Source organism: Tripterygium wilfordii, chromosome 15 (genome assembly GCF_013401445.1).
Source record: "Tripterygium wilfordii isolate XIE 37 chromosome 15, ASM1340144v1, whole genome shotgun sequence".
NCBI lineage: Eukaryota > Viridiplantae > Streptophyta > Magnoliopsida > Celastrales > Celastraceae > Tripterygium > Tripterygium wilfordii.
In genome coordinates this window covers 6,688,612-6,759,665 of record NC_052246.1, presented here as the reverse complement: position 1 = coordinate 6,759,665, position 71,054 = coordinate 6,688,612, and the positions used below count along the sequence as shown (strand labels likewise).

At 36.1% G+C, this 71,054-nt stretch overlaps 6 protein-coding genes, 1 long non-coding RNA gene and 1 pseudogene across 9 annotated transcripts; 3 read left to right on the top strand and 5 right to left on the bottom strand.

The window, feature by feature from the left end:
* Positions 1-11,922: 11,922 nt before the first annotated feature.
* LOC119979821 lies at positions 11,923-22,176 on the bottom strand (annotated as a pseudogene).
* A 1,864-nt stretch (positions 22,177-24,040) lies between these two features.
* On the bottom strand, positions 24,041-31,710 carry LOC120016614. The gene is made up of 7 exons (XM_038869464.1): positions 31,304-31,710; positions 30,304-31,098; positions 29,169-29,521; positions 25,664-25,875; positions 24,978-25,234; positions 24,688-24,866; positions 24,041-24,558 (listed from the first exon to the last, which is right to left on the bottom strand). The coding sequence occupies exons 1-7, from the start codon at positions 31,548-31,550 to the stop codon at positions 24,475-24,477; spliced, it is 2,127 nt and encodes a 708-aa protein (XP_038725392.1). The 5' UTR covers positions 31,551-31,710; the 3' UTR covers positions 24,041-24,474.
* LOC120016617 lies at positions 25,882-28,974 on the top strand. Its single transcript, XR_005472009.1, has 2 exons — positions 25,882-28,269; positions 28,938-28,974. It is a non-coding gene; the product is annotated as an uncharacterized LOC120016617 (long non-coding RNA).
* Positions 31,711-31,802: 92 nt separating the features above from the next.
* LOC120016615 (gibberellin-regulated protein 2-like) lies at positions 31,803-37,072 on the top strand. 3 transcript variants are annotated; one of them, XM_038869467.1, is made up of 6 exons: positions 31,803-31,980; positions 32,100-32,156; positions 33,175-33,254; positions 35,334-36,502; positions 36,591-36,624; positions 36,743-37,072. In XM_038869467.1, exons 4-6 carry the CDS (start codon positions 36,428-36,430, stop codon positions 36,922-36,924), a joined length of 291 nt encoding a protein of 96 aa, XP_038725395.1. In that variant the 5' UTR covers positions 31,803-31,980; positions 32,100-32,156; positions 33,175-33,254; positions 35,334-36,427; the 3' UTR covers positions 36,925-37,072. The 3 variants fall into 3 exon arrangements, with proteins under 3 accessions (XP_038725395.1, XP_038725394.1, XP_038725393.1); XM_038869466.1 differs by lacking the exon at positions 32,100-32,156; XM_038869465.1 differs by lacking the exons at positions 31,803-31,980; positions 32,100-32,156; positions 33,175-33,254; positions 35,334-36,502 and adding an exon at positions 33,262-33,680.
* A 2,788-nt stretch (positions 37,073-39,860) lies between these two features.
* LOC120017259 (NAC domain-containing protein 30-like) lies at positions 39,861-43,116 on the bottom strand. The gene is made up of 4 exons (XM_038870425.1): positions 42,893-43,116; positions 41,766-41,972; positions 40,707-40,978; positions 39,861-40,489 (listed from the first exon to the last, which is right to left on the bottom strand). The coding sequence occupies exons 2-4, from the start codon at positions 41,923-41,925 to the stop codon at positions 40,022-40,024; spliced, it is 900 nt and encodes a 299-aa protein (XP_038726353.1). The 5' UTR covers positions 41,926-41,972; positions 42,893-43,116; the 3' UTR covers positions 39,861-40,021.
* A 9,253-nt stretch (positions 43,117-52,369) lies between these two features.
* Positions 52,370-61,901, bottom strand: LOC119979820 (replication protein A 70 kDa DNA-binding subunit-like). Its single transcript, XM_038822449.1, has 13 exons — positions 61,862-61,901; positions 61,692-61,773; positions 60,385-60,484; positions 55,384-55,539; positions 54,976-55,249; positions 54,784-54,880; positions 54,262-54,392; positions 53,682-53,763; positions 53,455-53,584; positions 53,203-53,360; positions 52,838-53,097; positions 52,591-52,666; positions 52,370-52,469 (listed from the first exon to the last, which is right to left on the bottom strand). The coding sequence occupies exons 4-13, from the start codon at positions 55,525-55,527 to the stop codon at positions 52,385-52,387; spliced, it is 1,437 nt and encodes a 478-aa protein (XP_038678377.1). The 5' UTR covers positions 55,528-55,539; positions 60,385-60,484; positions 61,692-61,773; positions 61,862-61,901; the 3' UTR covers positions 52,370-52,384.
* On the bottom strand, positions 55,914-58,621 carry LOC119979819. Its single transcript, XM_038822448.1, has 3 exons — positions 57,299-58,621; positions 56,635-57,208; positions 55,914-56,545 (listed from the first exon to the last, which is right to left on the bottom strand). Exons 1-3 carry the CDS (start codon positions 58,619-58,621, stop codon positions 55,914-55,916), a joined length of 2,529 nt encoding a protein of 842 aa, XP_038678376.1.
* A 3,616-nt stretch (positions 61,902-65,517) lies between the features above and the next one.
* LOC120016089 (protein PIGMENT DEFECTIVE 338, chloroplastic-like) lies at positions 65,518-69,882 on the top strand. Its single transcript, XM_038868683.1, has 8 exons — positions 65,518-66,535; positions 66,863-66,937; positions 67,028-67,099; positions 67,731-67,811; positions 67,884-67,981; positions 68,495-68,620; positions 69,261-69,309; positions 69,427-69,882. The coding sequence occupies exons 1-8, from the start codon at positions 65,624-65,626 to the stop codon at positions 69,601-69,603; spliced, it is 1,590 nt and encodes a 529-aa protein (XP_038724611.1). The 5' UTR covers positions 65,518-65,623; the 3' UTR covers positions 69,604-69,882.
* Positions 69,883-71,054: the final 1,172 nt, after the last annotated feature.

The following is a 71,054-nucleotide window of genomic DNA, read 5'->3' as shown; positions in this document are numbered from 1 at the left end:
CCCCAAACCCATAACCGTGCGAACGTAGAGCAGAGATAGATATTGTCTAAAAAAAGGGTGCGACAAAACCTGTTGCTAGCTACGACTCAGACGAAAGGCGACAATGGCGACTCAGACGACGAATAGCAGCAGCGACCACGCAGACAAATAGTGGCGATGCCGGTGGATAGAGAAAAGAAGAAGGGTGAGGGAACGAAGACGAAGAAGGGATAACACGAGATACGACAGACGGAGAATAGCGTATTAAAATAAACGTTTTTATTGTTTTCTATTTTCTAGTTAATGTTTCAAATATTGAACTTATTAAAATAATAAATTTATTAATTTATCAAAGATGCATAAAAAAAGTGAAAACATATTGAATTATTAAATAATTTGCAACTGGGGTCACAACGCGAACCGACGATAGATGATGAAAAAGTCCAAATTATACATGCCAATGTGAATGAGATTCCCAACATAAGGGCCAAATATACATATACATAGAATAAAAAATAAAGAATAACTCAAACAAAATCCTAAAATTACTCAAGCTCTCCTTGATCCCAACCTAAATAGAGTCCAACTCAATCCAAATGGAGTAAAGTCCGGTCCAAGCCTGAACCAAACAAACACAAACAAAATTTTGTAAAACCAATACCATATTAAAAGATTCGCAAACACACACAATTTTTGAGTTGTACATAACATGGTATTCCAAACCAAGTTGGATCAAAAATTCATAGATTAAATTATCTACCAGCATGCTAGCAACTAGACATATACAAACATAACCAGCATATTAAGCATCAACCAGCACATAGCAAACAAAACCATGAAATCCCCATACCAAATTTAGCACAAAAAAAAAACGATTCGAACGCAAGCACAAATCACCACCAGCAACCAAGCAAAACATGAAATCTCCATATTAATTTCAATCGAAAAATTGAATCAAACAATTGGCAACCAGCACATAACCCATGGAATCAGCATAAAAACCAATTCAAACACAGGTACAAACTACAACCCTCAACCAGAAAATAATATATGACCAGTGGATCATGAACCAGCTCAAATACTAATCCACACAAATCACGAATAAAAGCAGACTAAACATATCCTCAACCAGACATCAACACCAACTGATATTTCAGTGAAATTTCAATCAAAACCAAGTATTAATACACCATACCAAGATCGGGCATCATAAAAAAACCAAAACCAGAATCCATATCCAGAATCAAATATGATAAACTGATATCAAAACCAAGGGGTAAGGAGGGTCAAAGAATAAACCGGCATCTACACCGAGAGTATGCAAAGATTCAAGCCATGAAAACCAAATCCAAATATCATCACAGTGAACAAACAAACTCCAACCTAGGAACAATCCATACCAGACATGTTTCAAAGAGCCAAAAGATGGAATCAAAATAATAGATGCATATATGGATTATTGCTCCCAGAAAAATACAACATAAAATCAGAGAAAGAGAGCCAGGGATTAAGAGTATGAGTGAACCATTACCTTTGGAGACTAGAACCAAATTGAGTGTAATCCTCCCTTCCTCCTATTTATCTCTCCCGTAGCTCTCTCTGCCTTTCCCTCTCTGTATCGTGTGGCGATCTTACCTCCCTTTTCTCACCCAAAGCCCTCTATTGTATCCCTTTTTCTTCTTTCTCTCACGCCTTCTCTCTTTCTGTTGCATGTATGCTGCTCCCTTTCTTTATTGATTTTTAAGGTATCGGAGCAAGTACTCTTACAAGCTTGATCCTACACATTTTTCTCTCTTCCCATGGCCTCCTCAACTAACACATCAAACACTACTTCTCAATCTGCAGCTGCTATTACTCTCAATCCTACACAGAATCTGATTATCATCAATGCTACAGCCTAATTGCCTCTCAAGCTAACACCTCTCAACTATTTTTTTGGAAGGCTCAGTTTAATGCCTTGCTTTTTGGCCCAGACCTTCTTGGTTATTTGGATGGCACTCCCTTGTGTCTAGCAAAATCCAATGACAATAATGGTACATCTACTTCGAATCCTGATTATGCATTGTGGTGTCGTCAAGATAAACTTATTCTTCATGCTATTCTTGCTTCCTTAAGTGAATATGTCATTCCCTTGGTCTCCTCTACTACATCAAACAAAGAGGCCTAGACACGCATCTCTCAACTATATGCCAAGCGCTCCTACACACATATCATTCATTTGAAGGGAAAACTCTTAACAATTATTCGTGGCACATCTACTGTTGCTGACTTTCTCACATCCATCAAGCAGATTGTTGATGAATTGATTGCTCTTGGCGCGCCTTTGAGTGATGTTGATCTCTTACTTTACAGTATGCATGGTCTTGACCTAGCCTATAAGGAACTTGTTACAGCCTTGCGAACTAGAGACTTTGTGGTACCTTTCGAAGAATTGTTTGACAAGATTATTGATCATGAGAATTTTCTCCTTCACAAGGAAACCAAACCCAATTTCACTCCTTCTACTACAAATCTGAATAAATCCTCCCGGCCTTCCTATCGTTCCCAATCATCCACTACTCCTTCTCCTACACCCTGCCTTCTCCCTACTCCTACATTTTCATATAAAACTTTCAAGAACCATGCATCTCCTCCTCATGTTTTCCATCCCAATATTAATATATGTCAGTCCTATGACAAGCGTGGGCATAAGCCAAAAAATATTTCAAACTTTTTCCTCACATACGCTCTCAAAGTCCTTCCGCCAATCACATCATAACTGCTTCTCCTATGTCTAACCCATGGGTAATGGGTTCTGGTGTTTCACATCACGTCGCCTCTCAACTGTCTGATTTATCTCTCCAATATCCTTATGAAGGTTCGGATGACATTGTCATCGGTGACGGTTCAGGTTTTCCAGTTACACATACTGGTTCTGTATCTCTCTCTCCATCTTTTAATTTATCTAATGTTCTTTGTGTTCCTTCTATTAAGCGTTACCTTATTTTTGTGTCCAAATTCGTTCGCTCTAATCAAGCATCTATAGAATGTTTTCCCTCTTATTTTATTGTTAAGGATTTATGCACTGGGAAACCTCTCCTTTGCGGAAGGAATCGGCATGATCTTTATGAATGGCCAACAGCAGCATGTACAAATCAAGGCTCCGCCATGGCTCTCTCAATCGGTGTGATTGACAAGGCTTCTCCTGTTGTCTAGCAAGGATGGCTAGGACATCCCTCTTTAAGTATACTTAGGTCTCTTGTCAGTTTTGGTTTAGTTTTCCTTACATCCAATTTTTCTTATGATTTTTATTGTGCTTCTTGTTTATATAATAAAAGCCAACGACTTTTGTTTGGTGAGTAATACACCTCTTGATTTGGTTTACACCGATGTTTGGGGGCCATCTCCGGTCTAATCTTTTGATGGATTTAATTATTATATTATCTTTATTGATCATTTTACCAAATATGTTTGGCTTTACCCCTTATGATTAAAATATGATGTGTTTACTATTTTTGGTTAGTACAAGGCAGATGTTGAAAAAACATTTAATCGATTTATATTATTTGTCTATTCCGATAGTGGTGGTGAAAATGTTGCACTTAAATATTTTTTAAGCACTAAGAGCATTCAACATCTCAAAACACCTCCCTACACACCTCAGCATAATGTCACTATTGAACGGTGACATCGGCACATTGTTGCTACTGGTTTAACTCTTCTTCACCAAGCATCACTTCCTTTAAAATATTGGTCTTATACTTTTCCAAACTATTGTTTATTTAATAAATCGTTTGCCCATCCAATTCTGAATTTTTCCTCTCCTTATGAAAGCCTTTTTCATTGAAAATCAAACTACAATAAACTTAAAAGTGTTTGGTTGTCTTTGCTCTCCTTGGTTAAAACCATATACATCCCACAAACTTGAACCCAAATCTTCTCCATGTCTATTTCTTGGTTATTCACTTACTCAAAGTGCCTATTTTTGTGTGGATATTGCATCTCACAAAATTTATACTTCTCATCATGTCCGTTTCATTGAAACGACATTTCTATTCTCTAGCATATCCACGAATAATTTAATCTCTACCAACCTCCGGTTTCTATCTTTACCTAATCCATCTCAAGTTATTCCTTCTTCTCCTACATATTTTTCATGCTCTCTGTCCATGCCCATTACAGCATCACAATCACTTGTTGGAGCACTCATGGCGGCACCTTTGCATGCTAGGCCAAGACCACTAACAAAGTCATTGCCTACTCATTCACTATGACAAGGTAATCCCGTGTGTGATAATTCCTTACTTCACTTTCTACTTCTAATATTCTTCCTACATCTCTCTCTTCATCTGTCTCTCCTCCACCAGCTGCCCCACCTCAACCAAATGTCCCACCTCAACTAGCTGCACTACCTCCCCCTCACCATTTGCCTCACTCATTGTCCGACCCTATTCCTTCACATGCCATGACTACCTGTTTCAAAAATAATATCTAGAAACCGAAACGTCTCTACAATGTCAGCACCAACCATCCTTGACCCACCTCTATTGAACCCACCTATGTTACCCAAGCAATTGAATTTGTTAAACGAGGAAAAACCATGTTTCATGAACTGATTGCACTTCTTTGAAATGGTACTTGGGAATTAGTTTCTCCCTCTACATCTCATAATGTTATTGGTTGTAAATGGATGTTTATGATAAAGCGTAACTCCGATGGTTCCATCTCTAAATATAAAGCTCGCATTGCTGCCAAGGATTTTCATCAAAGGCCTGGCGTGGATTTCCACGACACTTTTAGTCTTGTTGTTAAGCCAACTACTATTCAAATTGTTCTTAGTCTTGCCCTTTCTCTCGGTTGGCCTCTTCGCCAATTGGATGTAAACAATGCCTTTTTACATGGTACACTATCTGAGGAGATATATATATATGCAACAACCTCCAGAAGTGACGCTTGCAAATTACGCAAGGCAATTTATGGGCTTAAACAGGCTTCATGGGCGTGGTATAATGAACTAAAGGGTTTTTCACTCTCCTACGGGTTTTTAAACTCCAGAAGTGACACTTCCCTTTTTATTTATCATACATCTATTGTCACACTTTATTTTTTGGTCTGTATTGATGATCTGATTGTGACTGGATGAGCTTCATTATTTTCTTGGCATTGAAGTTCTTCCCACTACATCGGGTCTCCTGCTAACCCAACACAAGTATATTCCTAATTTACTAGAGAAAATAAATATGTGAGATGCAAAAAGGTGTCACTCCCATGGCTTCTACTCAGACGTTACTACTTAAAGATAGTTCCTTGCCGGCTGATGCTACCAAGTTTTGACAAGTTATTGATGCTCTCTAATACATGTCTCTCACAAGACCATATATTTCTTATGCTGTCAACAAGTTAGCACAATTCATGCACTTTCGTTTTGATAATCATTGGTCGGCTGCCAAAAGAGTTGTGTGGTATTTGAAGTCCACCATTCATCATAGACTCTTACTTAAACGACATCAAACTACACATGTTACAACATTTACAGATATTGATTGGGCAGGCAATTGTGATGATCGCAAGTCTACATCAACCTATATAATCTATCTTGGTGGTAATGACATTTCTTGGTGTTCAAAGAAACAAAAGTCTGTTGCTTGTTCTTCGACTGAAGCAGAATAGAAAGCTCTTGCCTCTTGCGCATCTAAATTACTTTGGGTTACAAATCTTCTTCGTGAACTACATGCTACCAGCACGTCTCTTCCACATATATTTTGTGATAATATTGGTGCGAAGTATCTCTTTGTCATTTTAGTATTTCACTCCAGAATGAAACACATCTCCATTGATTATCATTTTTTCTGGGACCATGTTTCTCGTGGGTCGTTTGGTGTTTTTCATGTCTCCTCCAGGGATCAACTAGTTGATACCCTCACGAAGCCCTTGTCGTCTCTTCTCTTTCATCAGTTACGATCCAAGATCGGTATCTCCAATGGGACCACCGTCTTGTGGAGGCATGTTAGTGATTACGCAGTTTCACAATCAAACTCAAGCTTATTGATATGAAATTTAAGACCTACTAAAAATATAGCGATTTCAAACCCAAATTATACTCGCAAGTGCACGAATCAATTGTAGTATAGAAGTGGTAAATACGAGTGTCATACCCACAAGGACTGAATATTAAATATATGCAATTCCAACTCTTCGTAATTATCAGTAGAAACAAAATGAATAAAAATTAACACAACTAGACAAACACTAGGGATCCGATTTCACCAACTCTATTGTATTTAAATTGTTTAGCCAATAATTCTCATTTCATTCATGCATGTCAAAGATCAAGTCCCCTAATTTATGTAATAGTCATGGGCATCTGACTTACCACGTCTATTCTCAACTGCAACCATCCATGGGCATATGGATTGGCTAGGACAATAAAAAATGCATTAAGACCTATGGTAACTTATGTAGCGATCACAGAGATCCTAACATATGACATTTATGTCTAAGTAACTCCGGTGTCAACTGCAAGAAGCTGGTCTCAAATTGGACATGGGCATATGTCTCAAGTTGCATCATGGTAATCAACCCTAGATGATAGTTAAGCATCAGGATTTAATTATCAAGAAAGAATAGCTAATTAACACTTGACAAAGCATGAATAAACTAACAATTAATCAAACCAAATTTATTTAAACATAATAGAGTGGATCCATCATCACCCTAGTAAGAGGATTAGTTCCTCATACTAGGTTACACAACCAGCAATTTATCTCACAAAATTCTAGAAAGAATATGTGATAGAATTGCTGTAAAAGAAAAAATGAAACTCCAGAACTCTCTCTATGATTCTAGCTCACTCTCTGATATTTTTTTCTTCTCTTGCTCTTTGCTTTCTCCAGAGAGACTCTTCTCTTTTTGTCTCAGTGTCTGGTCCTTTTATAGAAGTGAAAAGTTACTGATAAGCTTCACGAATGCCGTATTTTGAAGACTTTAGAGGAAAGTTGGGCTGCATACATGAAATATCAATACAAAGATCATTTATTAATGTCAGACACTTATATACATATACATATACATCTATACATATAACTATTACTCTGACTTTCGTACCCCACACACACACACACATATATATATATATATATATATATATACATAGACTTATATATGTATATATCTACCTATAACACTGTTTATATATAGACTTTTATACATTTATCACTTATCCTCTACATTTGATAATGATGGAGATACAAAACAAACTCCAACAAACATTTAGTGATAGCCTGCAATCAAATTCTTTTTTTAATTATCCTAGTTTAAATTTCAAAGGCATATTTATCTGTACAATACAGATAAAACATCACATAATTGTATCTATATATACCTATTGTAAAACGTTAATCAAATATAATGAGAATTATCTTGTGTCTTTATTGACTTTTGTTTGGGTGGTCAAAGTCAAGTTAGCCTAGAAAAAAGATGTTTTTAACGGTTACAAGATTTTTTTTGATCCATGCAAGGCCTTGAATTTAATGAGAATCTTCTTTTCTTTGCTATGTGCTTTTCCTTCCCTGTCATTTATTTTTTTCCCTGGTTATTAAGCACATGCCATATTGTCATGTTTATGTATTTTGAAAAAAAAAAAAAAAGTGCGAAAGAGTATATATTTTTCATGGGCTGAATGGCAAGAGGTTTACTAATATTTTTTTTTTATTTTAAAACAATAGAATAACAGTGGAATTGGCTTTTTCACTAATTTAAATTAGTGGAATAGCCAATTTAACTTATTTAAATCAGTGGAATAACTGATTCCATTGAATTTCATCTTAGTTTGCAACTAATTTCATTGTTTTCAAAAACATTAGAATTACTTCATGAATGGATAAAACACTCTGGTTTAGAGTTGAAATTTCAATCCCATTGTTTTAATCATCTATAACTAGGTTTTAATATCTCATTTTAATGAAATTGGACATCAAAAAGATCAATTCCATAATCTATATTGTTATTCCATTGTTTTCAAAAACAATAGAACAAAACCCAATGGTTCAAAGTCGAAACTTCAATTCCATTATTTTATTTTAAAATTCATTATTTTTTGAAAACATAGCACATAATCCATTATTTTTCAATCAAGAATACATTGTTTTTGAAATCACAATCTAGAATCCATTGTTTTTATTCCAGATTTCATTATTTTTTGAACAGATGGACCAGAATCCATTGTTTTTTAAAGGAACAAGTAACGAAAATGCCCCTCTACATACGAAAAAGGGTCAACGAAGCCCCCCGTGCCAACGAAGCCCCTATACTATGAAAAACGGACCACTTTAGCCCTTCGAGCTAATTTTCCGTCAAATGATGCTGACGTTGCAGTTAGTGGATGACGTGGAATTTAATTATTTTGGCCCTTTTTAGTAACTGATTGAAATGAGGGTGTCAATTGACCCTTTTTAGTAAACTTCAAGGGCTTATTTGACCCATTTCTAAAAGTATAAGGGCTTTAAACATTGATAATTGTAACTTTTCAGAATTTCATAGTTCAAATTTTAAAATTATCCATTTAAAATTTTAATGACACGTGTCAAAAATTTATTGGTCAATGACACCTGGAATATACGTGTAATTCAAACAAAAATAATTAAATTCCACGTCATCCATTAATTGCAATGTCAGCATCATTTGACGGAAAGTTAGCTTGAAGGGCTAACATGGTCCGTTTTTCATAGTATAGGGGCTTCGTTGGCACGAAAAACTTTTTCGTGAGTAGAGGGGCCTTTTCGTTACTTGTCCCTTTTATAAAACCACGGTTCATAATAACTGTTTTTAATTTATAATCCATTATTTTTTAAAAGCACATTCCAGAATCCATTGTTTTTTTAAAGCATAGTTCAAATCAATTGTTTTTTTAAAAGTAAAATTCAGAATCCATTGTTTTTTTAAAAGCACAGTCCAAAATCTATTGTTGTTAGTGCGGAATCCATTATATTTGAAATTTGATTGTTTTCAAAAACAATGGAATTAAGAACGATCAGGTAAAACCTATCGACAATGGATTTTTATGGAAAAGGTTTTATGCGCTGATTTCAAATATGTAATTTTTTCTTAAATCTAACATGTATTTTGAGAGTTAAAATCTTTTGAAATTTCGTTTAAGAGAGAAAAATTAAAAATTAAAAAAAAAGTTATTTTATCATCAGAAATAAACATGTATTTTTAAAGGAACAGGGTATTTTTGTCCCAAAAAATAATACTTTAAATTTGTCTTGTCACATAGATTTGAATTGTCTTGAGCTAACAATATGTATGCTATCTAGCACTACTGTAACCGAAATAACAAAAAAAGGAAAATTTATTTTCTTCTCCCTTTAAGTTACTCACTACTCCCATAACCCAAACACAAATCAACTAAAGCTTCAATCAATATTTTGAAATTGTAATCTTTTTCATTTTCCTCTCTATGCACTGCATTCACTAAAAATTTATATCTAACTCAACATTTAAAAAATAAATAATAATATGTTGTGGGGATTTTTTTTCATACTTAATATTATTGTAGGGTCTTTCCCTCTCAAAAATAACCGAAATATTTCTTATTCTCATAAACTAAAAAAGTCTTCTATGTCCATATCAGTAGTGGTCGAGTCCCAAAAATATTTCTTCTAGGCCTAAAACCATATCAACATGAACTAACAACTCCCAAAACCAGACCAACACGACCTAACAACTTCTAGAGCCCATTACATCTCCTCAGCTCAGGACCACGCTTGCAATTCCCAAAAAAAAAACCTAATGCGATTGTGCTACCAAAGAGCTCAACGTCCCTACCATGCTGAAAGTCTAAATTTGCTCACTTGTAGCTCCATCTCTATATTTCCTCATCTCCACAATCAAATATAGTTTTAAACCCATCAAAATCCAACCTAATGACGACCAAAACTGGATCGGTCGTAGTGAAATATCAAGTGGTAGGATTGATGTCAGGAAGTGTCTCATCGAATGACCTACACAGTACAAAACATGAGCTATAGAGGATCCCGAGAGTATTCTCGATGGTCTCTCTGACGCTAAGTCAATAAGTGGAAGAATGCTCAGACCTCTCTTTCTTAAGTAGTCATTTGGAGTGTAGGGTTCAAGATATGTATTTGTGTTAAGATTAATTACTTTGTCATTCAATCCAACAAGATAACTTGTTGGGTTGATGCATTTCACATCATATATATATATATATTCTAATAATCTCCCTCACGTGTGGATAGAGCAATCCTACAGCCCAACACATGCACAAGAAACAAGACCCAATACTATGAACAAAAGAAAACAACTCCTCTAACTTTGGCAATGGACTCAAACCTCAACGAATCTCCTCGTATTTTGTTAAACTCATCATCTAGTCCTGTAAAAAAATCATAATATGATCTTTTTGTATCTCATCCTGCTGGACTTTCAAATCCCCGTGGTGCTTCATGTTGATTAGAGGACGACAATCAAGTTCCAACCAAACGCCTTTCGGTTTAGCATGGTATGAAGCAATATTCCGACCACCTTGTTTGATATGGGTTTCTTTACATGTTATTCATACAACCTATGGTATCTTTGGTGAGAAACAAACCCTAGATATCTCATTACGATCTCAATCTGGTACACAATATTTGAATGTTGATCAGGTATCCAAAAACAATAAGCACAATCATAAATCCTTAACAAAGCATAGAAATCAAGAGAAAGTAAAAGTCAAATTTATTGAATCATCAAGGTTGGGTTAAATTAGATCCCTGTCCCAAGTGAGATGATTAGTTCATCATATTTCAAGAAGATAAATAAATAAATAACATAGAAGAAGCCTATAAATACAGAAATAAAAAGAATTAACTCAGAAAATCAAGGAGAATTATCTACTTCCTCTTCTTCAATGTGGTTGGTAGCTCCTCCAATGTTGAGAGCATGTTGCTAGGTCAAAAGGTCTCTTCAATAGAGTGCCTCAACCCCTTTTATACTCTAAAATACCTTATGTCACTTCTACAATAAATTTGTACCGTTTTGGCTTGGACCCACTTGATTTGGAGTCTTTTTTGTGAAGGCTATGCTAGATAAAATTAAGACCTTGGCGCAATCAATCGATCGACTAACAACATGGTCGATTGATCGAAAGTTCTCTTCAGGTCGATCAATCAAATTTTTCTCTATCCCAAAATCAACATCACGGCATCAAAGTCTATCCATCAACCAAAGAGTTGATCCATCAACTTTGCATCTGTCAGGATTTTTCTTACTTTTACTCTTTTCATCCATATTCTTGAAAATTCATTACAAGCACTTAGGTAATATCAATGATCATTTGTGTGGAAAGTGACAAAACTAATGTAAAAGCTTTTTATTACAAGAATGAAAAAAGCTCTTTAAGATTCTAAAGTAAGTGCCATTTCTCAATCCCTGCTAAGACTGGGCACAGTCGAGTTAGCTAGACCATTAGTTAAAACTGAAAACTGGACCGACACTAATGGTTTGGCATATTTAAAAATTGAAACCGAACCATCTAACATCAAAACCGATGATTATGGCTAACTAATTTTGAGGTCAGGGTACGGTTTTAGGATAACATACTAAAATTTGAAGAAGAAATTAACAACGGATTAAAATGCCACAATATGACTTTTACCATTGAAATAATTCAAAAAAAGCACAAAATCACCAACAATCTAAGTTGTATAAGTAATATCAATCCTTAATTCAGAAAGATAGAAACAAGTCAACAACACAAAATAGATTATATCATTATAGTCCAATGCAATAACATAGAATGTTCCAAGAACTCAAATCCCCATTGAGTTAGGTACATTTTGTAATAAGAATCAAGGAGCACCACCACCATCACAACTTGGTTGACATCTTTGATGTTCTCCCAATACTTGACATACTTTGTTTTCATTGATGTTGCAACCTTCTTCATAAATGGATCTTCATTTCTCATTTCCTTTTCAACTCATCAACCATGCTATACATCTCACTGAAAGGTACATTAGTCATCACCATTTTGTAAGAACTAAGCTTCAAAGTTGCATCATAGAATTTCTTTAAGAACTTGACAAAACTCTTGCATACATCCAATCTGAGGCACTGGGAGGCATGAGTTTCCTCATTTCATTAGCAGACTCAATTTCACCCCTTATTTTCTTCTTTTGATGCTTCTCATCATCATTCTCATTATTCTCAAAGTAACTCATATTATTACTGGTCTCTTCCTCCAATTTTTCAAATAGACTTTGCAGTTTCAAGGCCGCCTCTAACATCAAATAGGTGGAATTCCACCTATTTTTATACTTTAACGGCATAAGACCTTTGCTACCACTTCTTCAACACAAAATATTGCCTAAACTTTGCCAACCTAGATGGGGAGGATCTTGCATACTTACAAGCCTTGTGAAAACTCTTAAGTTAACAATGCAACTCACTCAACCCATCAGAAACAATTAAATTGATGATATGTGTGCAACATCTCATGTATCAAAGATTATCACCAAACTACAGAGTTTTCCACCTTAATTGTTTTGCAACATGCCTAATCGCTCCATCATTAGCAGATGCTATGTCAATTTTGATGGTTAACACTTTTTAAATACCACAGTCACTCAAACACCTTTCAATAAGTCTCTCAATGGCATCACCTTTGTGGTTGTAATTTGACAAAAATTCAGAATTCTTATATGCAACTTCCAATCGTCATTAATGAAATGGGCCATTAAAACTATATAGTTGATGTTTGAATGGAAGTCCATGTGTAATGGTAAGAGAGACTATTTAGTTATTACAAGATAAGATACTTTTCAGAGTAACGGTACGATCTGGTACGATCTTGAAAAACACTCCATACTTCCCTACCAATAGTGGTACGAGATGGAATCTCAAATCTATGGCCACACAATAACAGAAGCCAAAACAATCTTCAACAGTCTCACTAGCAATCAGCATAAGAAGTCTAGCACACGAGACAAGGACCAAGGAGTTCTATGCAGTATGTTTGAATTAAACATCACAAGTTCCCAGAAGATGAAAAAATGGGGCAATTTACACAAAGCTTCACCAAATGAGACCAACAAAATATAGAGATATTGATGTGCCATCCTCAATGTCATTCAAAAATGTACAGACCACCACCAAGCAGGTTATAAAGTAACGAACTGAATTTGAAGTAAAACTTAACCACACACTACAGCAAGTTCCTGAACAAACCTGCACTTTCGAACAATCGTTTCTCTAAGTTCTTCCAGATGCATATCGAGCTTGTCAATCTGAAAAATATTAGCATAGTAAATTCAAGGGTCACTAATTCTACTCATCATGGAAAATAAAAAGTCACTCCTAATTTATTAACAAAAAAAGAAGGCTTGTACTTTAACTATAAGAGAAAACAATGCTCAGACAGCAACAAAATATCTCAGTAAGCATATAAGTTTCAAGGTAAGATCAGTTGACAACTCAATTTAGTTAGCCAGGCAACAGAACCATAGTATAATCATTGACCAGAATTACTAAATAGCTTGTTACCTCTTCTGTTACTTTTGGCAAAAGAACCAGCCACTTCTCCTGAAACTTTCCAAGCAAAGTTTTAGCCATTACATGAACATCACTTTTTGCATCATTGTATTTCATTGCATTTTTGAAAACCAACCTGACATCAGCACACATCTCCCGGACATTCTTATATCCAGTACCATCTCTAGCCTCCATTTGATTTTTTATCGTACTGAAGTCCATGGGCTTGTCAACAACCTGTACCAATTAAATATAAAAAACGAATGGCGATACAAGGTGGCTTGCTATGATCAGAAAAATTCCAGTAACCACCTCAAGTAAAAATGGCAAGAACCTAACCTACATATTCTAATTCCAACTTTTCACATATATGCAGCACATTCGGATGTGATTTGCAGAGTTGATGCTACAAAACATGTTACCAATGAGGAAGTAGATGAAACCTCTTTGGCCAGTATTCTGGTTTGCAAAGTCTCCCACCTGCCAACAACCTAATTTAGGTCTTCCCCTAGGAGCTAATGTCAAGCTAACCAAAATTAAGGACATGGTGGTTGTTAGATTTGAAAAAGAGGCTAGCAGGACGGAAAAGAAGCCATCTTTCAAAAGGAGGTAGACTAACTCTTACCCAAAAGAGTCTCTCCAACCTTACAGAGTACAACATCTCTTTTTTCTCTGTGCCCGCTTTCATGGCTTGGCAACTGGAAGAAAAAAAAACAGATTCCAACAGGCAAAAAGTTTACTGAATAAGTTGTGAAATTGCGAAGCCACTAAGAACACTGGGTGGTCTATAAAGTATAAATGGCTTTGGAGGTTCACTAACAAAGAGAGCAGCCTTGGGAAACTAATGTTAGAGCTAAATATGGTCCGGAAGATATGGGTTGGTACCTCCTTGGTGCACTTCATCTTTATAGTTTATATATAAATTATTTTTCCTACTCAACATATATATATGGACTGTAAGATGGAGAATGGAAATGAAGCATATAAAGTAAAGGTTTGGAGAAAATTCAGCGACTTTAGCGGAGTTGGTCACATAATTTAACTAATGCTGAGTAATGGTGGAAAAATCTCTTTTTGGCAGGATAAATGGTGTTGGTATGCTTCTCTTAAAGAATAATTCCACAGCTTTCGAACTTGCCAGACACAAAGAAAAGCCAAGGTCAAGGACAAGCGGACAACCTGCCCATTTCCGGCGATGGGGTTTATTGGAATGTATCATTGCAAAACTAGAGAACTTCTGCAACTATATTCAAGAATATACCAACATAAGCCTAGTAGCCGTTCAGAAGATAAAGCGAAGTGGAGAGAAGTACACCCTAATTATAATGGCAGAGAAGGTCGAAAGCGGATCTTCGTTTCCGGAAAAACAATTCTGGAAATCAAAGGCACCAAGGAAAAGACGATTGCATTCTTTAAGAAGGAGATGGAAAAGGGATGAGCTTTCAACATAGATAACCTTCAGAAGCACGGCCCCCATATGGCTAATGGGTGACCTTTAGATGAATGTCAACTCTATGATGAACTAGGTATCATCCTTAGTAATTAATAAATTATCTTTGTGCTCTGTACTGGTTGGCATCCCCCTGTTGCCCCTTTAATGAATTTTTCCCCTTTTTTTAGAACTAATGGACTAACAATAGCATGCCTCAAGGGAACTCCAAACAGTATATTTAGGAAAAAAGAAAGAGCAAGGCTTTGCCTGATAGTAGTCGTGCAAACCAAGACCTTCAACATCTACAGGCTGCATAAAAGGTCATGCCCACTTGTGCGTTAAGAGCTGAAGAAAAAAACACATAGATCAAGATCTAGGCATAAATGAGGGCACTCTTCCTCTCTCTGACTCCCAGCATCCATGGACCCAACTCCCAAGATAAAGATTTTAAAATGATGGAAGACTATAAGCATAATTTTCAGAGAAAAAAAAGAACAAAACTCAGGCTCATAACAGATGGAATCCCCCAGTTTGGAAGATTAATTAAAGGCAAAATAAAAAGAATAACAACTTACACGAGTACACTTGAGCCCTGACAGTAAATTTTAAAAAAAGCTTTGTCACCAGAAAAAAAAAAGACAGCAAATACATCCATTCCAACCCAATTAACATCACTGAGTATTTTAATCATTCACCCAATCCATGTTTCATTCATATTTTTCCTTGTAAAAATCATGCGGATGTATTAAAGTTTATCACAACTTAGCACAAAAACCTTACTGCTGTACTTGTTAGAAAGATATTTGAATACTTTTACATAAAAGGTATGAAGAAAAATGGATATCTTTTTAATAATTCTCATAGAACATGCATTGTTGAACAGACATACCATTCACCAGCATAATTTAACGCACAATTTAGCAAATGGCTAGAGTTATAAATTAAGATATCACGATTTACTAATGAGGACAGTATGCTAGTCAATTAATCATCTGAAGTTGGATGGACACATTTTACAGTAGATAGTTTAATTAAAATAGAATGAATTTAATAACAGAAACCAAGAAAGACATACACAACAGATTATGCATTGTACAACAAAAGTAATAAGGCATACCCAGATTTCAAAATGAAAAAAAAAGAAAAAGAAAAGAGAAAGAGGTAGAGGTAGAGGAGCTTTCTTTTTGTAAAAAGAAAGTATTAAGCGTATAAGATTTTCAAGAAACATAGACAAAGATCACACATGTCAAGATATCACGGAACATCACTGAACTTTATTGTCCAAGTTACCAAAGAAAAAGATAAATCAATTAATCAAACAAATGGTTACGAGGTATTAGATATTACCTGACGCAAGATTATGCCGAACTGTCGTATAAGCTCTTGCATTCTCTTTACAGCTGCCGCTTCCCTCTTTGTTGCATCTTGCTGCTACTTCTTTATGCTTGGGACATGTCTATCCTTATCTTTATCCTTCAAAGTTGAACTACCTTTTGAAGCCGTTGGTAGCTTCTTATTCATATTGGAATAGAACTGTTCCACCTCAATCACTCTTTGCTCAAGCTATGAGTGTAGGCAATTAAAATCACCAATAGTAAAGTGATATAACATCTAAAATATTGAAATTTAAAAATCCTTTAATGTTCCAAACTTGTATACAGCACAGGAGAATCAAATAACAAGAAGAAGCAGCTTCAATTTACTAATAAATCATAAATCTTACCCCATCAACCGTTTGGAAAATCTCGTCCACACGATACTTGAAGCTGTCATCCGGGCCATTACCTTCCATATTTGTGATTCCAACAGTCTCCATGACCGCAAGTGACTCAGTAGGTGATTGCATCACACAAATGTCACTGCAACATATCATTGTAGGATGTAAAAACATGGAATCGCGAATGATCAGAGTAATTGATGAAATAAATACATGCTTAATCTTTGAACTAGTAGAATAAAATACATAATTGAATTGAAACGCGTGAAAAGATCAGATAACGCTATAACAGAGATGAGATAACATAATAAGAAGTCTAATCCCATAGTAGCCACTTAGCACTCGCATACGATTATTAAAGCCATAATCATCTCACATGCCTATTCGAAATAGTTAGTATAAGAAGCACGAACTCGGTAACATGGGTGCTGAGTCCGCGTCGAGTACGAACTCAGTTCGTATGCGTGATCGACTTGCCAAAATACGGCTGTGACGCGCGTTGACCGTGTCGGAACGTCAGACTTGCAAAGACTCACCTGAGACTCAGGTAAGACGCGGGGGGACTCAGTTTGCCACTTAAATCGCGCAACAAAAGTCCTAAAAACTCAGACTTCTCTTCATCGACTTCTTCTTCTTCCTCTCGATCTCGACCTTCCCCTTTTATTTCTCCATCGATCGCTTCGTCGACTTCTTCTTCTTCCTCTCGATCTCGACTCTCCCCTTCTTATTTCTCCGCCGATCGCAACTGTCTCCCTTTCTTCTTCTTTCTTTGTCGATCATGACTGTCTCCCCTTCTCCTTCCTTCTCAGTCGATCGCGACTGTAGCCCCTTCTCCTTACATCTCAGTTGATTGCGACCTCACCTCTGTTGGCTCGGTGGCCGCGATTGTCATCGCGTATCTCCTCTGCAAGTAGGTATTTTTTTATTTAATTATATTCCCACATTTATAACACCAACACAAATCAATATATCCACATTTATTTATTTATTTTATTTTTTGTTATTTGTTTATTTTATTGCCAAATTAGAAAACTCCCGGAATGGCCAAGTAGGGTCAAGCCCGATCCAAAGCCAACAAGCAAACACAAAAATGGGTCAAACCAATATCATATTAAAAGATTCACAAACATAGGCACAATTTTTGAAATGTACATAGCATGGTATTTCAAACTAAGTTTGGATCAAAAATTCATAGACTAAATTATCAATCAACATGCTAGCAACTAGACATATACAAACATAACCAGCACATTATGAATCATCAAATTCTCACACCAAATTTAGCATAAAAAATTGACTTGAACACAAGCATCAATCACTAGGAAGCACGGACTCGGATGCGGGGACACGAAATGCGGGTGCGAGGACGCGGGGATTCGCAAAACCTCAAAGAATCCTGTATTTGAGTGCGGGGGACTTGGCAAATAAAATATATATATATATATATATATATATATATATGTATATATATACATATTCTAGAATTGCATATAAACTAATTCATTCCAAATTAACATAGTTGCCATAATAGTTTAGTGAAACCTTTGACTATTCTTTGGAACAATGCATTCTTTTAGTCATTGTACACTACAAAAAAATACTCAGGAACAAACCCATTTATTTTAGGAAATTTCTAATTTGGCAGTAAAATAAACAAATAACAATAAATAAATAAATAAATAAATGTGGATATATCGATTTGTGTTGGTGTTAAATGTGGGAATATAATTAAATAAAAAAATGCCTACTTGTAGAGGAGATACGCGATGACAATCGCGACCACCGAGCCAAGAGAGATGAGGTCGCGATCGACTGAGAAGTAAGGACAAGGGGGGCTACAGTCGTGATCGACTGAGAAGGAAGGCGAAGGGGAGACAGTCGCGATCGACGAAGAATGAAGAAGAAGGGGAGACAGTTGCGATCGACGGAGAAATAAGTAGAGGAGAGTCGAGATCGAGAGGAACAAGAAGAAGTCGACGAAGCGATCGACGGAGAAATAAAAAGGGGAAGGTCGAGATCGAGAGGAAGAAGAAGAAGTCGACGAAGAGAAGAAGTCGAAGAAGAGAAGTCTGAGTTTTTAGGGCTTTTGTCGCGCAATTTAAGTGGCAAACCGAGTCCCCCCGCGTCTTACCCGAGTCTCAGGTGAGTCTTTGCAAGTCTGACTGTTCCGACGCGATCAACACGAGTCACAGCTGTATTTTGGCGAGTCGATCACGCATACGAACTGAGTTCGTACTCGACGCTGACTTGGCACCCATTTTGCCGAGTCCATGCTTCCTAGATCAATCATCACCAACAACCAGCAAGCAAAACATGGAATCCTTGTACTAATTTCAATCCAAATATCAATTCGAACAAACGGCAACCAGCACACAGCTCACGGAATCAGCAGAAAAACCAAATCAAATACAAGAATAAACTACAGCCAGCTACCAGCAATCAATAGAAGTATCCTAACTCATTTCATTATGGTCAATCTCTCATGACAGAACACCAACTAATAATCACATATATACACATAAATCCATACTCAAACAGTAAGCCAACAAAGCTCCTACTAAAGACACCATCACCGGATATTAGAATAGCAAACAATTAAACCAAGAAAATCACAAAACCAGCAACCAAAACCCAAAACATCACACCCTTAAACCTTAAGCCAAGAACATCACACCCAGAAACCGAAATCAGGAAGAAATCTCAGAATATGTACCATAAGATTCAAAGATAAAAAACCGGAAACCAAACTAGAAACAATATCGAAAAATAACAAAGAATTGCCGATTATTACCTCTCCTTTTCTTATCTCACGAATCTGTCAATGCTCCGATTCTGATTCCGCCCGATTCTTTGTGCAACACCTTCTTTCTCTCCGTTTTTCTCTTCTCTTCCAGCGGCTACTATCGCTTTGTTTTTTCCTTGTTTGTTTTTTTTGTTCTCTCCTCTCTCGGTTTCCTTTTCAAACCACTTTTTACTTTCTCTTCAGTTCGGTGGCCATCTCTTTTTCTCTCCAAAGTCCTTCACTATTTATTTTTTTCTTCCCCCTTTTGTGCGGCGGCACACCCCTTTCTTTAACTTGACTTAAACACAAGCATCTAATCATCACCAGCAACCAGCAAGCAAAACATGGAATCCTTGTACTAATTTCACTCCAAATATCAATTCGAACAAACGGCAACCAGCACACAGCTCACGGAATCAGCACAAAAACCAAATCAAATACAAGAATAAACTATAGCCAGCTACCAGCAATCAATAGAAGCCCAACCTGTATATCCTAACTCATTTCATTATGGTCAATCTCTCATGACATAACACCAACTAATAATCACATATATACACATAAATCCATACTCAAACAGTAAGCCAACAAAGCTCGTACTAAAGACACCATCACCGGATATTAGAATAGCAAACAATTAAACCAAGAACATCACAAAACCAGCAACCAAAACGCAGAACATCACACCATTAAACCTTAAGCCAAGAACATCACACCCAGAAACCGAAATCAGGAAGAAATCTCAGAATATGTACCATAAGATTCGAAGATACAAAACCGGAAACCAAACTAGAAACAATATCGAAAAATAACAAAGAAATTGCCGATTATTACCTCTCCTTTTCTTATCTCACGAATCTGTCAATGCTCCGATTCCGATTCCGCCCGATTCGTTGTGCAACACCTTCTTTCTCTCCGTTTTTCTTCTCTTCCAGCGGCTGCTATTGCTTTGTTTTTTCCTTGTTTGTTTTTTTTTGTTCTCTACTCTCTCGGTTTCCTTTTCAAGCCTCTTTTTACTTTCTCTCATTTCTTCAGTTCGGCAGCCATCTCTTTCTCTCCAATGTCCTTCACTATTTATTTTTTTCTTCCCCCTTTGTGCGGCAGCACACCCCTTTCTTTAACTTGACTTGAACACAAGCATCAATCACTAGGAAGCACCGACTCGGATGTGGGGACACGGAATGCGGGTGCGAGGACGCAGGGATTCGCAAAACCTCAAAGAATCCTGTATTTGAGTGCGGGGGGACTCGGCAAATAAAATATATATATATATATATATATATATATATTTTTATATACATATTCTAGTATTGTATATAAACTAATTCATTCCAAATTAACATAGTTGCCATAATAGTTGAGTGAGACCTTTGACTATTCTTTGGAACAATGCATTCTTTTAGTCATTGTACACTACAAAAAAATACTCAGGAACAAACTCATTTATTTTAGGAAATTCTAATTTGGCAGTAAAATAAACAAATAACAATAAATAAATAAATGTGGATATATCGATTTGTGTTGGTGTTAAATGTGGGAATATAATTAAATAAAAAATACCTACTTGTAGAGGAGATACGCGATGACAATCGCAACCACCGAGTCAAGAGAGATGAGGTCGCGATCAACTGAGAAGTAAGGACAAGGGGCTACAGTCGCGATCGACTGAGAAGGAAGGCGAAGGGGAGACTGTCGCGATCGACAAAGAATGAAGAAGAAGGGGAGACAGTTGCGATCGATGGAGAAATAAGGAGGGGAGAGTCGAGATCGAGAGGAAGAAGAAGAAGTCGACGAAGAGAAGAAGTCGAAGAAGAGAAGTATGAGTTTTTAGGGCTTTTGTCGTGCGATTTAAGTAGCAAACCGAGTCCCCCCGCGTCTTACCCGAGTCTCAGGTGAGTCTTTGCAAGTCTGACTGTTTCGACTGGTCAACGCGAGTCACAACCGTATTTTGGCGAGTCGATCACGCATACGAACTGAGTTCGTACTCGACGCGGACTCGGCACCCATTTTGCCGAGTCCGTGCTTCCTAGATCAATCATCACCAGCAACCAGCAAGCAAAACATGGAATCCTTGTACTAATTTCAATCCAAATATCAATTCGAACAAACGGTAACCAGCACACAGCTCACGGAATCAGCACAAAAACCAAAGCAAATACAAGAATAAACTACATCCAGCTACCAGCAATCAATAGAAGCCCAACCTGTATATCCTAACTCATTTCATTATGGTCAATCTCTCATGACAGAACACCAACTAATAATCACATATATACACATAAATCCAGACTCAAACAGTAAGCCAACAAAGCTCGTACTAAAGACACCATCACCGGATATTAGAATAGCAAACAATTAAACCAAGAACATCACAAAACCAGCAACCAAAACCCAGAACATCACACCCATAAACCTTAAGCCAAGAACATCACACCCAGAAACCGACATTAGGAAGAAATCTCAGAATATGTACCATAAGATTCAAAGATACAAAACCGGAAATCAAACTAGAGACAATATCGAAAAATAACAAAGAAATTGTCGATTATTACCTCTCATTTTCTTATCTCATGAATCTGTCAATGCTCCGATTCCGATTCCGCCCGATTCTTTGTGCAACACCTTCTTCCTCTCCGTTTTTCTCTTCTCTTCCAGCGGCTGCTATTGCTTTGTTTTTTCCTTGTTTGTTTTTTTTTTGGTTCTCTCCTCTCTCGGTTTCCTTTTCAAACCTCTTTTTACTTTCTCTCCTTTCTTCAGTTAGGCATCCATCTCTTTTTCTCTCCAAAGTCCTTCACTATTTATTTTTTTTCTTCCCTCTTTGTGCGGCGGCACATCCCTTTCTTTAACTTGTCTCTTTTTTAAAAAAATCCCAAAAATGCCCTCATAAACCCTATTTTTCTCTCTTTTTTTAAAACCCTCAAAACTAACATTTTTATCTTTTCCTTTTTTTTTATAAAATCCTAATAAAGATACCACCTTTACCTCTTAAGGTTTTTATTTATTATTTATTTAATTCTCTTATTTTTTAGATATTTTATAGGGTTTAGTTATATTAGGCTTGGATTTGAATTTTTATGGGCTTATGGTACAAGAAATGGGTTTTAGGATTTTTGTATGCTTGTGGGTCTAAAAAATAGGTTTTGAATTTTTTATAAGCATGTGTGCCTATGAAACGGGCTCTTGAATTTTGAATTTTTGCATTATTATCATTTTTTATTTTTCTATTTTTTTATATTTATTTTTGGCCGAACGAAAACCGTTACTACAGTTTGTTCCTAAGTATTTTTTTGTAGTGTACAATGACTAAAAGAATGCATTGTTGCGAAGAAAGTCAAAGGTCTCACTCAACTATTATGGCAACTATGTTTAATTTGGAATGAATTAGTTTATATACAATTCTAGAATATGTATATTATATATATATTATTTGTCTAGTCCCTGCACTCAAATACAAGATTCTTTAAGGTTTTGCGGATCCCCGCGTCCTCACACCTGCATTCCGTGTCCCCGCATCCAAGTCAATGCTTCCTAATATGAACTTGAAAATTGGATTTGGAAATTCGATGAGTATGGGTGACTGGATCGATAATGAAGAATTTATGAGGATAGAAAGTAGCAAATACACAACCGAGGACTCCGAAGGTAGTAGCGATGGCAATTCGAGATCTGCAGAGTGATTGCCCTTTGCAATTATTTTGGATTTGGGCCTTTGTCGGGAAGTCGCCAAGGAGAAAGATGATTACAAAGAAGTCGACGAGGAGCTGAGAAGCAGCAATGGGGGAAAAGCGTGTTCAAATGCTTATCGAGGTACGGTGAAGAGAGTGAAACTGGAGAGGTGGAGGAGAGGTTAGAGGGGATTAAGAATTTAGGGTTTAGTTTTGATGAACCTTAGTTGCACCCCAATATTTACTAAATACACCTCAAAAATCATAAAAAAAACCCTCATCTATACACACCCCCTCCTGACCCTATCATTTCCCTCCACTATCTCTCTTTCTCCTTCGTTTCCCTCCTCTCTCTCTTCTGCAAAGCTTCTCTCTTGTGATTCTTGGGCGATTTTCGTGCTCAAAAATGGTTTGGACTCTGTCAAACGGCCAGTGTTGTTGTTGCATTTGACTGCCAAGTCTCCGAGTAGTGAAGGGTAATGTCAGAATTTGTCTATGATGATGTGACGTATGAATCAGGTTCCTCAATGAAGAAAAAGCAGGTCCTCAATGAAGAAAAAGCAAGTCTTCTGCTGGCCACCATGTTTGGCCAGATTATCTTATATTTTGGTCTCATCCAATTTCTGATTCTGTGGTGGTCGCTGTCCCTTCAAGGTGGAGGCCTCCTTCATTGGGATTTATTATCAAGATCAATTGGGATGCAGCAATCAGTGGTTGCAATGGAGTTTCGAGGTACGGTTCTATCCTAAGAGATGAGCAGGGACGGTTTGTTGCGGCCTCTATTCGGTCAAGACCAGTTATGTTGGAAGTGGTAGATGCGGAGGCGGAATCTTTCAACCCAGTTTCAGTTCTTTGTTGGATCATTCAATTTATGAAATCCAGGGTTTCAAAAAAACCTGAGCGTACGTTAATCGCACGAATGATCCACCAAAACTTCATCTAAATAAAGACGGACCTTTTTCTACCAAAAGCCTTTTTCTTATGATAAAAAATGATCATAAAACAATTAACAAATAGCATCTGTAGTGCAACTAATGATACAAAGGGGAACTAAAGGCTTCACTTCCTCCAGGTATTGGAGGCTTTCTCTCACCTCTAAATTCCAAAACAAATAATAAGGGAAAATTGAGTACAATGATGCACCAAACAGCTCAGATTTCTTTCCTAGTTGACTTGTGCAGAACCTCAAAATATTGGCTTTTACCTCCTAACAAATCTGTCGCAAAATTTGGAATCTCGTATCGACTCTGCTCAGATGACTAGAGCATGTTTCATAACAACTTCTTAACAAACCTCGTCTTCTACAAAGCATGGCATTGGAGGGCAAATCCTGAGGGATGGACAAAGAATGATGCAAGAACCGGCTTTCCGAAAGGAGCGATGAAAGTATTTAATCTGTTGCTTGTTGGCGTATAGTGCGCTTCTCCTCTGACCTGTGTCGAAAAAGTTTGGCTATGGCTCTTCTCTCACAGTCCTGCAACCGAGAAAATGAAAGAGGTATAATCATATTTCTTCAGATAGTTTTAGCTTGGGAGAAAGCGGGTTGGTTAGTTTTAAAAATATTTCTACAGTTCCAATTTCCATTAATTGAGTGGAGCCTCACCTTGAACATATTAAGATAAAACGGTTTGTCAGGATTCATCCTTCTCAACTTCTGGTAGGTAAATGCAAAACTTAGCTGATCACGAGGAGTAAAGCGCTCGACCTCATTGAACCAAAGACAGGAGAATAAATTTGACATTGGCGTGTGTGCTCTTACAATTAAAGAGCCCTCAGGTACATCTGTAGACAACATAAAACATTAAGCATGACAATAGTGCAGAAATTAGATGCAAGCTGCATAGTTGTACAACTAAAGGTGATACAAAATTTAAAAAAAGAATATAATCATACTGCTGGGAAGAAGCTTGTTCGGATCCGAAGCATTGAATCTCTTTAGTCCGTCAGCCTGGTAGGATGCAAATTGTTGATCTATAATGCTATGATTATACTTGTTCAGTCTCTTGTTTTGGGCAACCTCTTCCCAGACACAATGCCGATCATAGTGATTAGAAATGGCATATTCATAACCCTTTCGCCACAACAAATATTCAAGGATAAGAAGAGGATCGATTTGGAGACGTAATTTGCTATCTAACCAAATTGAATACCTGAAAATACAAAAGCAGTTAAAATCAAGCATGGAGAAGCAGTTAAAATCTCATCTTGCTATGTATGCAACATGAAATGTCCAAATTGAAATGGCAGCAAAAAGAGCTTATTAGTTCCACGCTCAAGTAGTTGAATCAGTGGTTCCATTTCAGTTTTGAGATCTTGGAAAAACATTGTTGAACTAATGATTACAGATTACACATGATCAAAAGGAGTCATAACTATTTTAGAAACTCAGATACCAAATTTCTTTCTTTTTTCTGGACATCAAATTTATATAAACCATTCATTATCCAGAGATCACACATAGTATGTCAGTTGCAACAGTGCTCCAAAGCCATGATATGCTTATTTTGAAGCTATACATAACCACACATTCATGATTTAAATAATCAACAAACACTCCTATATGCTAATCTAATCCTCACCTGGCAGAAGGAAAAAGTCGATGTGGTAACAGTTTCGGTATTTTGCCCACTCTGCGCATATCAGTATAAGGTGGATTCTTCACAATCACAACCTTCCATAAACCAATGAAACCACTTCTATCTGGCATTTGGCCTTCTGAAGAAACTGTTTGAAAAGTAATCTCATCCACGAAAATAACAAAACAAACATTTTTCCTTGATAAACGAGTAACCTGAAGTGAGGAACTCAAGTCTGTAAGTATCATAAGTTCAGAAAGATACAAGAATCACGACACGTATAGGCAAACATATCAAGCAGTTAAATCAGTAAATCACAAGCAAATGTGAGGAAGAGGGGCTGGCACAGAGACAACAAAATGGGAAGCCTACCCAAAATAAATGGACCTCTGAGAAGAGAAAAAAACATCAAATATACATGATAGAACACATGATAGAAGATGCTTAGCAGGTCATGGAAAAGGAAAATGCTAAAAAGAAAAAATCAAACAAAATTAGCTGTTTACCAAGCTAAGCTTGTCCGTTCACAAAGCACGTAGGAAAGAAAATATACATGTGGGCACATATATGAATCTTAAGAAAAAAATGTATTGGAAATGAGAATCCATTACAACCCAATAGCACAATCCAATATCAAGTTATCAACATTTACAAAAGTTAATGATCCAAGAATCAAAAGGTCCAAAACTTCTTTGTTTGTCAAAAACAGGAGTCAAACCAGAGTTACAGCCCCCATACATTTTAATATCTTATATAAACAATAATTATAAAAAATATTTCTATTATATTCACAGCTTACGTTAGGGAAAGGTAAGGAGAAGGAAAAAATTAAAAATAACTACATTTATTTCCCTGAATTAGAAACCAAACTTTATGCTCATGATAATTTCTTCGACGAAATGGGATAACAAAAACATAAAACCATATAAAAGGATGCACAACAAATTTGATTTACCCACATAGTAGTTGGATTTCCAACTTCGACCTTTATTATCAATTTTGGGAGAATAAATAAATTTTTGAATGTCATCGGCAGTTTTAATCATTCCCAACTATGGCTTTGATGATAATGATGATGTGTGTATTCATGTGAGCGCATAGAATTGTGTGCTGGATAGATATTAGAGATTACGTGATACAGGTGTCACACTAATAAATTTAAAAGGATTTTTTAGAAGGATTTAAAGCATCTTTACACACAGATATTATACAGTGGAGGCCCATGTTCAATAGGAGTTGTATGTCATCTCTACACACTCGTATCATAAACAGCAGTGGTTGACCCATCTATCCACCAAGTGCCATCTCATTCCTTTCTATAGGTAACCATAAATGGTAAGCAGTTCTACTTTCACTTTTATATTTTTTTGCTAGACTGTAGACATGTAAAAAGTATTCGAAATGGAGTTGAATGAATCAGGTAAACTGGAAGGTGTGCTTAAAGGAACAAATGGCTAGGTGATTCCTTCCTTCAATAATAAACTTTCATTAAAAGAAACACAAAGGAACAGAACACTCAAGTAGATGGATGCATATAGGATTTTGCGATTGAGATTCAAGATTTACAGATTGAGAGTGTTGAAGGACGGATTTATGTTTCCTAGCTTTACTTGGTGGAGTTTATTAATACAAGAAGATTATGTTTTCTAGGGTTGTTTATTCGGAAACCAATAATAATCTTTACGAAATTCAGCTTCATTTTGCTTTGAAACAACATAAAGCTAAGTTTAGCTATGGATAAAAATTGAACATAAAGGAATAATGAGGTGCTCCCATCATAACAAAAAGTAAGAGAGCATGACCCAGGCAACCCACTCTCTATGCTCAATTTAAAATATTAAAATTAAAAACTTAATATAAAGAAGTAAACAAAGGAGAAGTTATAGGCAACACACAATTAGGAACCTCATATTGTGCATTTGTCTAGAGCATTCATTAGTATTAAGACCAAGATGCAAATACTTTGTAAATGTAATATTTGCACTCTAACCCCTAGCTTAATTAAAATTTATTCTCTCAACACTCTTGCTCAAGTGGTGAAAATCAAACACGCATTGCTTACCATACACCACAGAAAATGTATCCAAATCCACAATCTCTGTAAAGATATCACCCTGGATCTCATGTTTAACATACTATGAGGAACCTCATTTCTCTACTAACTTCCATAAATAACGGTTGACCTCTATAAGCTGGATATTTCATGAGAAATGGTGTTGAGAGCAACCTATAATATAGCTTGACTGCTCGGTTCTAACATTCTCATAGGCCTTTCAAGAATGAAACACCTCCCTTGAAAGTGATTTCAAGTACATCATACCCTAGTATGCCTCGTAATTCTAATTTGCTTAAGTATGGAATTCCTTATGATAATGTTTTTGTTTCTTAATTTCCATGTTATTAGGTTACCCAACCAATGAGGAATGGAGCTAACAACCATGCAATCGCCTGCCTAGCATCAGAATCCCAACTATCTCCACCATTTTTTGGCTCTTTGAAAAATATTTCATAACCTGGAACTTTCTAAGATACATCACATACTACAACCTGTCTCCCAATGTTGTTATTTCCACTTGTGTATAAATTGACCAACTATTACAACACCTATGGTGCGTTTGGTAGAGGGGTAATGGGGTGTAATGGTTACAAGGGTAATTAAATTTTAAGTTTACTTGTGTTTGTTATGTTAGTATAATTTTTACTCCTGTAATAAATTTTAGTAATTGAGCTTATTTTTTATACATAAAGTTTACTGGTGGGGGACCTGGGTAATAAAAAGTAATAGGAAGTTTTACTCTAACCTATTACCCCCTTAATTAAATCCCCAAAAAATTCTTCACACATGGTAATTGAAAATAAGCTCCAACGAGAAGAAGTTCACACTAGAAACTTATATATATATATATATATATATATATATATATATATATATATATATATAATGTGTCTGCCTGTGTGTGTGTGTATATATATATATGCATATGTATCTATATTTTTTAAATTTTGACACATGATAGTCGTAACAATAAAAAAAAAACATCATCTTACTTTTTTGTAGTTTGGTTCATTACAATAATAACAAACAAGGGTAATGGTATTACATCAGTAACGTATAACCGTAACAAACAAAAGTAATGAATGCTTGGGTAAATTTTACCCTTCTTTACCAAACAATGGTAACAATTATTCTCCATAATTATTATTACCCTTGTAACATTTACATGGGTAACAAATTATACCCCCAAATTCTTACCTCCATACCAAACGCACCACTAAGGTTAAACATTAGTAGAGTCTCATTTAATAACAAAAAATGGTTATTGCAGAAACATAAATTATCAATGAGTAAATGAATTCAGCACAAGTACGAGATAGTTAGTAAGTTAGATTCACATACTTTCTTCTTTCCTGAAGCATATGCAAAAATTAATATAAAAATTTCTAAAGCTCAAGTTACCAAGATATTAAAACCATAATTCCATGCTTTTCGATCTAAAGGAACGCATACCGTTTTTCCAGTAGGCGATCTCAGACGATCTGAGTTACCAAAGATACACGAAATCACAGCAATGTGGCATCTGCTAATATAATTTGCATCATCTTCTGACAAGTCAAAACCTGTACTTTGGGAGCCTTCAGGACTTCTAATAAAGCCACAATTTATACTTTTATCATTCACCAAGAAAGATTCTTCCCGTTCTTGCAAACTCTGATGTCCAGCAAATCTTGGCTCCCACTGGTCTGGTCCTTGTGGCTTCTTCTCCATTTTTTTGTACTGCAAAGAGAATCTAGCAAACTTTCGGCTTTCAAAAGGCTCTACAAGCTGTGCAGTAGAGTTCAAAAATTTCATCCCGCAAGGCCCTAAAGGAATTGAACATGAAATGTCAAGGAAAAACAACAACACAAAAATAGATAAAGCAGCCCAACAATTGACTAAAAAATGCATAAATTGAACATGTAGAGCCACGAAGACATGCCCACAGAGCTAATCCAATATAGCAAACAGTTTATCTCAAAGAATTGATGCCTCAAAAACCAAACTAAATTAAGCATTTCAACAAAATAGTTAAATTTCCCTTGAAAATTAATTAACCAATCAGTTAAAAGTTAAAATCCCAAGTACCAACTTCAACCATTTTCTTAGTAATAAGCCAAGCCATTCACTCAATGTTTCATTGTCTTGTAAATGGTGAAGCTATGAAATATGAAAAATCATTTATATTTGGCTATTCACTCAATATTTGTATTTGTAATACGAATACAATCTATGATGTTTCCAATGCAACATAAACCAACATGTAGAACTTGCAATAAGAATTGTAAAAAACTTTATCCATTGCATTAATAGCCAATCGCTTATCCGAAAATCATCAAGATACAATTTAAATCAGTGAAATCTCTATCTTGTCATGTTTGTCTTTTGCTGAGAAACATATGAATGAAATAAGCCTAAAACAAAACAAACAATCACAATGGTTATTTTAACCTGATCTTCTTACAGATCAAAAGGGAGGAATGCCAAAATCCACAGTAAAAGTTAGAATTAAAGTTGAGAAGTACAAATCAACTTAAAAGTTAAATAAACAACTAATGCAAAATATGTACAAAGCCAAGTAGAGTTTCATGATAAACCAGAAAATTACCAGAAAATTTGCGACGCTTTGGTTTCCTTTTAGGTTCTGACCCTGATTTACTAGTAGAATGGTTATCAATGGCACTAACATGTATAGAATTTGCATCAGCGGTAATAGAATCTCTAGAGTTTAAAGAAGAGTCCTTCTTCAATGAATTTATGGAGACTTTTGCTTCCTCATTGGGAACATTCCGGTTCTTGATTGTGGAGACATTAGAGAAATCAAATGAATCCCTACGATCTTCATGGTAAGATTGAGCTCCATCAGAATGATAGCCCTTCTCATGTCCAAAATTATCATCTTCTTCTCGATCATCATTAAAATCATTTCCATCATCATATTCCTTGTCACCATCATCAATGGCCTCGCTCTGCTTCCCATAATCCTCGTAATCCTTGATGCTTATTTCTTCCACCGATTGACCAGCATTCTTCAGAGACTCCTCATACTCGGCCTCATATTTAGTCAACTCATTACGGCCATCCTCATTGTATAACCGTTCTCCCCTCTGTTCCGAAGACTTTATTTGCTCAACCAAGTCTTTTCCATTCTTTGATTTTGCCCTCTCTTTGCCATGATCACTAGATTTAACCCCATCAATTGTATTACTATGCCCTACCTCATCCTCAGTGTAACCTTCGTCCCTTCTCCTATCATCCCTATCCCAATACCTTGAGTCCCCACCATGTCCCGCTGAACCATGGCCAAACCAGAGGACTTTATACGCATCTGTTCTTGTCACATTCGTGAGAAAATCCGAGTCACTCTTCAACTCATCGTCCTCAGCTTGATTACTACTTACTTCTGCAACATCAACAGCTATATATAAATTGCTATTCAAACTTAGCAACACAAGACTTCCATAATTAAAAGTTCAAGTTCAATTGCCATTGGCCCCTCCTATTATCCAATTAAAGAAGAAATTTAAAAAATGCATTAACAAGGAGAAACAATGACTAGAACGACAAAAAATATCAAAATTGACTAAATCAAATCAAACAGCCCTTACTGTCTCTGGAGAGGAGATAGTACGCTAAAATACTGGCGGCGAGTAGAAGACCGAGGAAGGCGACACAGGTGCCGACGGAGAAGCAACTGCGTGACTTGTCAGATCGAGCCGAACGACGGCTCCGAGCCGGTTTCGTGGAAGGGCGAATACCGATTGACACTTGATCGGAAGAGCCGCTGGAAGGGGAATGATGGTGTAGATCGTGGCGACCGAACCTCTCTGTCCCCGATTGCCTGTACTGAGCCATCTCAGTGTGCCCTCCCTTCTTCCATGCGTTGGAGGTGCTAAGATCGGGCACGAGTGTGAGAGCTGTTTACTTTGCCAGTTAATAATTTGTCATTATTAATTAAAGCGAAGAGAAGGAGAAGATCGAGCGGCGCCGGTTATCGTTTTGCGATTAAAGTCCGATTTAATCCTATTCGGATCCAGAACAGTTTGACCGGCGTAGAGAATAGGAGGTGGCAAAAATTTAAAAGGTAATAATATGTGAACAGACCCCCAAATTTTGTTAAATTACATTTAGACCCGTCAGTTATTAAAATATCCTTTTGACACAGTATTTCGCAAATCTTGCAAATTCAGTTATTCGTGAAGCTGTTGGCTCTTCATTTCTCTGGCCAGACTCAGTCCCTCCCTCTCTCTCTGTGCTGTTGACAGGGAAAAAACCTTCTGTTCAGGTACTTCATCTCTCTCGCTCTGTCTCTATATTGTGTGTAATGTACGCGTATAGAAATGGACCATTTTTTAATTTCCAAAACTATTTTGCGGGTGATTGCTATTCATTCATTGTGTCTAGTGAACAATCGATCGAGGATCTGATGCTTGGTTGTTATGTGTCAATGCTTCAAGAATTGTGGGTATTTTGCAATGATAGATGTCTGGCTGATTACTTTATATACCTGTAAAAGTGGAGATAGTGGAGTGGACATCCTTGTTTTAGTAATTTTACTTGCTCTTTTCAGTGTTGAAATATTTTGATCAAGAATTTATCCTCTCGCAACAGAAGTACTTACGTCTTTAATTCAACTATCTGTAGATTGATATATCATGAAATATTTTGCTTTTTTTTTTTGTTTAAATAATATCTAGTTGTACAATATGAACTGAGAATGAGTTGATTAAGTCTGGTATCGGTATGGCTTGCCATTTTTCTTTCTTCTATCTGCCAACTCTGGTCATGGAAAGGAGGAAATTGGGGAGATGAGTCTGTTTCCCCTCATTCTTTGGCAATCAGAAACCTCAAGTTTAGTGCTAAGGGGATACATTGCACTATTTAAGTTCTAAGTTTTTTGGTGCCTTGATTAGCCATAACCCATAAAGTCCAAATTGTAAAACGCTGAGGAAATAAGTCGGGAAGTTAAAGATCATTTGGTCCGTCTCCTGTCATTGTAAGGCTTTTGGTGGTCATGGATGGTCTTAATCTTCCACATATCTGTATATTGTTCATATAAAAATACTGAATATGTTGGTGTAATAGAACATTTTGGTACAATTAGATGCAATTTGTCCAACCTCTATTGGGAAAGGTTCAAGTTTCTTGACAAGTAACGAATTTTGATTTTTATTTAAAGTATTCTGAAAGTTTATGCATGCTAATGATAATAAGGGAATATGAATTTGGACCTGGTTGATGGTTGATTGCCAGTCTGCTTCTTAAGCTTCCCAATTTATTGAAGCTAGGGCTAGGCTAATCTGAGCTTAGCCAAAACATCACGGGGAGGTCATGTTAATGACTTGGATAACAAATTGAAAACAAAATGAAAATATTTTTGTAAATATTTTACCATGAATTATGTTGCTAATCACACTGTTTTCTGGTATTTTGTAATGTAAATTCTTTTTTTATTTATTTATTTTTTGTATTGTTGCAGGGCAGTGCAAGGATGCTGGGAATTCGCTGGCTTCTCATCTTTTGATCTTTTATTCTGCAACACGATTATTCTTTTGTACAGTAAGTTACTTTTGATAGTTTATAATTGCAGAATTGCACTACGAGAACTGAAATAGAGTTAGTAATTGAAACATTGACAATGCATATTGAGGAACCAAAATATAACTATAGCATCATGAATATAGAGTGCACCAACCTTCTGTTGTCCAGAAATGGTAGTCCATCCAGGTTCTTTTGGCTAACCAACATTATCTGATTACCTTGTAAAGAACAAGTCCTAGAATTTCTATGTTCTGTCTCTGCTACAGCATGTGTAATTGCAAGGCTTTGATGATTTGAAGTTCTGTGTATATGAAAACGTGCTTGACCACCATATCATCCCTTCAGAAAACACGCATCAGCTCCTATTATTGGTCTACATTCCATCAAGAACCGTTTTTAGGTCCATCCAAACAGATGTACAACCTTTTAAAAACTGTCAACAAGGTATGAGAAGGTCTCCTTTTCATCAGTTCTGATTCCAGGTCCTGTACACTAACCACACATTTTGAACTCTTCTTGTACCTTCAGGTCCTTCACCATTCTTGATAATATCCAAATAATCTATTATGCTGCTTTCTGTATTGAGCTGTCAACTATGCTAATTGCCTCTGTAGACCATAGCCTTTTTGTATCCCTACCACATACTGGTTCCCCACTTTCTTTTGAACCTCAGACAGTCTGATTGTACTTATTAGTTCAGATATTCTCTTTTCAAGATCCTAAATTATGGATAGCCTGTTTCTAAATGTTCCTTGACAGCTGTACTTGTCTTCTGAATTTTCTGATGTGCTAGGTCCTTTATCCCCGCATTTAGAAGCAGATGCTAACGTCTTCCACTACATATTGCTGCTGCCTACATTTTCAAATTACAAAAAACATATGTTTGAAGGCCTGTCGAAGTTCTCTATTAATTCTAAACTTAATCTCTCTTGCTTTTCTGTCTCCTTCATTTTTCGTTCAGGACAAACCACACAATATGACCTTCAAGCTATGCCTTCCCAAGAATTAAAGATTTTAATTCTTGGAAAGCACTTAGTCCCATTTCTATTATTAATTAACTTGAATATGTCCATGGCAGCAGCAGCAGCTTTATGCCTTTTGGTTCTTAGGCTTTGTCCTGTAACTGGTTAGGGGCCGTTAATCTCTTTGTATCTCTTCACTCTCGTACTCTGCATCAATGAAGACTTGGGTAATTTGATATTGGTTTTGGTTTCCTCACAAGAACACCCACATGTAGAAATCTGGTTTTTGAATTCACGTGTCTCTCTAAACTAGCCTGCATATACATCGGTATACATCTCAATCATATCAGTTTTCTTAAACTATCATCCCCATCAGTGAACCTCATATCTGGTGAGCTGTCCTTTCTATCATCACCATCATATCATTCAGTTTTCTCTTTACAGGGTCTCTATCAACTTAATTTCATATGTAGCTATTAATGCATCCCAGCACTCTTAGCAGCAATTGCATCGCTTTTACCATCATAAAAATTACCTACTACTTTTGCTATGCTCATTGTGAACCTCGTGTCTATATGATCCTCATGAAGTTGAACCATACTTTTTGGCTACCAACAAAACACTTAATCATCATTTCCATATCATTTGTTAGCATTCTAATTCTGGCTTTAAACTGAAACCACTTGGCATAACTAAATCAGTGTCACATGTCTGCATTACAATTGCGGTCCATTATCTGAGATCCATACATATATTTTGAACTATGAACACTAGATCGTTCTGTTTTGTTGAATTAAAATCATTTGTATGTCTGAAAATTCTGTGCTACACCTCTTCTATGTGTGTCATATGCTGCCAAAAGCATGAATGTGTGGTAAAGAATTTTGAAGTGTTTAAATATGTAGATAAGTTTCCTAGTTGAATCAACAAATTGGTTGTGCATTGAAAAGACATAGCAAAGGGTAGCATAGAATGTTAGAAACATAGAATCAGGTCATTTGAAGTTCTTAATGCACTTAGTTTGAACTGAGGATGTTGACAAATATTAACATGCATCCGTGCAGCAAAATACATGATTTTATCTTTTGCGATCGTCTTAACATTCTCTGAAACTTATTCTATGTTACTTTTGCAGAGTGATCTTGCCACAGCTCCACCAAATATTGGTCTGTTGAACGTGAACTTATCCAGTGGTCATCCCTTATCCAGTGGTCATCCCTCAAGCTCAAATGTCCTCGAAGGAGCAGAAAGCTGGCACCACTTAAAAAGTGGGCAGTATGTTTGACCGCACAAACTGCAAATATAACCTTGAGTGATCAAGATAGGAAAACAAGGGAAGCAAGCAGACAAGTTTTATCTGCATTTAGTTTCAGTGTCGAGGAGGAGGATACTTGGAAAAGCATCTGGGCACATCCACTCACCCGACTGGAGTGAAAAGTGAAAAATTGAAGTCCCAAAGTATGAAACTGTTAACGAAAATTTGAAGTACTTGAGTCTAAGACTTTCCGACGATGATCTCTAACACTGTTCATAATTCTTTTCAAATACAAGTTGATTATATATGTTTTCACTGTATTAGGATAAGTCCTTGTCTCAGTTAATCAGGACTGGCAAGCTTCCAGTTCTGCGAACGATGTGTACTTTATTACTTATACTATAAGAACTCCTTAAAGTTCTTGCAACTACAGTTAAGTTTGATGAAAATTTAAAATTTGTATTAGGAGAAGGAGGCTATTATACAATTTTTTGAAATTTATGATCTTTAAGTAACAAGGAAAAGAAAGGATAGCCATTTGAGGTGACTGAGTTGTCTGGGGATGAATGTTTTCAGTTGAGAATTTAAGTTCAACTGTTTTATATATCGACACTTTGCGGTTAGCTTAGGTATTAGGAGAGAAGGACGATTGAACTATTTAGAGTTGGGTTTACATGGGCTTTCCATGATTCCAAGCTTGTCATAAAACAACAAATTAAGAGAAAGAAATGGCGAAATCAATGGTATTTGATCCTACAAGACCGTTGTTTGCGTGTATTTAATTAGCATTCAATATCGTTCACGTCTAAAATTAGCCACAACAAGTGCAATTGAATAGGCAAAGTCTCTTTTGAAACTGACACACACACACGTAATAAAAAGCACTAAACTATATATATAAGCAGAGGAGAGGCCACACACCACACCTGTTGTATGCTAAACAAAAGCCAGAAAGAAAGAAATATCGATCAATCATGGCCAACACCAAGACGACTACTACTACTACAACACTAATTTTAGCAATTCTTTGCCTCCTCCTTGTAGTCCAGGTACTTAATTTGTCCTTCTGCAGTGAACAAATTTAAGCTTCAATAGTTAATTATGTGATTTTTACTTGTTTTTATTGACTATTTTCAGCTGGAGGTGCATCCAGTTGCATCACAAAAAATAGGTAAAAATCTCTTATAAATATAGCATATATGCAGTTGCATATATATATATATTTTTTTTCTTTTGTTATAGTGTTTTTTTTTTATACAATGAATGAATTGAAAATGGGTGGGTGGCAGATTGCAAATCAAAATGTGAGTACAGGTGCAGCAAGACATCAAGGCACAAGATGTGCATAAGGGCATGTAACACTTGCTGTGAGAGGTGCAACTGCGTGCCGCCCGGAACTTCTGGAAATGAAGATGTCTGCCCTTGCTATGCTAATATGACCACCCACGGTGGTAGACACAAATGTCCTTAATTTAATTTATTAATTAGTTAAGGACTAGTAACTATATACTCTTTATATGTATGCATGTGTTCGATTCCGAGCTATATATATATACGTGCATATGAAAATGTTGTTTGGATTGGAGATAAAAAGTACTATGATAAGATGAATTGGTGCTAGTACTATGTATCCATGAATTCAAGTAGTTATGTTCTGTCAGCGGTTTTGGAGCCAGGGAGAGAATGTCAGGCAGAAGCCAATTGTCCACCACATAGCTAGAGGGTATGATCACCATGCGTCAATTCTCCACCAGATCCAAGAGAGAGAGAGATAGAGACCATAACAATTAACAAAATCCACAAACAGCACAAGTAGGAGACCTGAATGTAAAATTATATTCAATCTACTAGCCGATGTTGCAGGCTCTAGCAATTAATGAAAAATGTGATGCATTAACACAGGCAGATGAGCAAAGGAAATGAATAACAAATCAAACCAAAGTTTGATGAAAAAGGTAACACTGCCATCAGGAATTTGAGAGAAAACTCTCTAGGATTTCAATATGTTTGATAAAATGATAGATAATGACCACTAGGGTTGGCTACAACCTTAATAGAAGCTAAAACGTAAAATACAAAATTACAAAAATACCCTCAAAACATAAAAAGACATGTTTGAGCTCCTAAACGATGGAATTTGGTGAAACGAGTGTGGAGCCAAGAGCCAAGCACATGGTTCGGTTCAAAAAGCCATTTCGCTTCGGCCAGTCAAATTTCATCGAATTCGAATAATGTTTGCCAAAAACAATTCCCAATTCAGTCCAATCATTTTTAAGTCCATTAAAATGATTTCTACTAGGTAGTAAAACCTGTAAGTAACAGCAACTTCAATGGCAGCAACCTAACAGCCTTATTTAGCCCTATTTCAAACATAAATTAAGAGTTCATTCGTTGTTACTTAGGTCCCCTTGGTCACCTTTTAGGAACGGAGTTCGGGTTGCCTAGGCTTGACCCCACCCACTTTTGTTCACTAATTTGAACTAGAGATATAAGTTAGAGGTTGTAACCACTTGGTCTTATTGAAGTCAAGACAAACGTCGGTCTGACACAATTTAGTCGAGTGGTTTATTAAAAAAAATAACTCTCATCATATTGAAAACGCGTTTTCTGAGCCTAACAACCATGAGTGATAACTTATAAAAAATAAATCAATCCAGACCCGTAGAACATAATAGATAATATAATATTTTCAATGTGTTTGGTCTGAGAATTTCAACATGATAAGAAACGAGAGGATATAAAACAAAAGCCATGGGTAAAAAAGCAAGTTCCTTTATAAAGTTTATTATATATCCATAAGCTATCTGTAAAGTGACTTGGAGAATTATCAAACTTTACCCATGCCAACAAAAAATTGAACAAGTTACAAGTATATCCAGTATCGAGTGAACAATTTATGTGGAATCCCCAAATCTTCTTGTTTTTTTTTTATGATGCGTTTGGTACGAGGGTAATGAGGTGTAATAATTACAAGGGTAATTAAATTTTAAGTTTACTCGTGTTTGTTATGTTAGTATAACTTTTACTCCTGTAATAAATTTTAGTAATTGAACTTATTTTTTACACATAAAGTTTACTAGTGGGGGGACCTGGGTAATAAAAAGTAATGAGAAGTTTTACTCCAACTTATTACCCCTTTAAATAAAAAATTCTAAAAGCCCATAAGTTATATATACATACATATATATATATATACACACACATATACAGAGACACATATATATACACACACACATATATACACACACACACACATGCACTGTCTGTGTATATATATACATATATATATATACACACATATACATACACACACATATATATATACATATGCACTGTCTATGTATATATATACATATGTATATATATACACATATACATACACACACATATATATGCATATGCACTGTCTGTGTATATATATACATACATACATATATATATATAATACACACACATATATACATATACACAGACACATATATATATACATATGCACTGTCTATGTATTACACACTGTCTGTGTATATATATACATACATACATATATATATATAATACACACACATATATACATATACACAGACACATATATATATACATATGCACTGTCTATGTATTACACACACACACACACACACACACACACACACACATATATATATATAATACACATACATATATACATAATACTCATACATATAAATATAAATATATGCATATTATATATATATAAAAATAAATAATATCGGGCTTGGGTTGGGTTGGGCTCGGGCTGGGCCAAAATTGGCCCGAGGTGTCAGGCTTTGGGTTGGGCTAACCCAAAAAATAGAGCCCATGCCTGCCCAAGGGGTCGGGCAGGGCCTGGCTCGGACCTAGGCCCACGGGTCAAATGGTGACCCCTACTCTTGTGTTACGTCTTTGCCATGGATTTGACTGTTTTCAAATTATTTTGTTGAAATTGTTAACGATTGTTGTTATATATATATATATATATATATATATATATATATATATATATGTCTGGCTGTGTGTGTATATATATGCATATGTATCTATATTTTTAAAATGCGTGTGTATATATATGCATATGTATCTATATTTTTAAAATTTTGGTACATGATAGTCGTAACAATAAAAAACATAATCTCACTTTTTTCTAGTTTGGTTCATTACAATAATAACAAACAAGGGTAATGGTATTACACCAGTAATGTATAGTCGTAACAAACAAGAGTAATGAATACTTGGGTAAATTTTACCCTTCTTTACCAAACAAGGGTAACACTTATTCTCCATAATTGTTATTACCCTTGTAACATTTACATGGGTAACAAATTATACCTCCAAATTTTTACCCCCATACCAAACGCACCCTTAGGTGCAAGGAATCAAGAGTGGAAAGCCAAACCAATTTATTACCAAGAAAAGTTTTCAAAACAATCTCTATTTCATGACAATTGACAAGCAGTGAGACAGTTACCATTATCAGTTTGTTGTAATGTCAACAATTAAACTTTTATACTAGAATTACACACTACTACTAATTAATTATAATGGACAAGATTTTGCTACAAGCCATCAAAGCGTCCAAAGAGATGGCTCATTTGGTCACTATTCACTGGTAGCTCAAAATCATGAGAAATTGACTGTGAAACGACATCGTTCACTTCATCATGAGTTGCAAGTAATTCATCTAAGTTGTTCCAGTCAAAATTGTAGTTCAAATTGCTTCTTTCTTCTTCACAATCAACTTCTTTTGCTGCCAAAATGGTCGTCGAAAGGGTCGCCGGGCTCTCGAGTCGGGGAATCTCAGAGAGTAGTTGGTTATGATTCTGGTGGCCAAAACGATCAAATTGTTGTTGTTGAAAAGTACTTAGAACTTGACTTGGGTCATGCATGGTGGTTATTAGTGCATCTGAAGGAGGAGGCCTAATGCTGATGTTATGGTATGAATGAATATTATTCCAAGCTTCATAACCTGGCCTTTGGTTTGGACTTGATTTCTTGAACGCTCTGCACACAACCCATCCTTCTTCCTGCAATATTGATGATTAAATCAATCAATTATGTGAGAATTCCTATATATATATATATATATGCATATATAATTCTAGTTCGCTCTTATTATACAATTTTCTTCTCAAAACATTTGGACTGATAATTTTTTCCAATCTGAAACACGCCTCACAAACGAGAAATTTGAAAAACTTTTTGTTATCAAAATCCATTAATCATATAAATAGATTAACTTGCCTGACGGGGTCCATTAGGGCATGTTTGAAGACTATATTCATGAATAATCCAGTCAGTTTTGGTTCCATTAGGTGCACGACCTCTATAGAAAACGAGGGTCTTCCTCATCCCAATAATCTTGTCCTTTGAAAGAACTGCCTTGTCCCTTCCCGTTGCCTTCCAAAATCCGGTGGCGGTGGCTCTGTTGGTTCGAGTTCCGGTCGGATACTTCCTGTCTTTGTGACTGAAGAAGTACCACTCATTCTGTTCATCGTTCCCTTGCTTGCACCTATCTGTATAAAACGAGGCAGCAGAGAATTTTAATTGTGAAACCAAATAACTTAATTGTTTTCTAGTTTTTATTATCTTCTTATGTAATTTAGGTCTATTTCCATTTCTCGTGTTTTCCACCTAATATTAATGCATGCACTTTTCTACATGCAATTTGATTGTTATCAATTTATCATTATTTGAGTTTCTTCCCAAAAAATTTAGTTGGGGTAGGTTTCATGATTTCATAGAAATTAGAAAATCAATGAGAATCAATTTCATCATATATACTGCTAATATTTAGTCAGATCTTCCTCTTCTTTTTTTACTATCTCTTACATGAATTATCTTTTCTTCTCTTTTCCTTTCCTCATCGCTTTAATGCTATCTTTACAAAGTAAGTGCAATCTTTATGGAGGTGGCGGCATGCATGCATAATGAAATTTTGACTATGAAAAACCAGATCATCTTTTATTTGTTTCCCACCTAAGTTTACATTTAGCTACAAACATAAATAGAAGTAGGTCCATATATATAATGACACACACACATATATGTGTGTATATATATAGAGAGGAATTCTCCTATAATCGGTCCTAAAATGATGTTGTAACTTTTAGGGTGCAAAACATTTTTAAAAAAATTTGAAAAAATATATTTGTATCTTGATCGGTTTTACGAACCTAACGATAAATTTTTGTTCCAAAAAAAAATCAAATTTCACATAAAAATTGAATAATAATTCTGGATGGTTATATATATAACATGTTGATAACACGTGTAGTGTTGGAATATAATCGCAATATATACCTTGGATGTCCCATGGCTCCATTTTGTGGAGGTTAATGTCAACAATAACACCAAGATCGATTTTGAGGGACTTGATTTTCCTCATAAGGTAGTAGCCCACTAGTTCTTCCTCCGTTGGGTGGAATCTAAAGCCAGGAGGGACACACGATTCCATCGCCATTAATTCTTTATTGATCACTTCAAATAAATATTCTATTCTCCAGTAACCTGTTACATATTTATATAAGAGCCAGAGCATGTTCAACATATATATAAAATGACAAATACAAAAAAAAGGGGGGGTTTGTTTCACACATGCATGCTTTTTAACTCTTAGATAATTATACGGACAACATTATTGTCCTAGAATGTTTTATAGCAAAGAATAATAATAAAAGTTTGCATGAAGTAATTATTAATTAGGGAAAGTATATGGAAGACAAAAGTAGTTATCACGGCCGGAAAGCTTGACTTTTGATGGCACGACCATGATGTTATATATGTTTAATTATGTTGCTTTGAGTGCAATGCACTTTGTGTTGGTTGTGATGATGGTCGATGGACATATCACAAATTCTTTTCACACAATCCACATTACGAATACGACCCTCAATTTCCCTATCTAGCTACTGGTCCTGGATTTTCTACTGGAAAAAAAAAATGAAAAAGAAGAAGGGTTTCTCCTTCACTTTCTTAATTTGATCAACAATATGTAATTTATCTGGATATAAGTTCATGAAGTGCTCCAATAACTAATCAATTATGATTGTTGAATAATAACAACTAATTAACTAAATTAGCTATTCTTTTACATCACTTTACTCTGTAGAACATGAGTTCGTGAATTCTCGCCAACCCTTCGTTCATAATCTAATATATATACACACACATAATCACTAACTACTCAACTTCAACTATATCTCGATATAATATACAAGTTAGGTTATATATATCATATATGTGTTACCGTTAAACACGGTTTCACGAAACTTCTACTAGGCTACTGCCATTACTCCTATTTCCCTGACATACGTGGTTGACGTCACAAATCACAAGAGCGAATACATATACATATATATACATCTGCCTATCACACAAAATTATACATATACCTATATACATACACACACACATACACATGTACTCACAGGAAAATCAGAGACCGAGGACGTTGAGTTCGCACTGAACCAGCTAACACAGAGATCTAGAAGAGAGAGAGATGCATATAAACAATATTGTAGAGAGAAACTTAAAAGGGTTGTGAATGTTGTTGGTTAAAGATGAATGTGTAGATATATACATGGTTTATATGTGTGTATATATATATATATATATATATACACACACACATATAAAGAAAGGTTGGTTATTGATTGCGCATGAGGGTGGGGGTGGCAGATGAATGAATTGAAAGGGTTTGTTTGTTTGGACGGCGTGATGGACACCATGTTTTCACGCCACCTCCCACCGCTATTTTGTGTCCTAAGCTTATACCTTTCTTTTTTTTTTTCTTACTTTTATGAACACCAAAAAAAAAAAAAAAGACTTGCACACATATGAGCATATGTCTTCAACCAATATAAACTATATATGTCGCATTCAGACTGTCTCCTCCCACAATCCAGCTCTCTCCACTCTCTGGTCTGTTTGGTGTGCCGCCCTTTCACATTTGGCACCATACACGCGTCGACACGTGGTTTCCACGTCGTAAATCCACCCTGTCCTTTTCTATCTTCTAATCATTAGATTTGGGTCTACTTGTTTCCTTTACCCCACATGACTAAACGAGTCCCACTTAATTCACGCCCTCTCATTTCAGACATACTCAGTCTACCTTGTTTAAGCCTCCTCTCTTGCTACCTAGCTCCTTAATTAGTGTCCGTACAAGAAAAATTAATTCTATAGGTTGATTAACTCTATCTAGAACAAATTCACATCATTCGCTAATTAGAAAAAGTAGAAGAAGAAATATATATATATTCACAATCATAGAGCTACTAGCAGTCCTGTAAAACTCAAGAAAGGGTAACAAAACTTTTGGCCAATGGGTGTCAATCAAAGGAGTTTCGACGGTCAAGTTAGTGAGGTTGAGGGTTTGAAATCAATGTCGTGCAGACCTTAAATCCAAAGTAAATAATACTTCAAATAGTTTGAGCCAGACTTACATCTCACATCCTTCTTCTACTTCTCCCTACTTTCTTCAAATTATAATTATAAATAGACCACCCACAAGATGCACAAGATGAAGGATACCATGACCGTAACTCATTCAGTCTACTTGTTGAGTCTCGCATAACCTAGCCAAGAAATGCGGGAGAGTATTGTGATTGGACCTCTATTTTGAGGTCCTAATACCATCGAATTAGGAGGTTCTAGTGTTTATAGTAATGCATTTGTGTTTAAATAAAGTAATTTTACCCTTATACATGTTTCCCGTTGGTTTTGCAGGAAATCGGGCTTAAATGACTGAATTGGGCACCTTTGGAGCTGAAAGAAGAAACTTGGATTCAGCAAGTGTCCGGACACCTGTCCGGACAGTGGGTGTCCGGACACCTCAAGTGCCGTCCGGACGCTTTCTTCACAAACTGAGACAGAGGCTTCAAAGTTGATGGACGCATGAAGTGTCCGGACACCTGTCCGGACACCACCGCGGAACTGCAATTTTTCTGCACTAGAATTTTAAGGGCATTTGGGGTAACTCATGCTTGTAACCAATGGGGAACGACTTTATAAGGGTAGATAGGTATTTTCTATTGTAAAAAGATGAGAAAACCCTAAGATTGGGTCTTCTTCCTTCTCATAATTCATCTCCTCCAACTTCTAGCCTCCATAGTTTTTCTCTCTTTCTCTCTCTAGGGTTTTACTTAGTTCTTGTGATCTTGATTGTAAACATTGGTTTTTATCTATAAAATTGATGTTTACTCTCATTATAATGAGTGGCTAAGTTCCCTTTCTAGTTTCTAGTCCCGAATGGTGGTTGCTCAGTTTCGATTACTCAAGGTATGTTCAAAGAATCGTAGCTTCGATTTCTCTCTTTTAATTTCGTGATAGTTGTGTGATTGGATCTATGGGAATGACATATTTGATTGTATTCTTGGATTGTCTAGTCTAGGGATTGCATCTAATGTGTTCGATTGAGAATTGTTAAACCCATTGCATGATTTCCTTAATTAATTGAGTTTTTCATTGCATAGCTATTAATTATGTGTATTGATGATGGGGTTTTGGGTTAATTTAGGAATGTGCATGGGAGAGTTATGGTTAATTGATCTTTGAGTGTGAAACTAGGGTGTTAGCCAAGCCGAGCCCCAAGGGGGAACATTAATCCATAATATTAGGTGCTTATCCCTTTGCGTTCATCGTAGATTAAGAGACCCGATGGCCTACATGTATGAATTGAAGTCTTATATCCCAATTCTCTTTGCATATGCATGATTGATAGTATCACACAATGCATTGTGTATGGTTGTGTGTGTTTGCAATGATACCTTGAGTATGAGAACCGAGTAGCCACCGGGACGGACTAGAGACTAGGTTTTTAATTAATTGTTTTAAATCTAATTTGTGCTTACTTTGATTACAAAATCGCTCATGCTACCGAGTCATTCGGCCCATTTCTTTTACTTGCTTTTATTTGATATTCATTGTGTTTATTAGTGTTAGCTAGTCATTTGCATATCATTAACTTCAAATTTGCATTGCTTCCTCGTGGATCGATACCGGACTCACCGGTTTATTACTTGACGATACCCTACACTTGGGGTAAGTACACACACGCACTTTGGTGTCGGTCATATTGGAATGACAATATCTCATATCACTTGGAGAGTTTCAAGTGATGTGGTTTCTAAGTCAATCACAACACCTCAACACTTGAACATCCTTTTAATAATTAAGGACAAAGTTCTAAAGCGAACAATACCTCAAATAATTTAAGCCAAACTTCTATCTCACCTCCTTTTCTCCTTCTTCCTACTTTGTTCAAATTATAACACTTTTATGATTTAATTGTCGCATTCGTCCTGTCGCATGCTTCCAAATGACTCCCTTTTTAAGTTAAAGCAAAGCATATATGTTAACCATCAAGCGCACTTGAAATTAAGCAATCAAATTAATCTCCTTGGATTAAATCAAATCAATTGTTTATCCTTGGAAGGGCCCAATTAATATAGTAAGTTAAAAATTAATGCATATGATGAACACAATCTGATAAGTCATAATATCATTCTGATGCGATGAACCGACTTTACCTTTCTATAAATTCTTTAATGTGAATAAATGATTTTCTATTTTAAGTATACCACAATTCAAAACATGGTAATTATAATATATATTAGAACCTTCTTTGGTAGGCTAAATTTCTCTTTCAATTTTGATTACCAATTCAATTGGGCTCACTCATCATTTCACTTTGAAAAGTTGTCATCAAATTATAATAAATAGCAAACCATTCATTATGGGAAAAACTCAATATTAATGTAATCAAATTTTTGTTGAAGAGTGTAGACAAATAATAGTACTAACAGAGAAGACTAATGCTTCTTATGCATATATACTTACTTAGAACCGTCTTCAATATTTGAAGTCTGAAAGTGACTCTTCTAGTGTTACACGAGTAAACCAAATACAACAGTCTTATGCATCACCAGCATTTTTTATCCTAACTATCTCAAATGATGAGATTGGCGCATAAGATTTCAATTGGATTATGTGGGACATGTGAGACCCATGATTTCACGTCATAAGCATCCTTCTCAACATTTTGGTTAACTGGGAAAAACACTGAGATTCTGTTGGATTCTTCTGCATTGGACAGAAGATCTTCAATTCTGGCTCCTTCTGATACTCAGTCCCATCAGCTATGCCAAAAATATATGTTGGCTGTCTTCTGCTCTGGACAAGAGATCTCACAAATTTGACTATTGGGAACATGAGTTTTGTGGTTCTGGATGATGAATTTGTAGGTGTGCCAAGGCTTGCTGTCAGCCCAAAGGATTTTGATGGGGATTTGCACTGAGTCTGACCTTTACACCAAACGGACTGTGCGCACACAAGACTGCTAGCTCAAGGTTTACCTTTCGGGAAAAATACTTAAAATTCTTGAAGTGTCAATCTAGAAAAAAGCAAGAAATAGAAGACAAATTACCGGAATAAAGAGAAGCTCTGATGGAATGAAATGAAAACCAATACATTGTTGGAATTTATGAGGATCTTCATTGAAAAGGGAGCTTTACAAGCTAAAATAAGACATAACCTAGGGGGTTGAAAAGATAAATCTAAAGATTAGTTGACACGGAGCCACGCTAAGTAAAAAGATAAGTGACCGGAGCCATGCCTAAGAAACAATAAAGGAAGACACTGGGTATATGTTTGATGCGGGGTCGTTGTAAGCTTCTATTCTCTCTTCTTTTATAGTGCTAAGTAATGGACACTTTCTCTTCTGTTCTTCTTCACGTATTCTGTCGTGAGACATCATGGGGATTGTGGTAAAACCACTTTCTTGTTGCTAAATGGAGTGACTGGGTTAGCAGGCTTCATAACCGCAACATTCTCTTGGAAATGGGGATGATGGCAACATCTCTCAGGTCATGCTTCTTCTTCAAGGAGGATATAGATTCACTTGAAAGTCGTGACAATATCTGCTTCGTGAGTATTCAGGCTTCATGGTTGAAAATATGATAACATGGCTAACAGTAATCATTTCGTTGCTACTTCTGCACGAAAGATCGTGTAAAAAATGGCCTTCTGTGTTGTGTAGGTGATAGTTATGATAATACCTATTGTTTTTGGTAGAAATATCCCCCTCTTAAGCTTTCTTTTGATAAATAATGAGTGTATTTATGTGTTGATTTGTATTTTGATAGGTTGATTGCGGTTTGGATGAAAAGCGACGGAAAAAGGGCTGAATTGAAGAAAATGTCCACCGACCTTCGTGTGTTCAAATAGTCATAACTTTCTGTCACGTTATTGGAATTGAGCGCAACAAAAGGCATTGGAAACTAGACATCTCAAGCTTTCCGTAGAATCTAAAATCATGCAAATCGAAGGTCATATGGAGAAGTTATGGTCATTTGAATCATGTGCCTAGGGGTAACGCGCCTAGGCGCACAAATTGTGCACGCCCAGGATCACTCCTGCACGCCCAGTCCAGAGAGTTGGACTTGAATTTTAAGTTGTGCACGCCTAGGCGTGAAAACAACGCGCCTAGGCGTGAAAAGCAATTTTCTGAGGTGTTTTAAGTCGCGATTTGTCCGAGCTACGGGAGACTTTAGACCTAGAACAGATTTCTGGAGAGCGAAAACAGAGGGGGAAGGTGATTCTTGGAGCTAGGAGGAGAGATTCTTCAACTCCACTTGAATCTACTCAACTCATTGGGTTTATTCATGCCTTTCTCATCTATTCTCTTGTGTTTTTCTCTCATTATGTGTAACTAAACCTCTTGTGCCAAGGCTAGGATGAAGCCTTGGGTTTGATGACTTTGTTTATGACTTGATTTACATACATATGAGTTGATTTGGGTATAAATCTTGTGTTTCTATATTTGATTGCAATTTCTTCATGCTTGTGGTGTTTGGCCAACACTTTAGGTTTTTGGATGAAATTGTTTGGAGAATTTGCTTAGACAATAATATGTCAAGTAGATTATGCTTCTTGAAACACTTGATTATGAATATGTCTCCCTTTAATTAGGTGACAATTTGTATGAATCCTAATCTCCATAGAACTTCATGAATTCCTATGCATGTTTAGACCAATAAGATGGCTAGAATGTACTTAGGAATATCCGACCTAGACCAATAAGATGGCTAGTAATCGATTTTAGGGAGATTTGGCTTAGGTGCGCTAAAACCGACTTAGGTACGGATTCGTTATGCCCGAATTAGCAAATATGTGTGTGAATTTGTGTCATTGCAAGTCATTTCCCAAGGGGGATTCCAAAGCCTTGGTGTTCAACTCATTTGCATTAGTTGCATCCCTATTCTAAGAAAATACCAAAAATACTTTGCTCTTTACTTGTCTTAGTTTAATTACCAACCCAAACAATCTTGAGTTGATCTTTACTTTGTTTGCATTGTACATACATACATACAAGTATACATTTGGATTAGACATAACTCCATCCCTGTGGATTCGACCCTTGCTTATCATTGTGCTGTAGTCGCCGACTAGTACACTTGCTAGTAAGGTTAATTTAGACCCAACAGTAGGACAAACGTGGCTTGAGCTTTGTGGACTCTTGCTTCAGTTAGAAACAAATTTGAGAGAAAACAGGGACGTTGTGCTAACAGACTTCTGTTTCTCCTGGACACTCTCTAATATAATCTTGCAGAAATCTCGGTTTTCATCCAACAAACCACTTTTAAAACAATTATCCATTAAGACCATGACTCCCTGATTTGTAGTCTTTTAGACAATAAATCTTGAAAGCCCTGATTTTCAGGAACTAATTCTTGGATTTTAGGTCAGCAATCAATTATAATCCTGCAAAATGAACAACAGTTAGTATAAAAACATCCCTTGCCCTCGCCACATGTCACCAGGAGATTGGTTGCTCTTTGTAAATTATGGGACCTGTCTTGCCACGTGCCACATGACGTGTACGGCTCAATTTTGGTATAAACAATTCTCATTCTACATGCTTTGTAAAATAAAAAACTAATCGCTTTTTTTTATTACCTTTTTCAAATTATGAATTGAAAACAAAAACAAAAAACAAAATAAATAGAAAACACACAAGAGTTGTACATAAAACTGAGCTTTTATCACACTATTCGAACTCGAGCACGGTTCGGCTCGATTTGTCATGAGTTCGAGTCGAGCTCGAATTGAAGCTTATTTTTATTTTTATCTTGAATTCCATTTGAAGCTTATTTTTCTTTTTATCTTGAATTAGAGAAAATTCATATTCGACTTGTCAAGTTTGCAAGAAGGTTAAATTATATTATATATATTAAAATATTTAATTTATATGATAAAATTATGAATATATTATTGAATATAATATACATTCAGAAAATATATATAATTTATTCAAATAATATCTGAATCCATTAAACAAGCCGAACTCAAGCTTGGTATAACTAGCTCTCGAGCCGAGCTTGAGCTCAAACCTATTATAATAATAACGAGCCAATCTAGACCATGCCAAAACTAGGCTAGGCTCGTATACATTATAATATACATTCAGAAAATATATATAACCAGATTGGTGCCCGCGCGTTGCTGCGGGTTTTGTATTTGGTTGGTTATGGAGTTATAGGTTTGTAGTTGTGTTGTTGTGGTTGTGTGTAATCTATTGTTTGAATCGTATTTAAGGTATTTGTTTGTTCCCTAATAATGTGAGTGTTTTCGAATTTTTTCTTGGAGTTAGTAGAATATTTGAAAGAAAGGTGCCAACAAAGAGGATCCCATTACTGTATCTAATATAAGTATTATGTTTTTTTGTTATAGAAAAGTCAGTCATTAGGTAGAAACTTTAGTATATGTACAATCATAAAGATTCATCATAGTGACAAAGTTTAGTATATGTACAATCATAAGGATTCATAATAGTCTGCAAAAATTCTTCCCAAGCTTTGTCATCAATGGTGTTACCGTTATCCTGTCAACGTTTTCTGTTAAGTAGCAAAATATTTTTCTTTTTTGCAGCCATTGCAGACATTGAGACATAGGTCTAATCATATCGAAGTTAAGTGTTCTCAGCTGTAACCTGCACCAGTCCATGTGTTCGACATTACTCTTGATTTGATCTAGGTCTTCGTTTTTGTGTAGAGTATCTTGAATTTGGAGCACTTGGTCTGCGACAGTAGTATTGGAGTATTTTTCCATCATCTGTTGTAGGTTAAGGTGGTTCTGGTAACCTCTTTCATATAGTGTCTTTAGTTGTGGGAAGTAGAACTTCTTGTTATGTTCTCCATATGTTGCTGGAACAACTTTTACATGGAGTAGTATTGTATCTTTCATCAGTTTGTCAACGGCATGTGTGATCATTTGCTTGTTCACATCTTCATTCTGGTTGATCAGCTGGACATCATTATAGTCATCATTTGTTGCAAGTTGGAATTGAAGACTTCTTTTCAATTGTGCTCGTTGTTGGTTGAGGTCCTCTGATGCGTCGATTAAGATTGATAGCTGGTTTTCTTGTAGATCTGGAGGATCTGTGGCAGCTGCTTCTAACCATGTTGCCAACCAATCGATGCTGCTTATAGCTTGAGCATATTTGGTTGGTGATAATTTATTCATGTCGAGCTTTCTTGTCAAAGTTTTTGTAAACATATTGTTGTGATTTCCTGCATAAATTTGAGGTAAGAAATTCAAAGATTAGGTTGTATTCATGGCTCTTAGACCCAATCTCCAATGTAGATTGTATTGTGAAATTGAGCAATCAATTGTCACCGTAAAGGTTCATGCAAGCAAGTCTCATATTGTCTTTTGCATTAAATCAGAGTGTGTAAATTTAATTTTCAGAAGTAATTGATATGATTTTGAGATGTGCATATAGATACGTGGGGGAAAGAGGATATGATATGAAAGAAGACAATTGCAAAGAATAAAAATGCTTGGAGGCTGTAAGCATGAACTTTGAAGTTGACTAATAATGAAAGGCGACAAACTGTTGAGGGAAAAATTTTATGAGATCAGTTCAGCACTCAGGAGGTGGTATTGATTTTCCATGTGAAAATGAAGTTAAGGAAGTGAATTGCAGAAGAATTTAAAGTATTGTACCTTTTTAGAATTTAAGTTGCAGCAGGATATCTTCAAGAGGTTCCTTAAATATTCGAGAATGCACAAAACCTCCTTTGTGAGCTGGTTGAGTTAGCAGCAGGTTCGTTTCGAATTTTGGGGTGGTGATTGCGTTGGTTATAGTTGTTGATTTTGATGACTGATATGTTTTGGATGCATTTGAATCAATACCTTACATTTGTAAGCTATATAGTGGTTTGATGATGCTTTATATTTTTTTGCTTTCTTTTCTTCTTGTCAGACATATTAAATTGATGTGTTGTTTGTGTTACTCGTGTAAAAAAGAGATTGGATTTTGTAGAAATGAGAGAATGGATTGAAGATGTTTTGTCATTGTCGATTCATGCACAGAAGTGGTAAGTACGGAAGGAATTAAACAAAAGTCTTTTTCTAGAGAGTGGAAAGATCGTGAAGCCTTGTTTTGAGATTTGAAGATGATGTCAAGATTGGTGTGCCAGAGATGATGTATGGGAAGTCATTTCAAGGGTAGGTAAGGTATTTGTGGTCAACCTTGTAACATTCTAGTATAAGTATTATGTTTTTTGACTTACAGGAAGATTAGTCATTCAGTACAAACTTTAGTATATGTACAATGATAAGGATTCATAATAGTGACGAAGTTTAGTATATGTACAATGATAAAGATTCATCATAGTCATAAAGTTTAGTATATGTACAATCATAAGGATTCATAATAGTCAGCAAAAATTCTTCCCAAGCTTTGTCATCGATGGTGTTACCATTAACCTGTCAATGTTTACTATTAAGTGGCAAAATATTTATCCTTTTTGCAGCCGTTGCAGACATTGACACATGGGGAGGTTCAAAGGCAAAACGCATGGGGAGGTCTGAAGGCAAAATGCATATCTACCTTAGTTTCCATCGATTGGAACATGTCATTTGTTGGTATTTTGAGCAGCATACTCTGTCTCTGGAATGATGTGTATTTTCTTATGTAGTTGGTTCTGCATATCTGATTCCCTGTGAAATAATGAATCAAAGAAATTGATTATGAGTGGTTGGACAATGATATAAAGAAGTATGTAGAGTCCTATGTATGTAATTATTTGAGGATCTCTGGTAATGTAAGTTGCTTTCTAACCTTGTTCTTTTATGCTGCTTCTTGTTGCTGAGCAGGTGATGTTCGTCCTCTACGATTCTTATCTCAGGATTATGACCTATAAGAGAGGCGAGGAATGTTGATCTATGGAAAGAAAACGTAGTCAATAATGAGAAAGCGTTAATACAAAAACGTGGGTGAAAGTAGAGAAGGCTAAATAGAAGTCACAAACATTGTTGTACAATGAAGAAAATGTGGTGTAAAAGTGGTGTCATCTATGGTTTGTTACCTGGTGGTGTCTCTTTAATGACTTGTGAGATATTGAATGTTAGATCTGGCATAGTGATTTCTCGTTCATTAATTGAGACTGTGAATGTGTATTTTTGACCACAGATTTGCTCGATGATGGGTGGCACAACAATTCGGTTGGAAGAGGGAAGATTAGAGAGTTGAGTGGCTAGTACTTTCACCAACTTCTCCACATGTTTTCCAAACATAAAGAAATGGGCTTCACCAGAATCATCAGCAGCTATGGCATCCAATTTATACCTTTCAAAGATTTGAGATTGTCTAATTAATTTTTTTTTTTTTGTGTTTTTCTGAATGGAAAGAAGGAAGCGTTAGTAAGGTAACGGAAATTAGTTATGTTCTTACCATGGTATCGGAAGACTTTCTATTGGGCCACACTTCCTGCAAGAAAGGATGCCATCATAGTTTGTAACTCCTACTTTGCACTTTGAACATGCATTGTACCACCATCCTCTACTTGTGTCAATCTCTTTTATTGTTGCTTCACAGATAAACTTTTTCCCCTGCCATGATTAGAAAATAATAATAATTAGGACGACGAAATGTGTTATTGATTTCTTGCATTGTTAGTTGTGGTGATGTTGGTTAATGATGTACCAGATCAGCAAATCGATCCAGACGAAGTAGCTCGTAGATAGTCTTTCTGGAACTTATTGCAGCATTGACATGACTTTGTTTATCTTCTGGAGATTGGGCCAATGTTGTAACCTCAAGTGGATAAGCAAGTCTACATAGAATTGAATGATTAATAGTAAGGGAGTAATGTATGATTATGTTTTTGAATATTAGCAATAGAGCAAAGGATTTTTTAGCAGATTTTTGACCTGCTGCGGAAAGCATGAACATCTTCGGTGTCTAGATTTAAATATATTCGTGTTGCTGATGTGCTTGATAGTGTGGTTTCTCCTACAATCATAGACCATGAGCATGTAATTGGCAATATACAATGTATAATTATAGTGCATATAAATTGCTGTTAAAGGTCCGAAATGTATGTGGGAGTCATTGAACAATATATATAGATATATACCCAGCAGGTTAGGCATATATATGCAATATATGATTTGTAGGATGTAGTACTTCTTCTTATTTGAGGTCTATATATAATGACATTTTTTTGTTAGATTTAATGAAAAAGGTAATATGAAGCACCTAAATGGGTGTAGAATTCCATCTGATAGTTTTAATAACGTAAATATTGAGAATACTTAAGTATATTTTGTTCTCAGCCGTAAATTTTAAGATTAAATATTAATTTTTAAGTAATTTGTGATTCTCCACAGAAGAGGTGTAATATTTTTTTTTCTTAATTGACATTTCATTATGAGAAAGAAGAGAATAGTAGTTGTTTTGCTGATAAAAATGAAGCATTGAACATTAAGGAATAAGAGCTTGTTAAATTACCTTTAAATGCTCTTATAGTCATAGTTGTAAGGACTGCAATGAGAGGCTCTTTTCGTGCAAGGTCAATAACATTTTTTTCATCAAATCCCTCTGCATTTGTCCCCCAAAGTGTGACTGGAATGTCCTTCATGCTATAGACATTAATAATTTTGTAAGTCGTGACATGTAAGTTTGGTGGTTGAATATTCGATATATGGCATAAATTTGATCACTTAAATGTTTCCCCAGGAAATATATGTATCTATTGATTGACATTTGATAGTAAAAATAGGGCATACTATGATATTGTTGGGATGTAAACTACTTTGTCTTCTATGTGTGTGTGTGTTTATAGAAAGATATGATTGACTAATTAGGGAATTGAATTATAAGTGAATCTGACGCTATGTATGTGGCAGTTAATTTGTTGTTGTGTTTCTTTTGAATAATCATGACATGCATAATTCTATGTTTATTTATGTATGAAAAGAAAAAAAATGTATGTTAATTCCATAAGGTTTGAGTGATTTGATTGTTCCTCACCTCAAGGTTTGAATGATGAGATTTTTTTTCGTGACATTTCTCCCATTTACATAGGCATAGCTGACTTTGGTGACTGATGTGAGATGACCAACTATATCTGCAGAGTTCAAAAAGATGATTAAGAGATTGGTAGGTATTTTTTTTATTCTTAGAAGGCATTAAGATAGAGAAGTTGTTGTGAACTTTTCATACCTGTGAGGTACATATCATTGTATAATCTTGATTCTAGTTCTTTGTCATCTATCAGAGAGAAGCTGTGATTTGGGATATGCAGTTGATGATCCATTATCTCTTTTATTATGCTCCATGTCCCAAGACGAATCATAAGCTTGTGGTGGCATACACGAAAGTTCTTTTTCGCAGCTGTGACAATGAAGTTGGAAAATGTATAAATTTGTCCTTCTTTAATTAGTTCTTTCATTCGGGCCGCATCTTCCTTTCGAATTGATCCTTGAATGGCCATCGCCTGCTCCAATATTTACATAGTGTTAAATGAGCATTATATGGCTTACTTGAATGGCTACTGTGCGTTCAATATATATTTTGTTGGCAGTCTGATTATTTATAAAGTTAGGGTAAGGATCAAAAATATTTTCATACCTGATTGTCAACCAACATAAAATCAACTGACATTAGTTGATCTTGCATTGTTGGATTTGTGGCATCCCATATCTTTGTCACACGACATGTAATCTTGTAGTTCCGTTGTCCAATATGTAATTCTGCCAATGGAGTGGAGTCCATAGTGTCGAAAACCTGCATTGGTGAAAATAAGAAGCACAAACTGTAAGGTATATTGTTTTCATCATTCTGTATAGTAATATGTTATGTATTTTTTGGCATTGGGAAAAGAAGAGGAAATACCCTGCTGTTTGCTAAAGGTTATAAAAGATTTCATCATAGACAATATTTTTGGTATACAACATTGGTTCATCTGTTGTGTTCCTTATAAGAATTCTTAGGCCTTTATATGTTGTAACACGGGACAAAGCTATATATAATTGGCCATGAGTGAAAATTGGCTTCAGGAGATATAGCCCAACTTTGTCTAGTGTTTGCCCTTGACTTTTGTTTATGGTCATGGCATAACACAATCTAAGAGGGAACTGTCTTCTTTTCATGGTGAATGGTCATTTTGCTTCTGTAGCTGTCATTATTATCCTTGGAATGTATACCCTGTTGCCTATATGGGTACCTGAAATAATATTGGCTTCTACAACTCTTTCACCCAGTCTTGAGATTATTAGCCTTGTTCCATTGCATAATCCACTATTCTGATTGAGGTTTCTTAACAGCATCACGGGCGAATGTATTTTCAACTGAAGTTCATGATTTGGGACTCCATTGAATGTTAGAGAATTTAAGAATTCTGGTGGATAAAGAACATCCATATCATCTGATGCATTGTCATCATTAGAAATGTAATCATAGCTAAGATATATTCTTTGTTCAGTTGGTATCAATGACAATACATGACAATTTAACTCATCCACTGCTGCATTTGTGCCTGTTATAATAGCTCTTTGCTTTAAGTATAGTGGGTCAGAGTACATTGATGATAAGTTATCATAAACGTCAGATGTGATAGCCTCTATATCTCCTATTTCATAATGTACTTGAAGATGATCTGGCACCTTAATCCACGTTGGATAATCTTCTTCCTCATCCATTTTGGTTGCTTCAATTTTGCCCTCTCCAACATCCAAGAGCCACTCAGAAAAGGAGGCCAATTGTAGTTTCTCTTCATTGCTTAAACCCTTTGCTGATAATCGCATATTTGTCTTCAAGTAAAAAATTTTACAGTGCTTCCATAGATTAGATCTAGCAATACATGCATTAACAGTGTCAAACCTGGAACCTTTAGGACCATTGGAAGGATTTGTCTAAAATCACCACCAAGCAAAACAACCTTTCCTTCAAAAGGTCGATATGTGCCATCTAATTCATCAATATCTAGAATGTCATTTAATGACCTATCGAGTGCTTCGAAGCAATTACGGTGTGCCATAGGTGCTTCATCCCATACTATGAGACTTGTTTTCTCCAAGAGATCAGCAAGTTGGGTCCCTTTTTTCATATGGCATGTTGAGTGGTCATGGATATTTATTGGTATTTTAAATCGTGAATGAGCTGCTCGACCTCCAGGTAGCAACAAAGAAGCTATTCCAGAAGATGCAACGGCAAGAACAGTTCTTCCTGCTGAACGCAAACGACTAATAATAGCTTTGTACACAAAGGTTTTGCCAGTTCCTCCATGACCATAAAGGAAAAAGAAACCTCTTTTTTCAGCATATACTGCATTTAAAATTGCATCATATATGTTCCTTTGTTCGATGTTGAGCTGCTGCTCCATATTGTTAGCACAAAGGAGTAGTTCATTTATGTCATAAGTCAGTTCTTCTCTTAACATAGTGTTGCTGAGTTGCTACACCAATTTATTCGTAGGTAGTGGTAGATTATAGTCACTAAGACAGGCTCCATTCTTTGATAATATAGCATCAATTTCAAGTAGTACTTGATCTCTGATGTGTGAAGGTGATATTGTTGAAGGACCCATGGCAAATCTATTCTGGAGCTTGTAAATGATGTCATCCTGGAAATTGTTGAGATGTGCACCGAATAACCTTTTTGAATCAACAACTTCACAAAACATAATTAATGTCACAAAAAGAGTCCCGAGTTCATGAGAAGTAGCCCAATTGGCAGCTTCGTGAAGGGAATCATGCCATTCTCGATCATTTCCAGTTAGTCCCATTGCATTGCATGCTTCCTTAAATGTGTTGTATGTTGTTCCATTCACAGTTCTTATATCACTAAAATTAGTTGCTCCTTTGACATAAGCAAGCTGCATCCGCAGATAATAAATTTCTCCCGCAGAAGGGTGAACGTAGGATATGCGGCCGATTGAATGTCCTCTTTGCCTGCGCAACCAGATTTTATTTGTTCCATCCCACCTCCAAAATGAAGGGAATTCAATGTATGTTAATTGACAGGCATCAGGAGAGATAGTGTTTGTGAACATCCACTCTGTCAACATCGTTTTCTCTAGACCAGGTTGATGGAGGACTTCAGTAATATTCATATCTCCCCGAAAGACAATGTTATTCATTTGAGGTAAGTGTATGGTGAGATTTTGCACAACAGGATACTTACAATGTATCTCAAACTCAAATATCCTCCAAGCAGACTCATAGGCACATAGATACCTGTAGTCTATATATATCTTTATTTCATCAACTACCTCTGAATTAATTGGTGAAATAGCATCAGCATTTTCTTGGAGAAGAGCTCGTGTCCTATCTGGGCCTTTATTAATATATTTAAATAGATGTTTTATGGATTTGGACTGGTTGCACCATTCCACATTGATATGGCCTTGATATTTCAGCAAAAGACCTTTGTTATAGGGGACAATAAACCTATTATCAAGTGGTACTCCTTGCTTCATTACAGTTTTACCGTCATTGCGTCTCCTATAAATTGCAAAATCATCTTCACCGATAATAGTCTCATTGCAACATCTTCTAGGGAAGTGCTTGGAGCATTTTCCATTCTTCATACATGGTGCCTTAGGATTTGCCAAACCGCAAGGGCCATGGAACATAAATCGTGACACAACATTGAACAAATCGGGTTCTTTTCTGCAATCGGGAATCTCCGCAGAAATGATTCTGTTGATATCATCAGATGCTGGGAATTTGTCATTTTGGTGCAACCATATGATGATGTGAACATGAGGTAGGCCTCTTTTTTGGAATTCAACTGTGTAAATGGCGCCAACAGCTTGTCCAAAGTAGTTACGTTGTTTGATATCCCTCATTAACTCTGCTAGCTTCATGTCAAAAAAGCGAGATATAATATCAGGTCTATCCTATGCTTTTTGACCTGGAATGAGATTGAGTGCTTGACGAATTTCAATCCATTGAACATTGCATGTAAAAGTGATAAAAAGATCGGGATTTCCTCGTGATCGGCAAATTGCCATAGCATCGTGATAGTGTTGGATCATATATCGTGGGCTGCAAGTGAAGCTTGAAGGTAAGATAATACGTTTGCCAATAGATTTAGCATTTATATCACCTCGGAGAAATGCATCTTGCATACCACTATAGATTTCATATCTGAAATGCTCTTGTTGATATTTGAATCGAATGTATTGTAGTCTTTCATCTTCTATGCATGTAAATGCATCCACAATATATTGTTGAAACAATCTCCCTCCAAGAATAACTGACCCACGACCAACGTTTCGCTGCTGCAACATATAGGCATAATATTCACGTCTGGTAACGAATTTTCGTTTCAATTTAGCTGCTCCAGGGGTATTTTGATAAGGGATGTCAAGTGTATAACCATCTTCTCCATATGGAAAAAGAAGAGGATATTGCATCGCCATGAAGCACGGATGCAAATCATTAATACGCTTCAATGCTCCCGATTGGTGCTCCACAATTATATCACGTCCTTCTTCGCTGCTGCCAAGCTCTCCAACAAATAAGCCAGCAACTTGAGGGCCAATTGGTGAGTTGTATTGCATTGTATCAGTGAGACGTTTCTCACAGAGCCTTAACGACAGAGAATGCATTTCACCATTTCTAAATCGATCCCTTGCCATGTGAAAGATTTTGACCAAGGCATTAACTCTATCAAACATATCTATAAGTTGGGACACAATAGCTTCATCGATATGAGGTTCTCTGCCATGGTCACCAATAGCAGCAACTCTATTTGCAATTTCATTGTCTGTGTCATAGATGTATAGTTGAGCAAATTGAGGCCTTTCACCAGCCAGAGGAAGTAATGATCCAATCATATGGTGATTTTGACCATTTAGCCTGAATATATAAGGGGCGTCACCATCATTGATAGATCTGTCAATCTTCCCACCAGTAGAAGTCAATCCAAAGATGGAATTATAGGCCCTTATTTGCTGTCGAAAAAGCTTAGAAGTCTCACTGCCATTATAATCTAATATAGACTTCAATGGTTCAGGAGGTTCTCTGAGTTCTGGAAGCTTAATCCGACCTTGCCTACAACAAAGGGAGTATACCGGGAGTTGAGAGCCACCAATTTTGAGGCGCTCTTCAAACCAGAAAATAGCCCCACAATATTGACATGCATAGTCTGGTCCACCGAACGTAAAAGGAATAGTGTCAGCACAATTTGTGACAACATCAAATATTCCATGATGAACTGCTTGGCGCTTATTTGTAGATCGTGGAATAGAAGAAGAAGAGGCATTGAGAGAAGCATATATGTCACATGTGCTTCTTCTATTCCTCATAAGTTGCCTACGCAAATTTCTATTTTGTGTACTGCACTCCCCTTTTTCCATCCTAAAGACATTTAATTAAATAATAGTAATTAAAAGGTAAAACTAACTCCCACTTTAAACAACAGAACATAGCAATACATTTATAAAAGTACTGAAAGAAAGTTTTGAAGAAAAAAAATAACGCCAGAGTCTACATTGAACCGTAAAAGAGAAAGTGGCATACAAAATATTGATGTAGTATGTGGAAAGAATTAATAGAACTATAGACAAAGAAAGCAAAAGACTGGCCGGATGATTAAATAATGAGAATAAGTTAAAGCACATACCTAGTTTTGGGCAAAGAGTGATGAAGATAAGAGTGATGGAGATTGTCTAGCAGTGCAAAGCAGACACTTCGTACGTCTTATTGTGCAAACAATCTGCCCTCTAAGATCAATCAATGGATGAATTTCTTATTAGAGACGTTGGTAAATTTTTGTATGGGTTTTACAAAGCTGGAGTTGAAATAAAGCATGATTGGAGGAGACCAACCACAACAAAATTATTGATTGACAAAGCAGAGACATGAAGACAGAAAGTAGTTATTGAAGTATTGTCTAAAAACAGAGCTGCATGAAAAATGGAGCAAGAAAAATAAGTTTCAAAAAAACTCAAGATTATATTTTCTTTATTTCACTCTTCAGTATGAACACATTTTCCCCTCCTAGACAAATTTAGTGAAATGATATCATAAAAGCTAACGAAAGACACTGTGAATTTAACGAACTAAACATTGGTTTTCATTTATTCAAGCACACCAAAAATTCCAAAAGGAAAGGATTTTTTATTGCTAACAATTATCACTTTTTAATAATTATAGGGCTCACTCAAACAAAGCACGCCATCATATACATATACATAGACATAAATATCTACTCATAGGATAGCAAAACAAATTTAAGAGCAAACCCAAGCATCAGATATAAAGTATGATGGAAACAGTCTACTAAAAAGTTGGGATTGTCCTCCCTTTTTTTGGGTAAAAAATAAAATCCCCCATTGTTTCTTAAACATATCAACTTTCAGGCTGCAAGAGAATAAGCATCACTATCTATCTTGTTCAAACTCTTCAACAGAACTTCTCCTTGTGAAAATACTACAACCCATCCCTTCTTTCTCCCTCTATTCAAGTCTGCTGCTTAATTTACCAAGGTATCTAATACGAAATTCATCCATTCATTGATGTCAGAGTCTATTGGTTTATTTCAACTCCAGCTTCATAAAAACCATAAACAAATTAACGAAAATGTCTCATATGAAATTCACCCATTGATTGATGTTAGAGAGACCATTGTTTGCACACTAAGACCTACGAAAGCTCTGGTTTCCTCTCCTTGATAATCTCCATCACTCTATCTTCATCGGTGTTCATCGGAAACTGGGTATGCGTGCTTCTCCACCTTATGGTTTTTGAGACGAAATGACGAAAATAGCATACAATAGCAAAGGCACACATAAAATCCAAGCAATTCACAAATAGAAGCAATTGATAACAACAAATCAAATGAAACAAATAACGAACACAACACAGAAGAACAAAAGAATCTACGAAAACAAAAAATAAAAAAAAAAACAAAAAAAAAATCCGACTCACCTTAACAACGGAAGATGCCGATAAACTACCTCTGTGAAACTAATGCAGCAATGCACACCCACGCAACTTGATCCTCACACCACTGCAAAAGAGAACAACTAAAAAATCACACCATAAACACTTTACTCATCACCTCCAACGAAGATGAAAAAGAGCCAAGGAGCACCAACAAACAACTCAAGAATCCGACGATGATAAACGACTTCCACCGCCGTGCAGTGCTGATGCTGCAAACACCAAAACCCAGAGGGAGAGAACAACACAAATGACTCCACTGTGAACACCCAGGTGCATGAACCGCAGGCCGCACTGCCAAAGTGAAAAAGTCGACAAAGAAAATACACAAAAAGATTCTCACACAATACGACAACAGAAGGCCACATGCGGACAAAATGAAACATGACCATCAACTACCAACCACAGCCATCAAATGAAATTGGAACAAACACATCCAACGGACAACTGAGTCCAACGAAAGCCCCAACCGCGCAACTACGCAAAACACCTCCGGACTCGCCACAAAATTCAAGGAAAACTTCGGCTTTTAGAGTATATAATAATAGATAGAACAAACACATCCAACGGACAACTGAGTCCAACGAAAGCCCCAACCGCGCAACTACGCAAAACACCTCCGGACTCGCCACAAAATTCAAGGAAAACTTCGGCTTTTAGAGTATATAATAATAGATAGATAATAGATAATAGATTTATTCAAAATAATAGTTGAATCCATTAAACAAGCCAAACTCGAGCTTGGTATAGGTAGCTCTCGAGCTGAGCTTGAGCTCAAACCTATTATAATAGTAACGAGCCAAGCTAGACCATGCCAAAAATAGGCTAGGCTCGTATACAACACATGACAGTCAATAATAATATTCAAAAGGGACATATGTCAATTTTTACACACTTGGCCGATATCATCTTTAATAATTTCTTTGTAGATGGAAGATATTTTTGATATGTTAACATGTGGCATGCGATAAATTTGTATGATATTAGCCGGATATTAGTAAATGGGGCCAGTATTAACACCTACCAAATTAGTATGTACACCCAACTTATTTTGAAAATTTGCGCCAGTACCCCTTTTTTCTTGAAAACTTGTGGAATGTCATTTATATCAAGGATGGGGTCTGCTGCTATTCATTAAGAATAACAACCTCCTGTTTGGGTTGTAATTTCAAAAAAAAATAGAAGGCCCATGTGTTGAGTGTGTGCGTATGATATGTATTAACACTGTGTCTATCACAGAATGTCCCACATCGGTTGTGTGAGTCCCTCCTTTACAGTAGATAAGTTCCTTCTATCACTTGACTTTTAGCCTATGATGAAATACTCATAGGTGTCAAGTGTGTAGTGTTGTCTTATCATGTTTGGATTGTAGTTTAAAAAAAAAGAAAAGAATAACAACCTCCTCTTTAATGCCGAACAAAAAAAACCTTATTTCTTTAATAAATCCCATCCATTAAGTTATATTTAAAAGATCCTAAACGCCTATGCCGCCACGCAAGTAATTATTACTCTTTACTTTTGCTTCTCCACTGCAACCCCTTTTCTCTCTTTCCCACACGTTTCTTCTCTCTCTAGAACCCTCCATCTCCACGGATGCAAGTTGCAGGCAGCCGCAAGAACATCTCCTCCATCTTCATCGGAAAGAGTCAACCCTCGCTTTCTCTCTCTATTGGTTCTGATTTACTGTAGTTGCAAGAACACGAGCTCTCCTCCATATCTCTCCTCTCTTGTCCCTCCATATCTCTCCTTCCCCCCACCGTGCAGTTAGCTGATGAATAACAGCACAGGCGATGGTTTTATGCTTTGTTTCTTTCTGAATTCTGAAACGTACGAGCTCCTCTGCTGTGAAATCAATGGTGGATGGCCTCCGAATTTGGGCTGACTATCTAATCGAAGGAAGCTCCTTATTGATAAATTACATTACTGTTGATGTCATCGGGTAGGAGCGTATAGGCTTCCATGGTGTAGGAGCAGATTTCTACAATCGTTGAAAGGTCAACTTTTCTTCCTGTGGGTCCATTTGCAGCTTTGGATCCTGTAAGTTTCACAACAAGGCAAACCGTGAAAGCTCCTTAACCGGCTTGGGGGTTGCTGGTCGTGGAGGCTCCGATGATCAAGTTAGTACTTGTCGGAGATGGAAGACCGGCTATCTCTTAAATGTTTTTGTCTGAATGGGTATTCTGTGGAGTTGGTCGAAAGTGTTTTTTTTTGTATTGTCTAGTTTGTTTTTGTAAAAAATGATCGATCCCCCGGATATGAAAAGAGGGGGGTATTTATAAAGAACAAGGATCGACCTCGGGAATTGTGTGTACATTCCAGTTATACCATTGGACCAACTTGTATGAAAGAGGTGTATAAAAAGTCTACTATCCCGGTTGTGTCAGGGTGAATGATAAAGCAACAATGTGTCATAATTAAGACAGGTGTCGATGAAAGTATGGAAGAATTGTAGGCGGTATTTAATGAATAGATACGTATATGAAAGAAAGTCATACCTAAGAATGTGAGCCAGTCACACCTATAAATATCGGCTGTAGATTAGACTGATAAGGACTGCTTTATGAGTGAGGTAGTCCGAGTAATGGCGCTCATATGTGGCGTCACCATTACTCTGTTCTGGCTACTGGGTACCTGCGGATGTCTTGATACCTAGTTCCATCATGCTAAGGAAGGATCATAATAAAGTGACCAGTCTGTAAAGTTATAAAGATCCTGTAGATAAGTATCAGAAAATATGACAGTTTTGGTGTCAGAATACTGTTTATATCACTTAACAATGATGTAAAGATCGTATATGGACCCAAAGATAGGCTTTTAGGTTTGAGCCTAACTGTGATAGTTAACCTGCGAACCTAGATAGTCCAGCTTATCTTGTAGTTATGTGAACATGTTAGGTCATACCATTTTTGGCACCTACACATGGGATGAGAAGAGAGACAATTAATTATTTTTTCAATAAAATTTACGGGGAGAGAAAGGCGGTATTGGCATGGACACAAAAAACAAGTGGTTTTAACATGTTTCTCAAAATAAAGTTGGGTGCATTTACCATTTTTTTGGTGCATAAACCGGCCCCTTAGTAAATTATAAAAGTCAATTTGGATTGAGCGATTTTGAGTGAAGGAAGAGAATGGAAAGGGCAGGGGAGAGAAAAAATTAATAATACTTTTTTCTCTCTCATTTTTAGATAGACAAAAGAATTAAATAAAATTGGTTTAATTTATTAATTTATCATTATTTTTATTTTAAATTATTATATACAATGATAAAATAAGTTTTTAACTTATAAATAATTTAATTAGTCATCCATCCTCTCCAAAATGACCCAATTTTGAAGAGTAACTATTTTGACAAAAATTTAATAAAATCTTCTCAATTCTCTTCAATTTTCTCCTCTTAATTTTTTCTAAACTATCCAAACAAGATAATTGAAATAAAACTCTCTCTTCTCTTTCCTACCCACCAAACCCCTCTGTCTAAACATACTCTAAATGAAATTCATACACAACTTGTCAAAATCAATAAACATTGTTATCATTATAATAGATATATATAACTTGATGATGTAAATTAAGTTATTGGCCATTTTGAATTTACTCATGGAATTAAATTAAAATTTTAGCTAATATTTTCAGATATTACTTCCTTTCATAATATTTTAAAAAAGTAGACTGAAGGACCAACTAAATAGTTTTTCAAACTTTAAGGGAGATAATTTGCTGTTTTTATATAGTTATGGGGGTTTAATAAAAAGTAAAGCAAAGTTGAAGGGCTCCAGTTACGTATTTCGTTTGTTTGAAGCAATTTACAAGACCGTAAAGATGGTTGTCTTACAAAGGATAACGTCTCCTATGGAGGATGGAAAATCCAACAGAGACTGACAGAGCTCATGCCGAGCATACAGAGGATAACAAAAGATGCAAACCCTTCTTCAACCCTGTAAGTTTCTCTCGCTCCTCAACTCTTCTGAACAACCTTGTTTTGATTTTGTTGCTGTCCACAACTCGATTCGGATTAGAGCTTCTCAAAGCAACCCCAATTCACCACTTCAAAAAATCCCAACTTTCGGCGCATTTTCTCGCAAGACCCTAGTCGTCTCAAACAATTTTCCGGTTTGGAGAAGTACCCAAATTGTCTCTTGTTCTCAAAAGCATGTTGTAGATAGTGTTTGGAATTCCCAATTGGCCGGAAGGGCTGATGAACCTAGAATTGATGAGAATGATGAGCTTGAATTGCTGAACAAGCCGTCTCCATTAAAAAATGGTTCATCTTCACTAGTTGATAATGAATCCAAAAAACTTGATGAGGAGGAGGCGCTGGCACCTTTTATGAAGTTCTTCAAGCCTAGAGATTCTTCTTCACCAGAAGCCGAAGAAGACAATGGTGAATTAGGTGTTATGGAGCAGAAAAGTGAGGTAAAAACTGATGATGAGGAAGCTAAGAAGATTAATGTTGAGTATTATGACCCAAAAAAGGGTGACTTAGTGGTGGGTGTGGTTGTGTCTGGGAATGAGAATAAGATTGATGTGAATGTTGGGGCAGATTTATTGGGTACAATGTTGACCAAGGAGGTTCTTCCTTTATATGAAAAAGAGATGGAATACTTGTTATGTGACTTAAGCAATAATGGTAAGGAGTATATGGCTGGAGGGAAGATGGGAATTGTAAGGAATGATGATGCGCTGAACAGGGAAACAGGCCTTGGGAGGCCTGTAGTGGAGACTGGAACTATTCTGTTTGCGGAGGTCCTCGGGAGAACATTGAGTGGGAGACCGCTGCTATCCTCTAGATGGCTCTTCCGAAGGATTGCTTGGCATCGAGTGAGGCAGGTTCTTTTCTCACTTATTTCGTTTGCTCTTTTATGGAATCTCCAAGATCTTGCTCCATAAATTTTCTTTGTAAATTCCATTGGAATGCATTTTCCTTCAATCGTTTGATGATCTATGAAGCACGTGAACACTTAATTTAGTACAAAAGATAAAAGATAATGCGAGAGATGTTATCTGCTTGTAAAGATGAGACCATAATACTGTAATGTTTTATTACATTTTAGTTTCCAGCTATCAATTTCCATGATGTCGTGTAACTTCTGTTTCTGTCTCTAGACGATTGCAAGATTCAATTATATTTATGTAATTTTACCATCTCGAGAGCAGATAAGGCATCTCAATGAACCCATTGAGGTTAAGATTATGGAATGGAATACTGGGGGCCTTCTCACGAGGATAGAGGTTTGTGTTTAATTTTCTTATCATCTAATTCCTTTATTTAAGCTTTCTCTGTGCCACATCTAGTAAGATTTTTCATGTTTGATTTTTCAGGGATTGAGAGGTTTCCTTCCAAAAGCTGAGTTGGTCAATAGGGTCAACAGCTTTACTGAATTGAAACAAAATGTAAGCTGAAATTTGGTGGGATTCTCATTGTGTACTTCTGCTAGTTTAAGTAGAGGTTCTTTGATTCCTTCAGAAACATATAGTTGCAAAGTCTTATGCAAAAATTAGAACAACCTAATGCCATAATATTACTTGAAAGTATAAAATGCCTCCTGATCTGCTGCAAAAACCAATGGTATTAATGGACTGACTTGTATGTAGCATATTGCTGTTACAACCAGTGGTTCTTGAAGTTCTTGAAGAAGCTGATGAGAGGCAACCATTTTAAATTAACTTTTTGAAGCATGATTTCTTGTAATTTTACATGTAGATAAAGTTTCATGGAAGATTATCTTGAGTTCCTTGAGTTCCATTGAGATGCAAAACCCTTTAGCCACCTGCGTAATGTATCATTCACGACTCTTTTGGAATAGTTGCAAAATGAAAGCATATCTATATGATGATAGAATCCAGACATTTGGTTCATCTACCTACCCTTACATTTTTGCCCCTGTGCCTGGCTGACATGCTGCATAGTTGATTACTTGATTCCCTTATGACGCTGGTTTGTTCTAATATATCCCATAAATTGACTTACTGTTGCTGTGTGGATTGCATTCTTCTCATGTTTGCTGGTTTCTTGGTGATGTAGATTGGCCGTCGAATATTTGTCCGGATCACTCGAATAAATGAGGATACTAATGACTTAATACTAAGCGAGAGGGAAGCATGGGTTAGTTTTCATGACCCATTCTGTGTTACTTCCTTCTAGGAAAGAAAGCTGGATGACTTTGGGTTGTTGCAGGAAAAGTTGCATCTTAAGGAGGGAACTCTTCTGGAAGGAACTGTCAAGAAAATTTTCCCATATGGAGCCCAAATAAGGATAGGTGAAACTAATAGAAGGTACAGTATAAAGTTGGGCTTGCAATTTTTTTTTGCTACGATGCTAAATGCATTTCAACTTATTTAATTTTGCTTGTTCTTTGTTGAGAAACAAAGAAAGTGGACCAAATTTAGAATAGGAAAGAAAGGCCAAAAAATAAGGAAGTTTTCTGCCAATGCATGCCAAACATAATCATAAATTGCCCAAAAAGAAAATTGTAATCTTGAATTATATTTATGGATTGAAACTAGTTCCTCAAAATATTATGAATTTTTTGGAACTACTCAACATTGTTTGTGATAATCGCTTTGATAGTGATTTGGAATACTACATATTAGAATATGGAACATTAAGGAATCTGTATATATTTTCTGCTAAAATTTGTGTGTTCAACTGTGGTTATGCCAACTCATCTTTTATGTGTCTCGCTGAAGTTTGAAAATATGTGTGTTATACTGTTATCTTTGTTTTTGAAGTTATATTATTCTTTGTCATAGCAAAGAGCTATCCTAATTTTAAGTAATCCTTTTCAGTGGGTTGCTGCATGTCTCCAACATCACTCGTGCCCAGGTCAATTCAGTTGATGAGTTACTTAAAGTGGATGAGAAGCTGAAGGTTCTGGTTGTGAACTCAATGTTTCCTGATAAAATCTCTGTCAGGTACTTAAGGATGAATCATTTCGTTTTTGAAGTTTTTCTTGAATGTTTTACCCTTTTGTGCTACTATCCATGAGCTACTTATAAAACCCATTTTCATGCAAAAGTTTAACTTCTTGGAGTCCTTAGTTACAGTAGTTATTAGAAGTTCTGTTTAAATTTATGAAAAATGCAATTGAGCCAAAGTTTCAAAATAAATACCGTTGCCTCTTATGCTGGAACTGTGGCTTCACTTTGTCAAAGATGACAATAGAATCTCACGAACCTAATCTTGTGTGTTAAAGAGTTGTTTGTAATGGATTTACTGATTAAGAATCCTGCAACCTGCATTACTATCGTCTTGAAATTTTGGGTTCATTTTGATTCACTTTCTCTTCATCACAAGTTTTGTTAAGATTTTACTTCTCGTACGTCTTAAGATCATTATAAATTTTGCAACCACTGCACAAAAATGGTGCTCTTTATTTGCAGAAGTTTATCTATTGAGGGGCACATGACAGCGACTTTTTGGTTGCAGTTAAAACTTTTTTGGACATGTATTTTCAAATATTAATCTTGTTTCATATTGTCTAAAGTCTCAAAAATTTGTTGATTACCGACAACGGATGACTGTCGTTACTTATTTTGCTTCTCTGGTTTGCAGTATTGCTCACCTCGAAAGTGAACCTGGCCTATTTGCATCTAACAAAGAGGTGCGCACTTTTTTATCCAACTTAGATCTTCTGCATAATTGGCGGGAGTATTGTCTGAATCTTCATGTTCTAAACTCGGACCATAATTGAGAGATAATGTATGCTTTATGTCATTAGAAAGTATTTGCCGAGGCAGAAGAGATGGCAAAGAGATACAGGCAGAAGCTACCTACCGTTTCGCCAACTCATACGTTAGAGACACCTTCGACTAATGGTCTACCTTTTGACAATGAAGCGAGTTTGTATGCAAATTGGAAGTGGTTCAGATTTGAAAGAGATAATGAAGTGCAATGACCCTTGAAGAAGTTGACAATTTTAAAACTAATGGAGAGCTGTCCTTCCAACCCGGTGCATCCTCCGTCTCTGTATGCTCCACAGAATGGAGAATTGTAGAATGCCTTTAAGGTCATTGTTTCACAGAGTTAATTAAAAACCTTTTTGACCTATGTTTCATTCTGGTTGACAAAGAATCCATGCATACCCGCTTATGGTCACAGCTTTCAACTGATGACTTCCACTTTAAAAATGTGGAAGACAAATGTGTTATATGTACAAATCAGATGTTCTTTCATTTGTAGTTGACAGTTGAGTCTTGAAAGCAAAATATTAGGTTAATTTGCATATAATGTGGGTGGAGGGGGTTGGCAAATTGAGCATCCTCATGATCAGTGTAATCCTTCTCTGTAGTTATTACAATTCACTGGTAAAATGCATCTGATGGGATGAATTGTTAAATAAAACAACAAATTAATAGACTACATTTTAAGGTACTTTTCATAGTATCTATGTTGCTCCCATTTAAGGATTATTTGTTGAAAAATTTATCCTGATTAATACTAGTTTTTCTTTTTTAATGATATGACACCCGTAGATGTTACCTTTTGTGTGTGTACTAGGTAAATCTATGGGCCGGCACAATAACTTATAAACTACGCGTACAAAACAAGCGCATGGTAAGTTCATGCTCAAACTCGATAAGAATAAAATCTACAACCTCCAAAAAGGAAGACTCCCTCGTAATCATTGACTTAGGAGTTGATTCTTAAGTTTGATTGTTACTATTTATCAAGATATGATTCAAAAAGGTTTACAGAATACTTCGGTCATTGACAGATAAAAGTTCTGGAGAGAAGATGTATCATAGATTCAAAGTTACGGATTCCAAGCAAAGAAATTGACAAATGCCTGCCCAAACTCAAATTAGAGTTTGGGGCTCCATGAATATTTAAAAGATAAATATACTCACGAATGACACCATAAAGTCAGGCTAACTCCTTATTACTTGGCTAAGTACATATAGATAAGGCCATGCTTGAGCATAAAGACAAGAGACGCTTAAAATAACATATATATATATAACACAAAATATATAAATAGGGTTCATTAACAATATGTCCCTTAAATCAAATTTTTATTCCAATAAATCCACTCTAATTTTTTTCAACCCATAAGATTGATAAGTGGATAAAATTTAGTCCATTAAGGATAACTTATTTAAAATATCTTTTTTATTGATCATACTACCCTCCACCCTCATTTTATTTCTAAATTTCAACCATTAAATATATTTTTTGATGTCAGTGTAATTGAACAATTATATGCACTACAAATAAATTTTATGCAATACAGATAAAATAAATTTATATGTAGTACAGAAAAATTTATATACACTAAACTGATATGCGAAATTTTTTCATCTCAGAATATATCGATGATGGATTTTATTTCATAGTTTTTCATATTGA

What these genes read in the sequence shown, in the direction of transcription:
- LOC120016614 (XM_038869464.1), bottom strand. Translation starts at nt 31,550, where the DNA reads ATGGCTCAGTACAGGCAATCGGGGACAGAGAGGTTCGGTCGCCACGAT. An exon ending in CTATCTCCTCTCCAGAGACA is followed by an intron (nt 31,099 to 31,303) that starts GTAAGGGCTGTT and finishes TTGATGTTGCAG; the next exon opens with AAGTAAGTAGTAATCAAGCT. An exon ending in AAAGCGTCGCAAATTTTCTG is followed by an intron (nt 29,522 to 30,303) that starts GTAATTTTCTGG and finishes CAATTCCTTTAG; the next exon opens with GGCCTTGCGGGATGAAATTT.
- LOC120016615 (XM_038869465.1), top strand. Translation starts at nt 33,546, where the DNA reads ATGAAAACGTGCTTGACCACCATATCATCCCTTCAGAAAACACGCATC. An exon ending in TTTTAAAAACTGTCAACAAG is followed by an intron (nt 33,681 to 36,590) that starts GTATGAGAAGGT and finishes GACTATTTTCAG; the next exon opens with CTGGAGGTGCATCCAGTTGC. An exon ending in AGTTGCATCACAAAAAATAG is followed by an intron (nt 36,625 to 36,742) that starts GTAAAAATCTCT and finishes GGTGGGTGGCAG; the next exon opens with ATTGCAAATCAAAATGTGAG.
- LOC120017259 (XM_038870425.1), bottom strand. Translation starts at nt 41,925, where the DNA reads ATGGCGATGGAATCGTGTGTCCCTCCTGGCTTTAGATTCCACCCAACG. An exon ending in GGAGCCATGGGACATCCAAG is followed by an intron (nt 40,979 to 41,765) that starts GTATATATTGCG and finishes CGTTTTATACAG; the next exon opens with ATAGGTGCAAGCAAGGGAAC. An exon ending in GCCCTAATGGACCCCGTCAG is followed by an intron (nt 40,490 to 40,706) that starts GCAAGTTAATCT and finishes TCAATATTGCAG; the next exon opens with GAAGAAGGATGGGTTGTGTG.
- LOC119979820 (XM_038822449.1), bottom strand. Translation starts at nt 55,527, where the DNA reads ATGGACTCCACTCCATTGGCAGAATTACATATTGGACAACGGAACTAC. An exon ending in TTATGTTGGTTGACAATCAG is followed by an intron (nt 55,250 to 55,383) that starts GTATGAAAATAT and finishes ATATTGGAGCAG; the next exon opens with GCGATGGCCATTCAAGGATC. An exon ending in CAATGATATGTACCTCACAG is followed by an intron (nt 54,881 to 54,975) that starts GTATGAAAAGTT and finishes TGAACTCTGCAG; the next exon opens with ATATAGTTGGTCATCTCACA.
- LOC119979819 (XM_038822448.1), bottom strand. Translation starts at nt 58,621, where the DNA reads ATGAAGCTAGCAGAGTTAATGAGGGATATCAAACAACGTAACTACTTT. An exon ending in CTTCACACATCAGAGATCAA is followed by an intron (nt 57,209 to 57,298) that starts GTACTACTTGAA and finishes AAATTGGTGTAG; the next exon opens with CAACTCAGCAACACTATGTT. An exon ending in AATGGTCCTAAAGGTTCCAG is followed by an intron (nt 56,546 to 56,634) that starts GTTTGACACTGT and finishes TGCGATTATCAG; the next exon opens with CAAAGGGTTTAAGCAATGAA.
- LOC120016089 (XM_038868683.1), top strand. Translation starts at nt 65,624, where the DNA reads ATGCAAACCCTTCTTCAACCCTGTAAGTTTCTCTCGCTCCTCAACTCT. An exon ending in TAAGCGAGAGGGAAGCATGG is followed by an intron (nt 67,812 to 67,883) that starts GTTAGTTTTCAT and finishes GGGTTGTTGCAG; the next exon opens with GAAAAGTTGCATCTTAAGGA. An exon ending in TATTTGCATCTAACAAAGAG is followed by an intron (nt 69,310 to 69,426) that starts GTGCGCACTTTT and finishes TTATGTCATTAG; the next exon opens with AAAGTATTTGCCGAGGCAGA.